The sequence below is a fragment of the Lepus europaeus genome, chromosome 19 (assembly GCF_033115175.1).
Source record: "Lepus europaeus isolate LE1 chromosome 19, mLepTim1.pri, whole genome shotgun sequence".
Lineage (NCBI taxonomy): Eukaryota > Metazoa > Chordata > Mammalia > Lagomorpha > Leporidae > Lepus > Lepus europaeus.
Genome location: NC_084845.1, coordinates 50665589 through 50737677, shown reverse-complemented (window position 1 = coordinate 50737677; position 72089 = coordinate 50665589).

Below are 72089 nucleotides of genomic sequence, written 5' to 3'. Positions count from 1 at the left end.
CATGGCTTAACAGGCTAATCCTCCGCCTTGCGGCGCCGGCACACCAGGTTCTAGTCCCGGTTGGGGCGCCGGACTCTATCCCAGTTGCCCCTCTTCCAGGCCAGCTCTCTGCTATGGCGCGGGAAGGCAGTGGAGGATGGCCCAAGTGCTTGGGCCCTGCACCCGCAAGGGAGACCAGGAGAAGCACCTGGCTCCTGGCTTCGGATCAGCGAGATGCGCCATCCGCAGCGGCCAATGGAGGGTGAACCAACGGCAAAAAGGAAGACCTTCCTCTCTGTCTCTCTCTCTCTCACTATCCACTCTGCCTGTCAGATTTGCTGCCCTTGTTTCCCATTGAAACACTGTCTCTTCTTGGATTTTAAGCCCACAGTGCCTTCAGGTTGGAGGTACAGTTTTCCTGAGCCTCAAGCTTGCTGACAACAGACCTTGGGACTTATTGGCTTCCATGATCATGTGAGCCAATTCCATAGAGTATCTATCTATCTATCTATCTATCTATCTATCTATCTATCTATCTCTATCACCTTTATATATCTGTCTCTCCCTCTGTTGATTATTGATTGTTTCCTCTGGAGAATTTTGAGTATTATACCTAGTATGTTAGCTAGGAATGGGGAATCTCAAAGGACAGGAGATAATCCATTTTCTCATTCATTGCCCTTTGATATTCTCAACCAGGGCCTCTACCCAAGATACAGAAAACTCAAAAGGGACATCTTAAGAAATTTGAAGCCAGTCAAAAGTTTAATTATTATTTTCTCCCCATTCATTCCCAATCAATCAGAAATGTGCTTCTGAAAACTTTTGGCCATTTGCTATTTTTGTATAAATTTAAGGTGTACAGTAGCATGATGTTTTAATTGACATATCCATGGAGAAGTGGTTACTATAGATGAGCCACTTAGAATATCCATTACTTCTATGATTAGTTCCTTTTTTTTTTTTTTGTCTTTACTGATAAGAGCACCTAAAATTCACACTCTTAGCACATTTTCAGTTTGTGAGGATGCTTCAGGCAGTTCACAGAAAATGTAATTACAAGATAAGTTTGTTTTGGTGCTGAAGTGTTTGAACTCCATGCATACTTCTACAATATGGTATTACTAACGATAATCCTCTTGCTGTGAATTAGATCTCCAGACTCATTCTATGTAACTGCAACTTTGTACTTGACCTACATTTGCCTTTTCCTCCCCATCCCCACCACTTAAAAACACGTTGTACTCTCTAGTTCAATGTTTTCAACATGTTTGTTCAGTTTCCATATAGAAATGAAATAATGCAGTATTTTATTTCTGTCTCACTTATTTCACTTAGCATAATGTCTTGTAGGTTCATCCATGTTGCTAATTTTATCCATTTTATTGATCAATTTTATAAATTACAGTTATTTTTTGCCATATTTATGATTTTGTCACAACTGCCATCTGTGCTTTTGACACTCTATTGTATTAACTTCTCATTTTAACTTAAGTATATTGGTATTTCACATGGAAAAATATTACTACTTTTCATAAAGACAAGAAAAAATAAATCTAAGATATTTTTAGAAATGCTATTAACTTCTAATACAAGTATCTTGCCTCCAAGTTTCTGAACCTGAGAGTAGCTTTTTCCTGGTTTCAAATGGAAATTAGCTATTGTTAGACAGTTGTTGAGAGCTAACACTAAATGTAGACTGTGTTTGATATAACCAACATGACTGAATGGTAATTCAAAGAGAGTAAACTTCTTAATAAGTAAATCAATATTAAAAACATATACATAGGGGACCAGCGTCATGGGTAAAACTGGGATGCCAGCATCCCATCTGAATAGCCAATCCACCAGTTTTAGGAGTATGAGGGGTCCAATGGGTTAATAGGCAGCCAGATTGGTCCTAGTGGAAATTTAGGGTACAAAATGCTTTCTTCCTGCAAAGTTATCTTTAGCATGGTCAAAAGCCCCTGCCCCACTCCTTGGGAGCTTCCAGTCTTGTCATGAGAGTAGAAAGGGAGTGGTGACTCCAACTTCCTGAATTCCCAGTTTACTATAAAGCAAATAAGATACTCCACCCTTCTGATGGTGCTTTTGTTTTATCATGAGCAGGCCAGACAGGGTAAAAAGATTACAAATCAGGTCTTTTGATGAGTTTGTCCCTGCCTTGTACTTATTGACAGTTTTTCCCCCAAAATTATGCTTAAAAATCCAACTACCCTTAGCCCCTTTGGGTTTTTCCTCTCTTGGAGCTCTCCACAGGCCACTCTGGCTGAAAGTCTCTGACTTAAACAAATTTTGCTTTTAAATACATCTGGCTTTTCTCTTTGCCTTGTACACTTGGAAATTCTTCTTCCATGTGAGACAAAGAACTGAGGTAGTAATCTTTTCTCCACTGCCGTTTCACTTGTAACAGAAAGAGGAAAGATTTTACTTCAGTAATCTGGCATCTTGGGGAAAGAGAGATTATAACTATAATAATGATATTTCTCTTCTTTTCCTATTTTTTAAAAAAAGATTTATTTACTTAGTTGAAAGAGTTATAGTGAGAGAGAGATGGCTGCAATGGCAAGAGCTTCTTCTGGGTCTCCCACATGGGTGCAGAGGCCTACCCACCTGGGCCATCTTCCACTACTTTCCAAGGCACATTAACAGGGAGCTGGATCAGAAGAGGAGCAGCCAGGAAGAATGGTGGTCCCTTCTTATTTTTATACAACAAAACCCAGCTGATTTTGTGAATTACCTGTGCCTGGTCTGCTGAGTAATAATATTTGCCTATGAAATTCAGGAGCCTCAAGAGGGGAGATGATTTGGATTGGTGGACTTTGAGCTAACGAAAGAGCCTCTACCCAGAGGATGCTGAGTCCCATTGTCAAGGGGACTCCACGTGGAGATGCCTTGGACTCCACAGATGAACCTGATGGACCCTCATTCGAATAAACCCCTCTTGCTGGTTTGTTGGACAGAAACAGCACATTGTGTATCAATAGGTCTTGTTACTGGACAAATAATCAGGCCCTTGCTGGTCACTGCTTGGATAGCCAGTTCACCAGAGACTAGTGTTGGGAAGAGGAAAAACTGTATTTCAACAAGTGGGAACCCTGGGTAAAGAGAGATCTCTTGATCTAAAATGTTCTCTTTTCACCCAACAAGCCAACAAAAGGGGTTTTTAAAGGGACAGGAATAGTTACAGGGGAAGGTTAGAAATAAAACAATGCATTAAGCTTGTGATTCTAAAGTGGACTGAATTTTTTTTTTGTTTGCAAGAATTAAAGGGAAGAAGGGAAGGAAGGAGGGGAATTGTGTAAGGAAAAGGGGAGCAGGAGATGACTCACAGCTAAAACAAATTTATTCAGGAAGAAAAATAAATTCACAGAGGAGGCCAACAGCTGGCATGCATGTGGCAGAGGGCCTTGTCCTCTAGGAGGCTGGGCCTTCTATATCTTAAGGTGGGCTAAGGGTCCAGAGAGGAGGTAGGAGACAGTAGTCCAAGATAGTCTTCATATAGGTTTTTCAGGTGTTTTTGCAGACTTACAAACCTGGAAAATAATGCAGAGGGTGAGGTGGAGCAAAAGTACGGGGTGTGAGGCTGAATGCAGGGGTAAAGGAGTCTATCAGGGAATTTGATTGACTTTCAGTCAAGGAACTGATTGACTGAGGCCTGTGTCTCTGTTCTATGAGATTGAGGAAGGCAAAGGGAGAGAGGGAAGTATGGTAAGAATTATACTTATGAAACACATGAAATCTGTTCTCTTTACATTAATAGATATTTAAAAAATAAATAAGAGAGAGGAAATAATGAGTCTATTCAACTGACAGTTATGCAGATATTCAGGCTTTGTTCTGAGAAGGGCCCAGCAGGCTCATCTGGGGAAGTCCAAGGCTTCAAACAGGTGGAGACCTCCTGACAATGGGGCTCCGCACAGATTGGGTGGGGCCTCCTGTGTTTGAGTCCAAAGTTTGCCAATCCAAATCATCTCTCCTCAGTATGCTCCTGAAAGTCTTAGGAAGATGTTACTATTCACCAGACTAGACACAGCGGAGTTCACAATATCAGTAGCTGGTTTTTGTTGTGTGAAAATAAGAAAAGAGGAAGGAAAGCAAGATGCCTTCATCATGGCTGCAGAATCACCTGAGAAACCTTTAAAACTGTGACTAATTGAACATATCTAATCTGGCCGGCGCCGTGGCTCACTAAGCTAATCCTCCACCTGCGGCGCCAGCACCTGGGTTCTAGTCCCGTTTGGGGCACCAGATTCTGTCCCGGTTGCTCCTCTTCCAGTCCAGTTCTCTGCTGTGGCCTGGGAGTGCAGTGGAGAATGGCCCAAGTGCTTGGGCCCTGCACCCGCATGGGAGACCAGGAGGAAGCACCTGGCTCCTGGCTTTGGATTGGCACAGCGCATCGGCTGTAGTGGCCATTTAAGGGGTGAACCAACGGAAAGAATACCTTTCTCTCTGTCTCTCTCTCTCTCACTGTCTAACTCTGCCTGTCCAAAAAAAAAAAAAAAAAAATCTAATCTTAAATTGGAATCATTATTGTCCACTTGGGGGCGCTGCAGTGTCTCAAGGAAGAGGAGGCAGCGGCAGCAATGTGATAGTCTTTCCACCATACCTGGGCTCCCAACTATTCCAGTCAACCTTCCCCACACTATGTGAATGAGAAAGAACTCACTGTTATCTTGGACTCAGCCAGAGAATAGCTATCACTAAAGTAAATAAATAAATAAATAAACAAACAAACAAACAATTGTGACTAATTGAACTTCTCCCTGATGGAATGGATAATCTATTGAGCTTGAATCTACACACGTATAGTTTTAAAAGAAGCCTGCATTAAGTCATATATTACTTGCAAGTAGGGTGAACAACCTAAGTCCACTAACCTTGGATCTAATGACCCACAGGATCCATCAATGGGCAGGAGGTATTGATCACGTAGGACCAATATTGGTAAGCTCAAAAAGATTTGAAATATTACCATTAGGGAAGCACAAGACGTGTGAGAAGCAGAAGGATAGTCTTGGCAACCACATTTAAGATTTTAAAGAAGAACCAGTCGCCTGCTCTGTGTCTCTAGAGTAAAATATGAATCTGAGTGAAAGATAAGGAAAGCAAAACATAAATATAATAAAAGCAAGACAAAACTTTGGAGTTATTATATTGGCTTGACTATATATATATATATATATATTTATTTATACATATATGTTCACATACCCATATATATATTCAATATATGTATTCATTCCTCCATTTCTCAGGGTATCACTATTTCCCAAGGTAGAGTTTCAGGATTCAGGAATAAATCAGACACAGAGCTTCCCTCAAGGTACATAAATCAAATTGGAATGGCATATTATTGAACACTCATACTAATAAAGCAGTAGACAGATGACCACAAGCTCTGGTGTGGTGGTGTCTGGTGCACATGTGAAAGGTTAGGCCTGTTGGGCTCTTGAGCTTTTATCATCTTTAAATTCCAAGATACTGAGATGCTGCAGAGATATACCCTGAATAAGGGAAGTGTGTGTGTGCAAATGCACATCCTGATGTAAGTTGTATAATGTAGATGGATTTATTATGTGTAACATATGCTTTATATTTGTTTTATATATAATATATGCTTTATATGTGGCATATAACGTTTACACACATGCATATACATATATATGTGTGTGTGCAAGACATGTATGTTTTTTGTATAGCTATCAGCTTTGAACAAGCTGACATCTACTTCTCATTTTATAGAAAAGAATTCATTTGGATTTGGAATAAGCAATGCTTTTCAAAGCAAAATTTGTTTTTGCTCCTATTATAACTCTTGGCTGCTTTATTTCTAGGAAAAGGAAGTCACATAGCTTTGCTTTGGCTCTGGCAATTCTTTCTTATTATTTACAGTGAATAGAGTAATTTCAGTTCGCGTGTTAGGGATCGATTGCAATCTCAGGGCCCTGATCTCTACCATTCACATTTTCTTGGGTTGAGGCTGAGGCAAATTGTGTAGAGGGCAAAAGCAGTTTTGGTGCCCTTCCCCTTTTCTTCCTTCCTCTCTACAGCTTTATTTCCTGAAGGCAGAGACTTCCTCTGTGCTCCTTGGCAGATTTCCAGAGAAATATGGTCTCTATTGTAAAACCCAGAGGGTCCCTTTTTAAATGCGTATTTATTGATTCAATGTGACCAGCTGTGTGTTAAGCAGAGAACACAGAGAAAGGTAACATCTTGCCTTCCAAAAGTTTGTTATTGTACAGTATTGCAATGGGAAAAATACTTGCAAAATGTTGCAATGGGAAGTGCTTTAGGATGTCAAAGAAGGAAAATTACAACAGTCGGGGAAATTTTATTTGATCCTTAAAGAACTGCTTTGCCAAGGCAGTGCTAAGTGGAGAGAACAAATGGAACCAGGACAAGAAGGGAACCACTGTGATGTACACAATGGCTGTGGTTAATGCTTCACATGGCTTGGAATAAAGGATGAGAATAAGGGAATTGTGTACATATTTGGATGGACAAACAGAAATCATTAAATAATTCCAAGATGGCCTTGTCCCCTCACATAAAGCACTTAAAAAACTTTTTGTTAATGAGACAAGCATAACAAGTCTTGGATATAGAAACAGAAGCCATTTAAGGACTGAATATCAATTGTCTGACTATGAAAGCAACATTAAATTGTCAATGTGTTTACTTCATTTTCTGTGTATATGTTTAGAGTTCCTTGACTAGAGGCAGCTTTGCTTTATAGGGGGTTCAATTTGGTATGTTTGAAAGAATAATAAAGATAAACATGGAATGATAATTACAATCAAATATGAAAGGCCTTAAATGCCAAGTGGATATAGTATTTTTTTTTTAGATTTATTTATTTTTTACTTGAGAGTCAGAGTTACATAAAGAGAGGATAGGCACAGAGAGAGAGAAAGAGAGAGAGAGAGAGAGAGGTCTTCCATCTGCTGGTTCACTCCCCAGTTAGCTGCAATGGCCAGACCTGCGCCGATCTGAAGCCAGGAGCCAGGAGCTTCTTCTGGGTCTCCCACGTGGTTGCAGGGGCCCAAGGACTTGGGCCATCCTCTACTGCTATCCCAGGCCATAGCAGAGAGCTGGATCGGAAGTGGAGTAGCCGGGACCAGAACCGGCACCCATATGGGATGCCGGCGCTTCAGGCCAGGGTGTCAACCCGCTGCACCACAGTGCTGGCCCCGATATAGTATTGCTGGAGTTACTGCCTCCTTGTTCTGTTTCTGCATTTCATTCATTTATTTTTAAAAATCATTATATTTTTATTATAATGAAAAATGTGGCACTACAGAAAATTTTAAAATGTGAAAAGATACATGAGAACCTGAAAGTTACCATAGTGTACCATCTAGAGATAGTAATTACATGTTTAACCTAGTGAGCCGGCCCCTCTATAGACATGTTTTTTAACTGTCTTATATCTTACTCTATTAATTAGTCTATAGAAACAAAAATTCCTGAAGTGTTAAATTATAAAATTTATAGCAGTTATCCTTTGCTGAATACTATATCTTCCAAATGTTTTATATTTCTAAAGAGATACAAAAATTTGTTCTATTTTAATTTCATTTTTGACACCTGAATAAAAACAGCACTACTAGGGGCCGGCACCGTGGCTCACTTGGCTAATCCTCTGCCTGTGGCACCGGCATCCCAATGGGTGCCGGGTTCTAGTCCTGATTGCTCCTCTTCCAGTCCAGCTCTCTGCTGTGGCCCAGGAGGACAAAGGAAGATGGCCCAAGTGGTTGGGCCCCTGCACCCATGTGGGAGACCAGGAAGAAGCACCTGGCTCCTGGCTTCAGATCGGCGTAGCTCCGCCTGTAGTAGCCATTTGGGGGGTGAACCAACAGAAGGAAGACCTTTCTCTCTGTCTCTCTCTCTCTCACTTTCTAGCTCTATCTCTTAAAAAACAAGACAAAACAAAACAAAACAAAAAAACCAGCACTACTAGATGGAGTTTGCCATTCATCCCATAATATGGAATTTCCATGCAGTTCATCAGAAGTAAGTTTTTAAATTAAATTAATTAATTTGAAAGGCAGATTGACAGAGAGGGAGAAAAGGAGGGAGAGACAGAGAGAGAAAGACTGAATCACTCCCTTACTGGCCACAATGGCCAGGGGTGCACCAGACAGAAGCTAGAAACCCAGAACTCTGTTCAGGTCTCCATGTATGTGCCAGGTGTCCAAGTACTCGGGCCATCATCCACTGCTTTCTCAGGCACATTATTAGAGAGCTGGATGGGAAACAGAGCAGCTGAGACTTTAGCGGGCACTCTGATATGGGATGCTGGTGTCACAAGAGTCCCTGTAACCAACTGTGACACAGTACAGGAAGTAGGGTTTGCTAATAGCTGGGGGCTATTAGCTTCCAATGCTTCTTTCTGTCTACTGTAGATTTGCTGGATAAGGGAGATAACCTTATCTCAAAGGTAGTTTTTCAGACCAGCAACAGAAAGATATTTAAGAACAGTTTCCTGCACACGTGCCCATAGGGAGCCTTCCTGCCATCTCCTCAACTACCAATTCCTGCTACTTCCTACTCAACTGTTTGCTGAGTGTTCTAGCCTGAGATTAGAAGTGACAATTTAGATTCTAGTTATGGATGAGAAAAGGGAGGATTCTCCACTTTTTTTTTTTTTTTCTGAAAATCATGTTCATTGGTAGAGAGTTGATAAATCTGTCCATTCTGAAACAACATAAGAGATATCAATAAGGAGAATTCCCTAAATATCTAGTAGACTTCTAGGAGTTGTTGCATAATAAGTCAAGGCTGCCAGTTTAGCAGTGTGATTCCTGTTCTTGGAAACTCCTGACATTTTCAGGCAATAAGTAAACCTCATGTTCAATATTTTCTTGCCTTATTTTTCCCCCTCAGTTTTGCCTTGGCTCCTATCATATACATCTATGGTCCTTTTTATCTGAGCCAACATTTGCTTATGAAGGCTTTAGTAATTCTTTCTGGTCCTCACCTTCCCATTTTTCTAGTTATTCCTTCAACTCTGCCTTGAACTGTGTTCCACATTTCACAGCTTGGCTGATGGCCTTTTTCTAGCTCTCCTTCTGGCGTGGGGGCTTTCTGACGCCATCTTCCTCCTTGGATGTGCATGTGTGATTGGAGTTAAACTGCGTATGTATCTGCTCAATTTTCAGAGCTCTCTCATAGCTCTTTGGCTTCCTGGGAGAAGAAGTTGGGGATTTCCTTGTGATCCTAATTATTTCAATGGGAAATTGGGAGAGGCCGAGCCAGCAACTCTGGGTTACTCAGATGCATCTAAAACTGGAAAAATTTCAATTGAAGGCTTCCAAGGAGAGGAGTGAATGATTTGCCCTATACTTAAAGAAAAAAAAAAACAAAACTTGGCTGTAATATCTGAAAAGCTTTGAAAGAGAGCGGAATCTGAGAAAATCAGTTTAAAAAATCACTGTAAAACTTCAAGTCAGCGATAATGAAGGCCTGAAATAGGGTAGTGTTTATGACAACAGAAACAGTGACATTATCTGGGTTTTGACTCAAAGCCAGGCAAAAAAAACCAAGAAATTCTGTTATCTTTTGATGACTTGAAGAATACGGTCGGCAAGTTAGTTGAATGTGCTGAGCTTTCGTTTCCTTCTCATTTTTGTTTTCTGGGGTGAGATGAGGTAAATATTCAAAATAATATTATCCACATAAGGAAAATTGTGATTATTAAAAACAAATAATATGTTTAAAAAACCAGCCATACAATACATATGTATAAATTTTACAGTCTTTCATATCATTTTAGAATTATTTGTATTCAATTGGTTATACATGGCTGTTTTTATGTTTATCTCCCCCACTGAGTTAAAACCAATCTTTCTATTGTCTTAATTTTATTAAGCTGAATAAATAGTGTTACTATCTTGCTTTGTTGCTTTGTCCACGCATCAGAAATAAATGATGAAAATCACTGTCTCTGGGCCCCATGGGTGTTATCTCTGGTTTTCAGAATAGTACGTCGCTCCCATGTATGTTTTCAAGCTGACATGACTCACTGAGATAACTCAATGTGAGCTGCAGAATTTGAATCTTAGTATCACTGAGGCTTCCTATCATTTGCCATGGCTGAAACAACCTGACATGAAATATAACACTATAACATGTCAGGTGGAAAATTTAAACATTGCTTTTTCCCAAGGAAAAATTGGATCTTTATATTTTTAAAACCACACTATTTCTGTGAGGGGGGAGTGGAAGTTATGATACAGTATTGATTCTACTTGGGAGCTGAGTAAGCGAGATCCCTCTCTATTTAAGGATCGTTCATTTCCCTTTTTGACTTAATGCCAAACAAGCTGTTGCATGGCTAACTAGAATTCCTTAAAGCCACTGACAGGCTACCTCAGGAAAGTGTTGCAATAAGTACCCAATTAATAAAACCATTGTTTACAAATGTCTTGTTAGTTTCTGCCTTCACATTTTTCCATGTGAACAGAAAATATTTAAGAGGGTTCAGTCATTTACAATTTAGGAGTTTCAGTCTCTCTTCTTTCTATTTGAACTAGAGAGAGTGATGGCTAGACTACAGAATTAAAAACAAGCAGAAGCTGTACGATTGAGCTGAGTTGTAAAATGGTGTGTCATTTTCACAAAAGTGATCAGTCTTAAGCAATTACTTGATCTACAGAAAAGAGGGAGTTTAGCAGAAACTATCATCATCGTTCTGCACCTTTATTCCTTCCTTCCTGTTATTATTTTTTTTTGCTTTGTAACTCTTTATATTACCTGCTAAACATAATTCTTTTCTCCATTAGCAAACAGATTTTGGTTCCATTTTATAAATGTACACTTGACTTTTCTGAGACTAACTGTTGTCAATCTTTATATATAAACAAGATTCATGGGAAATGGATAGAAAATAATGTGGAGAAAATAATCATCTTGACAAGGATGATTATACCAATAGTTACTATCAGGATTTATTACACACTGAAAACAGTGCCAAATATTTTTAGAGGATACGAAGGAAACATTCTGTGGTGTGTAAATTAAATGTTCCTATTTCCTCATGAAGGAATTAAGGTTCATACAAATCAAGTTGTGCTCCTGAGCTACTGTTTGTTAGAAGGAAAAAGTTGACATTAATACTTCTGAGTTGAAATCCTATGTGCCTACCTCTTACACCATACTGGCTTCAATATATCCTGATGTAATTATGGAGGACTGGAATATCAGCCACATTCCAATAAGTGGGGGCAGAGTCAGCGAACCTCTCAGCAAGGTCGGTGGTTTCCTAGTGGTTCTGCTTGTGTAATGGAAAATAAAATGGAAATCCTGAGTTCATGTCTGTTGTTTGAATTTCAGGCTGTTGTCATTTTTGGAAGCTGGGAATCCACAGATAGAGACTGATGGAATCAAATGCTGTAATTAACAGGCATCATTGGATTGAAGTGAAAACAACATAGAAAGATTGCAATGGCATCGTATCAGAATGGGTAAGGAGTGTTTTTCAGTTGGACATTCAATGACTTTAGGGCACAATTAGCACTATACTCTTTATATGACTTTGGAAAATTTGTCGTGCCTCAGTTTCTTCATCATCCGTGGACATTTGTACTAGTCTTTTAGAGACCTGTGAGAGTTAAATTACATGTTGTGTATGTTAAGTATATGATGCAGTGGTTATAAAAAAACAAGCATTCTACAAATGCCATTCATCTTTTTGTCTTTATCCACACAGCATTGGCCTTTTCATAGTCCTGCTAAGGAAACTAGCACACCCTAGTCCATCAAGGACAAAAAAAACCCCTCACTATCAACACTACTGTCAGTGACATCATTCTAAACTCTTTCTCTGTTATGAACTTAAACATATGGGAGGATTATTCAAGAGGTAAAAAAGATTAAGATTATTCCTGTTATCTCCTAAGACCCTGGAACAAAATTACAGTTGTGGAGACTGCTTTGCTCTTAAGACAGAAAACCTACATATGCATGTGAAGCCTGTTTGAGATTGTTAGATTCTACAGCAGGTTTTATGCATGTGATGCCTGTTTGAGGTTGTTAGATTTACAGCAGGTTTTGCCAGCAGGGAATTTTAGCAGCATATTCTGTATTCTAATTATTCTTTTGATTTTTCCAAATGCACTAAAGCTGAAAAATATAGTCTTGAGTGGTGACCAACTACAGGTTAATCACAGCATTGTATTTAAATACAGCATTATGTGGATACTCTTTCTACTGAGTGGAATACTTTGTCTAGTTGGAACATAACGTCTTTCAAGACTCAGTTCACATGTCACTACTTCTCTAGGGCATACCCAGACTGTTCCATCAGTACAGAAATATATACTACGTTGACCTTGCAATTGGAAGTAGTATCGAATAATGATATTTACTGAGCAGTTTATGATTGTCAGGCACAATGCTACTTCTTTTGTTTTTAAGGATAGATCCGTTTATTTATTTATTTATTTATTTGAAAGGCAGAGTTATGGAGAGAGAGAGAAGGAGAGACAGAGAGATCTTCCCACTGCTGGTTCATTTCCCAAATGGCCACAGCAGCCTGTCTGGACCAGGCCAAAGCCAGGACCAGGCACTCCATCTTGGCTTCCTACATGCATGGCAGGGGACCCATGTACTTGGGCCATCATCGTTTGCTACTTTCCCATTAGCAGGGAGCTGGATCAGAAGTGGAGCAGCTGATAATCAAACTGGAGCCCATATGAGATGCTGGCATCACTGGCAGCAACTTAGGCTGTTGCACCACAGCAGCATCCCCAATGCTACTTCTCAGTATACCTAATTCCAGTAACCTTATGAGAATTTCACGTTAAAGACATTATTACTGTTTCACTTTTACTGATGAGGAAATGGAGACTTAAAGATGTCATACAGTTTTTTCAAGGTTACAAAACTAGAGTTGGATTCTCCTGAGAGAAGATGGATGTGTTTTGCCCCATTCATACACAAACTAGGCTTATTCCAGAATATTAATGAAGTCAATTAATCTTTTTATTATAGCTCCCCAATTCTCTGGAAATGTTTGTCAAATACAGAACATTAATAAATAATTAAAATGCAATATACTGAATAATTAAATCCACAAAAGCCTGATTTATCTTTAATGCTTTTAATGATATTTTTAAAAAGGGAAAGTTTTGATAACATATGTTTGGGGCAGCAAATGAAGAGATGAACAAGCTGTTCCTTCTTATTATTTATTCTTAGAGGCTGCTGGTAGGGAAGCAGAATGCCAAGGACAGTGCTACTGTCATTGTGGCTGCTGCATGTGTTTGATGGTATAATACATTTGTCTTCCTCTGAGCAGTTTTATTTTTGTTCCTTGTTCAAAAGACCTACTCTCAGTAGTGACTCTTTTTTAAAAAACACATTTTAAAATTTTTTGAGAACACGTGTGTGTATGAGTGCATTCATGTGGAGTTCACTAGGGTTCTACTTTCGAAGTTCTTCATCACCAGACTCAAAGGAACTGATGTTATGACACATAGACTGCCTAACATGCATTGTCCCTCAAAATTACCTTAGCAACAAAATAAAACTGATAGTAAGTGAGCTATCAAATCACAAAAAAGTGTATTACTAAAGAAAAGAAGCCAATCTGAAAAGGCTGCATACAGTACACGTTGTTCTAGAAAAGGAAAAGCTGGGAGACCACAGTGGTTTTCGGGGGAAGAGGGATAAATGGTGGAGCATGTGAAATTTCTAAGGCAGTGAAAATATTCTGTTTTCTAGTATACAGGTGGATGCGTATCATTACACCTTTATGAAACTAAAAGAATATCTAACATAAATAATGAACAATGGTTTGATCTGTACTTGACAATAATATGGGCACATATGTGCACATCTGTTGCTAACAAATGCATCGTGCTGCTGAAGAATGTGGTGAGCAGAGGAGGCTGTGTGTGTGTGTGTGTGTGTGTACTGGGGGAATATGTGGAAACTCTGCACTTTCCATTTAACTTTGCTGTGAACATAAAAAATACTCTCAAAATGAAACATCATTAACTTCAAGAAAATGGAGGGAGGGAAGCCGAACATGCAGGTTCCTCTATTTTTCATGTGTGTCCTGTGTCAAAAAGTCCCACTTTCTAAGATCCTGCAGTAAAGTACTTATCCAACGTCCAAGGAAACATTTCTAGAATTAGGAAAACTTGCTAAAAATAGGAACCTAGAAGTGCATAATGCTTTTCCTCCTGCGTCTCTCACTTTCCCAACTTCCCTCTTGTTTGCATTGGTAGCTTTTTCTCGTGCTAACAGAAGTCAGACTCAGCTTCTGTATTATTGACTTGGGCATCTCCTGACCCCACCTATATTAGACATGTCACTGATGATGAGCGTAATTTCATTCTCTCATTCTCTACATAGTACTGTACAGCACCATCTACTGTTTTTCATATTGGTAAATATCTTTCATCTGAGTATCTCCTTTTCTTTAAATATTTATTTATTTATATATTTAAAAGACAGAGTTACAGAGAGTAAGAGATATTTTTCATCTACTGGCTCACTCCCTAAAGGGCCACAATGGCGGGGGCTGGGTCAGGCAGAAATCAGGAGCAAGAAGATTCATCTGACTCTCCCTTGTGGATGGCAGGAACCCAAGTCCTAGTGCTATTATCCCCTGCCCTCTCAGACACATTAGCAGGGAGCAGATCTGAAGTGGAGCAGCTGGGACTCGAATTGGCTCTCATATGAGATGCCAGCCTTGCAGGCAATGGCTTAACCTGTTGTGCCAGAATGCTGGCCCCTGAATATTTCTTACTTTATTCTCTTATCTGCTTAATCTCCTGCCCTTACATTTTTGTTTCTTTTTGGCAAATTAGGCATATATATTTTCTTCATATTTTTTTTCATTTGGGAGTACTACAGTCAGAAGACACAGATTTGTAAACTTGAACATACCACAGAAACTCAGAAGGGAAATGAGGCCATTGGACTCATAAATAAAAAAAGAAAAGAAAAAAAAATCACTCCAACATCCAGATTCTTAGCATCTTCAGTGATCTGTATAGCAGTAATTTATGACTGAGAAACATTTGCCAAGCCAAAATGAGATTTATGGCATTAATAACAAAACATGCATTGTGTACTTATTTTATTTATTTATTTTTTTGACAGGCAAAGTGGACAATGAGAGAGAGAGAGACAGAGAGAAAGGTTTTCCTTTTGCTGTTGGCTCACCCTCCAATGGCTGCCGCAGCCGGCACGCTGCGGCCAGCACACCGTGCTGATCCGATGGCAGGAGCCAGGTGCTTCTCCTGGTCTCCCATGGGGTGCAGGGCCCAAGCACTTGGGCCATCCTCCACTGCACTCCCAGGCCATAGCAGAGAGCTGGCCTGGAAGAGGGGTAACCGGGATAGAATCCGGCGCCCTGACCGGGACTAGAACCCGGTGTGCCGGCGCCACAAGGCGGAGGATTAGCCTAGTGAGCCATGGCGCTGGTCGCATTGTGTACTTATTATATGACAGATCATGTATTGGGCACTGGACATGCAAAGGTCAGCTAGGCAGGACTAGTGAATCCTCTAGGTTCATAAGGAGGATTGGAGAAGGGTGTGTGACTAAACTGTTACAGTGCTACACACTGTCAATAACACAAAAGTGCTTTTCAAAATTACAGAAGGGGTGAGGTTTTAGCTTAGTGTGTAAGAGGCAGGTGAGATGCCAGCCTCCTGTATCACAGGGATGGGTTTGAGCCCTGGCCCCACGTCCTGAATGCAGCTTCTTGCTAATGTGGAACCTTAGAAGCAGCTGGTGATGGGTCAAGTGATTTTGTCCCTGCCACCCGTGTGGGAGACCTGTACTGCATTCTTAGCTCCCAGTCCAGCCCTAATCATTGCAAGCACCCAAGGAATGAATCAGGGTATGGGAAATCACTCTCCGTCACTCAAATAAATAAAAAAAAAAAGTTTAAAGTTTGTGAAACATGGAATTAAAAGATGTTTACTTTGGTGTACAAATTATTTTCAAATCCATGGATAGTATATTTCATAATATACAATTTCTATGAACCTTTTAAAGACTCCAAGTACATATAATTTCAAACAGTTTCTCCCCAAATAAACATTTTTAATTCAATTTTCTGTAAACGTTTTGAACATAATTTAGACTCCTGCCAAGGCTGCAAGAGGAACAATAATTCTGCCATACTTATAATGGTCAAGGAAAACTTTACCAAAAAGATAAATTAGCTATAACTGTTGAAGATTCTGTAGGAGTTAGGAAGACAAAGAAATAAGGTGGGGTTCATGAGCAGGTGTGACATGAGCAAAGACTGAGGGGTGCAGCAACACATGGCCTTGTGGGAACAGTAAGTTGCTTATGGCACCCAAAGGTAGGAATGATGAGGAAGAAGAACACGCATATCTCTGACCAGGGAAGGCCCAGTTCATGCCTGTTGTCCTGGATAAAGGACGTTGAGGATTTCCAGTGATTAAATTAGCAAGCTATAAAAATGTTCTGAGAAGCAATACAACAGGAACTAACTAAATCAGAGTCCCTGAAGAAGACAGGGAAGAGAAGAAGTGCATTTAGATATTTCTGTGAAAGAACCAACTAGATGTGAGCAGAGAGCAGTGGCTCCCTGTCTGTATTGTGACTTAAAGTTCAAGAATTCAGAAAAAAGTGAGGTGGCTGGAGGTGGGAGATGGGGAGAGGACGTTACTCAGCTGAGCACACAGACGTGAAGGAAATAATTAATGCTCCGAGATTTTCAGCCAAGTGAGTTCCAGGAAAAGCAGTCTTCCAGGATTTCCCCTGGCATTCACAGTCATAATGACCAGGTGGGATAGGCGTGATTTGAGATCAGAATTTGGAGGTTTAGTGAGATAATACTTTTTGAAGCCGGTGCTATGTTATTATTTGCATCCATGTGAAAGCACGTAGATTTCACAGCAGTCAGAGATGGGTTGCTGTTCCTTCCCCCCATTCACCAAATGTATCTCATGTGACAGTGATTGCAGTCATCATTGTGTAATTATCTTTTACTTTCAAAAATGAAGATGTGTGCTGAGAGGAGAGAGGTTTATCAGAAGCACAACGTAGATTCTGGTGAAAGTGGGATAAATCTGGCTGAAATAATTCCCTCATCCAAGCACCTTTTCACAGAATACCATTTGCTCTTAAGGTATTATACTTGGGGACAAATCTGGTTTTGAAATGCTTAATTGTGCATGGGTGGAGGCAGGTTGGACTTGATGGGGATTGCCATCCAACTAGAATGGTCTATATAGAGAAAAACAGCTATGCCAGGAGTTTGAAGTATGTCTATCCACCCTCCCCTCAAGAACAGAAAAAGCTGCACAAGCTACCAAACAGTATGATGACAGATACAAGGAAGGACTTATCCATTGAAATCTGTTGTCATTTGAGGCTTAACAGATTGTAAAGTTAGTTCTTGGTGGGCAGATAAAAGAATCTGAAAGGATCAGTGCAGACACACCAGAAATGCAGGCTGGTTCTTGACATCAGTGATATTTTCAGCAGGGAGAAGCTTGAGCCTATGTCTGTCATGGTGCCAGGAAGTTCTCATTTGCACAGGGCTGATGTGTGTTGGTAGTTGGTGGTGGAGGTTTTTGGAAGTGGTTCAAGGTTCTTTTATTCCTCACCCCCTCTACTCCATCCGACCTTGCTACCTTTCTTCCTTTCTTCTTCTCCTCTCCAAAACCACTAAATATATCATTTACTACATATGTGTACACTTGGAATAGAATAAAGAACAAGTGGTCATTATCACCAAGGATCTTATGCTTTGATATGCAATGTAAAAAATGAAAATTAGTGGTAAATGATTTGAAGATCAGAACACAGGACTGAGCTTTACCTAGGGAGTTCAAAACAAGGTTTTTTGAGGGTCAACATTTAAACCAAATCTTTAAGGAAGAGTGTAACTCCAAACATTGAAATATTCATTTACTTATTATGTGAGACAGAAGGAGAGAAAGAGGGAGAGAGAGAGATCTTCTATTGACACATTCACTCCCCAAATGCCCACAAAAGCCAGGGCTGGACCAGACTGAAGCCAGGAGCTTAAACTCAATCCAGGTCTCCCATGTAAGTGAAAGGGACCCATGTATTTAGCTATTACCTGCTGCCCCCTAGGTACACCTTAGCAGGCAACTAGAACTGAAAGTGATGACAGGACTCAAACCCAGGCACTCCAACATGGGTTGTGGGCATCCCAGGCAGAGTCTCAACCACTGCACTAAACACCTGCACCTGTGCTTCTCAATTTTAGTAAGGGCAACCTCTGTGTTGCTCAAACATGTGTTTCCTCCATTCTTTACCGCCTCCATGATCACCAAATCAGTGTCAGTCCAGGATCCAACCAGGGAAGGAAAAAAAAAAAAAAACTATCTTGAGTGCTTCAAACAAAGGAGATTTACCTAGGAACTCTTTATACTGGTGACTGATAAAATGAAAACTACACCCCAAGCACCCTACACGCTCTAAACATCACCATCCACACACAAAGACTGTGTAGAAGTCGGGGAACATAGGAAGTTGCTGCCACACTTAGGCTGGTGGAACAAGGGTAGAAGCATCAGATTTATTGCAATTCCAGCAGAAACTGAAGCCATGAGATACACAGCAGCTGCATCTGAGGATGAAGTGGGAAGCTGAGAAAAATACTGTGAAACACCCATTTGCTCCCTGTTCCTTTTCATTTTCTCTTAGCACAGCTTCCCATTGTTTATCTGAATGACAAAGGAGACTTTAAAAGTAACATTAGCCACATCTCTGTCCCCTCAACAAAAAGAATAGTGGGTGATAATGTGTCAAAGTCCTTAAGCTACTGCTTGGCAGGTGTGCGGAGAATACTAAAGTTCCTGGTTGGACTTCTGCCCCTGCTTCCCACCCAACTTCCTGCTAATGCATTTGGGAGGCAACGCATGATGGTCTAAGTGTTTGCATCCTTGCCACCTAGGTGGGAGACATGGATGGAATTTCCAGATCCTGCTTCAACCTCTTCCAGCCCAGGCAGTGTTGTTGGAATTTGGGGAATAAGCCAGAGGATGGAGGATCTCTTTGTCCCTTTATCTCTTTTCTCCCTCTTTCCCCTATATCCCTCCCCCGACACTCTTCAAATAAATGAATAACTATGTCTTTAAAAACATAGCATAGCAAGGAAGAATGAGGAATGAATCTGAGGACAATGAACTTTCTCTTTCTAGATCCCAGAATGAATCATTGCTGCCTACAACAACCTCACTGCTTCTCTTGGTTTAGTCTGATGCCCTGACTGTGCAATCCACAGATCACCTACAGGAAATGAATGAGTGAATGGCATCAATTGAAATGTGAAAAGATGTGACACGAAGGAAGGAGGTAAAGCTCCTCCTAATCAATACTCAAGAATATATTCCTGACTTGCTGATTTTCCTGTGGCGAAACCACAATTTTTTCTGAACCTGTATTCCTTATTGATAAAATACACAGAACCACTGTCTCACTGGAATGATGAAAGATAATCCAGTCTGATAAAGGTGAATGTGCTTAAACAGAAAGCACACTGTGATACTGTGGAAAAGTCAAAACTATTTGTCTCATGGCTATCTATGTTGGGATGGTCTGCTGTTTACTATTCATAGTATTGCTAAACCTTTCTGAGTCTCAGCTTTCTTGGGTTTACCACCTATATTTCCCTATTTTTTCAATGTGGGCTGATCTTTTTCTTTTGGATCAATGGAAAGTGATTGCAGAGAAATTGACTGGTTCTGAGGTAGAACCTTCAAAGATTTTGCAATTTCTGTTTTCTTCCTCTTAGAACGCTTCCTTGAGGACTCTATGAGAGGACGTTGACCTTGTTTATCTGGGATGAAAGGTCACATGGAGGAGAATGGGTCTTAGCAGAGTCAGGACCAACTACAAGATACGCAAATAACTACATTTGGTAGCTGCCAGCATGGCCAATTCTTCTGATGAATGCAGTGCAGGAGTGAATCCAGGTAGAACCAGAGGAGCATATGCCAACTGTCCCACACATTCGTGTCAAGTAACAGATTGCTGTTTGTTGTAACTAAGTTTTGGGGTGGTTTGTTATACAATATTTAACTCAGATGGTCTCCAAATTTTTTTGAATGATATCACTTATTATTGAGAAAGCACTAATGGTAGTTTTGTTATTAATTTAATAAATATTAATGTTATTATCTACATTGCAATAGGATTACCATATTATGAACTCTTTAAGATAATTAAAAGTGTCATTATTTGTTAAAAGCTATTTCAAATGCCTAGGCATTGAATTAGGACTTCAAAATTATATTGAGTTCAGATTCCAATTCCAATTCATATTTCTTAGTCTCTCTGCCCTTCTACTACTTAGTGTGTTATTTCTTTCAATAATCAGCAGTCATATATATTATTTAATTTAAGGCAATATTAAAAATGGGCAAATCTCAGAAATTAAAATCTATTTCCTGACCAACATTGGGAAACAGTTCAGGTTTTTTTTTATTGACTTAAAGCCTACTAGGAAGACTTTAATTGGCATAAACCACTTTGCTAGGTGTTTGCAACAAAGACCAGGACAGGCACATTGATGTAATTTTCAGGGCAAACTTTGGTCTTCTTGCTCTGAGACCATCTCTTATTTTTCTGTGGGAGATAGCTCCTGAAAGGCATCTGCAGAGCCAAACTTAGAGAGCTCTTATTTAAAAGGAACTGCTTGTCTCCATCTATGACTCAGATTATTTCTTTGCATATTAAATTACTAGAGACAGTTCCAGCTGGATCCATCAGTGTATTTATAACTCAGCCACACAATTTTCCTCCAGGCAGAAAACTTGGCAAACAGGCTTGTAGCCTGGATGCAACTTTCAAAGATGAGAACAGGGAAATAACCATGGCAGTTTTCATATCAAACTTCTTGTTTAAATTCTGAATGTAATAGAAGCATTTCATTCTCTCAGCATATGACAAGTCACTATTCCCACCAAAAGAGCGAGTGAGGAGGGCAGTGAAGGAATTCAAGAGTCATACTATAATTTCTTCCACCTCCCTTACATGTTCTCAATGGATGATCTTTGGTGACAACTGAGAGGATGTCCCTTGAATTCTTTGAAATTAAGGTGCCCTGCCATTCATTAATGTCGTTGATGTGGACTACAAGCAGATTAATTTCCAATCCAGATTCTTGTCTCACACAGAGATAAAAAATTCTAAGTGGAGATTAGTAGCGTGTGCAAATAGGAGCAGCATTTTTTTAACAGTGAGGGAATAAACACCACCATATCAGCGTGGCCTAGTGTCTGCCACAAAGTGTGGGCCATTGTGCTGGATGCTCTGGGCACACTATCTCAATCGACAACATGGATTCCATTTTCCTCATATGAGAAAAGTTAAGCTTTGACAAGCTACTTAGCACACTTTGGGCACAGATTCATCTGAAACTTATTTGTAGCTTTGCTTGCAAGGGAAATTATATAGGAACTTACATGTATACCTATGACTTAAAGTGACCTTATCTGAAATTAGCTGCTTGTGTGCACATATCAGTATTAACTATCGTTATTATATTTAACATGTGACAGAAAACTAATCTCAAATGTTCTAAATAAAGCTGTGGTTTGTTTAATCACATAATTACACATTCATGAGTAGATCTTTAACTTCAGGTGTAGTTTTAACCTGGTAATTGAATTATGAATTTCTCTATATTTCTGTGGAAAGCTTAGACATTGAAATTGCTGGGTCTTAGTCCACCCGTACAAGGATGGACTGGGTCCGAGGAAAGGCAACTGCGCCGCTCGCCCGTTCCCCAGCCTCCCGGTCCCAGAGACAATCAGACGCAGCGGGGAGCCAAGTCTAGCAAGGACTCATTTACCTTTTGCATAATAGTACCTTTTATAACACAAAACTGCAGAGTCATTGGGGCAGGGCTAAGGGCCAACCAATCACTTAAAAAATCACCTTATGGGGGGATTTCTATAGGACTAGCCCTATGTCTATACGCTTGTTACTAGTTTTGTTACCTCCCCTGATGTTGCACAGCCAATTAGTTTTAGTGGTAAACAACTTTGGATTCCGCCCATCTTACTTCCTCTGGGCGCCATCTTACTTGGCTCCACGCGGCTTCGTTCCGCGCAGCTCGGGCGGGGGCACCCGGGCCTGGCCTGGCCTGGCCTGGCCAGGCTCATGCCCCACAGATTCCCCCTTTTTGTTTTAGCACGCGATCCCTGTCTTAGGTTGCCCCCAGCCGTCCTTGCCCTTACCCGTCATTGGTAACCCAGGCAGCTTGGCCATGAGCCCTGTCTTAGGTTGGTGCAGGACGCTGGGTGCTTTACCCGTCTTGGGGTGTCGCGTGACTTGTAATTATGGGAGTGGGGTGAGCTTTCTCCACTGCCTGTCTTAGGTTGTTCCGGTCCATCCGGAATCTTACCCGTCATTGGCAATGTGGAGAGCACCGGGGGCGCTTTCCCAGTTCAGGGGATCGTAGCCCTCTGTGGCTAGCAGCCTCTGGTAATGAACCTCAACCTGTCTTACCCTTGTTGCCTAAGCCTATTCATTATGCATGGGCCAATAGCAAGGATTAAAAGCAGGGCAAGAAGCAGTCCAAGAAGAGAGAAGAGGTAGGGGAAGAGTCCATTAAGGCTCGTCCAAAAGAGGCTTTTTTGTAGTTCTCTTCATCTTTTTCAGGTCCTCCTGAAGTGTTTTGATGATCTCGTTTGGGTCATCGAATCCCCCGTCACTGGGCCGGGCACTTCAGGATCACAGCGAAGAGTAGTGTCCACATCATCGCCTGCCTTTCGATTTCGATCTCCATCCATTTCTGGAAGAGGAAAGACAAGGGGATCTCCCTCAGGGGCAAACCGCTCCCTGGGTGGGTTGTTACTTGCATCGGGCATAGGCCTGATATTTCTGGCCGGTATTTAAATTGGAGTCAACTCCCCTATGGGGAACACACAGCCAAATCCTCTTCCCAACTGAATTAGCGGATCAGGCCCTCTCCAGAGTCTGGTGAGAGGGTCTCTCCATCTAACGAGCATCTGAGGTTTAGGGGTTAAATGTCCCCAATGTTTTTGGAACCTTGACTCTCTTGACCCTTTTGAAAAATTTAAAATATTGATAGTAAACAAGACCTCATGTAACTGTAGATGGGGGTAGCCACTCCCCCTTTTTGTTTTAATAACTGTTTTTAGAGGCATAGCCTGTTTCTGTGGGTTGTGAGGGATTTTAGTAGAGTGTTGAATCATTTTACATCTTGGCAGCACTTTTAAACATCCCAATTGGTATCTCCAGGGGCCCTTTTGGAGATACCAAAAGTTTAGAGAATTTAGAACTTTGATTTTTAGAAAGTTTGTTAAAGGTGCCAAGAGAACTTAGAGTATCTAGTTAGAATAGAATTTTTTAACATCCTGAAATGATAGCCCTTCATTAGACAGGGTGATCTTTATAATGATATTTAACAATGCTTTTTATTAATTTGAACTTAACAGAGACAGTAGAGTATACACTAGATTACCTTGACAGAACATGAATTTTATGTTTTTTGTTATTGAATAAACCAGAAATAAAAACTTTGAACATAAGCACACAAAATCCTCACATAACTTAAAACTACGTAACAGAGCTAAAAAGAGCTTACATGACCTAACTTTAGAAATGGCAGAGTAACCCATTAAGCAGACACTGTTAAAAAGAGATGTTACAGTTTTTGCAAAAACAGATTAAGATTTACGATTGAGTCCATTTTTAGATATTTGCCAACATTAGTACACATTTTTTACTTCAACTTTAGGTCAATGTAATTTTGGCATTAGCACTCAAAGAAAACTCTGTAAACAATTTTAAGGTTGTAAACCTTTTAAAACCTTCCATGACTTGTTCACACCTTCTGAAACTTTATACCTGTAGTTACTTTTACATAGTCTTGAATTGTCATGTAAGACACTGAGTTATTAATGAATACCACACCATTAACTCCTCCTGGACAGCAAACATGGACACTAGTACATGTTTACAACTTTGAAAAGATCTTCATCGTTAAGAGAAACAAGTTTAAAGCATAAAACCGAGCAAGTGAGCTACCAAGCAAACCGAAGGGCTTTGGCATTAACTTAATTTTCTGAACCAATCTGTATTGGCTTACTTTAGTTAACAATATAAGGGCTTGTACACACAGAATTTACTCTCATTTTTTAAAACCACTCTAGCTGGAAAGCAAAAACATGAATACAGCACAGGTCTGACATTATTTACAACATTTTAATATACTTTGCATAATTTGAATTGACTTAAACAGTTGTTACTTTAACAAATTTAGAGTCCCATTCTTTGAGAGTTCCAGGGATCCTACTGGAAGTCCCAAAGTTGTTAGACTCCATTTGAGAATTTAAACTGTTAGAGAGTCAAACCACTCATCCAAAAACCAGTACGTATAACCCGAGTATTTTAACCAAGGCTGTGGGGTAGATCTGATCAGAGTTAGGTAATCACTCAAACATTAAAGACAGACAAATCCAATAAAACATGAAACCTTTAAGACACGTGCAAACTCTCAGATAAGTTAACTACAGCAGCACAGAAAAGAGCTGGTCATCAGCATAGGAGCCCGTTGCTTGGGACAGGGAAACACATCTGAAACAAAGCGGCAGGGAATGAGAGACTTCCGTAGTGCTGGAGAAAAAGTTTTATTAACTGTAAGGAAAGACTCATTAGGTTGGAAAGGGTTAATGGATGAAGGTTTTTGTTCCTTTAGATAAGGCCAGTGGTAGCCAAAGGCATTTTTTCTTCCCCCTCCTAGTGAGGACAGCATTGAATTGTAAATGGAGAGGAAAAAAGCAGCCCTTGGGACTAGTCTCCCTAGAATACCTGGCCAAGGCCTGCACGGGTGCAACAGGCTACACTGACTGGAAGAGAGTGCAGAGAAAGGCCATGGTCCCCCATTTATAGGGAAGACTGTGCACGCCGGGGCCTAGCAGGACTGGCTGTGGGCTTGAGTAGGCACGCTGTTTACAAGATGGCGGCGGGCGATTCAAGGGAGGGGAATAACCATAAAGGGGTGGCCACATGGGCGGAATTGGAGGCGCAGTGCGTTGAGGCAGTGTTGGGCTTTTAGGGGTTGCCGCCACACCTGAAGGCTCCACCTTAGTTTTAACTGCCTCTGGGGATTTATGAGCCTCCCTCAGGCCAGTGCAGGCCTTCCGATGATCAGCATTCATTCCTTCCCAAACAAGCATTTTAACAAACTGATCCCAAAGGTCCCCAGCCAGCAACTTACGATGGAGACTGTGTTCGACCCTAACTACAAAATCTGGCAATGACTCTCCTGGCTTTTGTCGCACCCCCGCGATGGGAGATTTGGTGGGCCCCTCATCCAGCTTGTACCAAGCATTAAGTCCTGCCTGCCTCACTTGTTCACGGTATGGAGCAGGCAGCGCAGCTTGCTGGATCCCCTTAGAGAACCCTTCCCCCGTCCCAGTCCCAGCCAGCATAGCATATGTAATAGGGATAGCTGGCTGGGCTACTCGGTTAGTTTCGGCCCTCACCCGGCACTCCTCCTTAAAGAAGGTGCACCACTTTATGAACTGGAAACTCACGAGGACTGCCTTGGCCACATCCAACCAGCCCTCGGGGACACATGGTTGATAAGCTATGTGTTGTAGCAGAGTTTGGGCCCAGGGGGAATTTGGCCCGTCTTCTGCCACTGCCTTGCGAAGCTCCTTTAAGTCCTTCAAGTCCTTCGCTTCCCAGGGATACCACTCCAGAGCTCTGTTGCTGCCTGGAGTTAATTAACAGGGTAGGCCTGAGGCAGCAGGTTCCCTGGCCCAGAGTTCACTTCCCTATGCTGCTTTATGTCCACCGGATAAGCTTCCGCAAAGGTCGCCTCATTTCTCCTCTCCCCTCCTGGGCAATCATAAGTGCCCCGATCACAAAGCTCCCTCCATGGCTCTACATAGGGGGAGGCCGCCTCTGCCCCGGGGAGGTATGGGGGTGGTCCTGGCCCTTCTAGGGTGGATGGGCTAGGCGGGACGATTTTTACTTTTGTTTTTACCTCAACAGTTCGTGCCTCCACAGGCTCTCTGCATTCCTGATCAAACTTAGCCCATTTTCTCTCCCCGCCATCTTCCTCTGAGGCTTTAGGCTCTCCCAAGTCCTGCACTTCCTCTTTCTCCCTCTCGCCCTCCGAAGCTAGGGTTATAGCGTCTGGGTGGAAGGATGCTTTTAGGGCGGTATCAAAGTGTCTCTCCCTCTTAAGGATGAGTTTTTCCACCCATGACCAAGTGTTCCAAGAAAAGAGATTGGCCATCTGAATCCAAAGGGCCAAGGTTATGACAGCTACCCAGACACTTTTTAACATATAGCGTAAGGCCTTTAAGGCCAGGTCCTTTTGGGACGAAACTGCATAAACCATACTAAGGTTTTCACTTACCCTGAGAGACCGCTTAGCCTCGGCCGAAAAGTAACTGTTCATGCCCCACGTTGGGCGCCAGATGCTGGGTCTTAGTCCACCCGTACAAGGATGGACTGGGTCCGAGGAAAGGCAACTGCGCCGCTCGCCCGTTCCCCAGCCTCCCGGTCCCAGAGACAATCAGACGCAGCGGGGAGCCAAGTCTAGCAAGGACTCATTTACCTTTTGCATAATAGTACCTTTTATAACACAAAACTGCAGAGTCATTGGGGCAGGGCTAAGGGCCAACCAATCACTTAAAAAATCACCTTATGGGGGGATTTCTATAGGACTAGCCCTATGTCTATACGCTTGTTACTAGTTTTGTTACCTCCCCTGATGTTGCACAGCCAATTAGTTTTAGTGGTAAACAACTTTGGATTCCGCCCATCTTACTTCCTCTGGGCGCCATCTTACTTGGCTCCACGCGGCTTCGTTCTGCGCAGCTCGGGCGGGGGCACCCGGGCCTGGCCTGGCCAGGCTCATGCCCCACAGAAATATCTCTCCAATAGTAGCTCCAAAGTTAAGTCCTCTGATACATGGAATTCTGGCATGAAAAATTCTTCTGATTTTCCAATAAATTCAAAGGAAATCTTTGGTTTGATCCCTCTTGGCCTATCATAAGGCATTCAGCCGTAACTAACCTATTTGCTATAGCCAATAGGGGACTCTTCACCAAGAGGTTTAACTCGAATCTCATGTCTTATGGAAAAATTCTAATAAGAGCTATTTGTTAGTTTGTATAGTTACACCAAAAATAATCTTCTGCTTTTGATAATTGTCCCAAGACCAGGTAAGATATTTATGTTAGGGGAATCTGACTGAAGGTAATGCAGAAGTACAAGTACATTTAAAAAAACCTTCTGTAAGTCTAACTCACTTCAAACAAAGTTTTAGAAAATTAAACATTGACTGCAGATACTTATGTGAAATTAATGCTAAGTGTACATGTGTCTGAAATTTTAAATATGTGAAAGGTGCTTAGCAGTTTTCTTCTGCTGTTTGAATAACAACCTTTGGCATCCACAGATGACCATCGGTTTTCTGTTGCTTTTTTCTTTGGGTTCACAGATCATTTCTTTTCAGTACAAATATTATTGATTGTAAAACATGTATTATGATTTATATTATTGTATTTTTATTGGCCAACCTGACCGTGGATATGCTCAGGGCCAGGTCTGTATTTTGTTCATCGTTAAAATCTCAGAGCCAGCACAAGGCCCAGCACAAAGTGGGAGCTCACCAATTGTTAGAGGAATAAATAAGCAGGATCATGCTAATTTGTTAATTCACATCAGCAGCTGGGATCAAACTATTACTTTTTTTTAAGATTTTATTTATTTATTTGACAGGAAGAATTACAGACAGTGAGAGGAGAGAGAGACAGAGAGAAAGGTCTTCCTTCCGTTGGTTCACTCCCCAAATGGCTGCCACGGCCGGTGCTGCACCGATCCAAAACCAGGAGCCAGGTGCTTCCACCTGGTCTCTCATGTGGGTGCAGAGCTCAAGCACTTGGGCCATCCTCCACTGCTTTCCTGGGCCACAGCAGAGAGCTGGACTGGAAGAGGAGCAACCGGAACTAGAACCCAGTGCCCATATGGGATTCCGGAGCTGCAGGCGGAGGATTAGCCAAGTGAGCCACGGCGCCAGCCTCAGACTATTATTTTAACTAGCTAATCATTTGACTTTTAAATAAATATTTGAATAGAGTTTTAGTTTATATTGTGCACTTGATTCTTTCTTTTCATAGACACCAGTGTGCAATACCATGTTATGGCTGGGAAAAACATCATGAATCCCTTTCTCTGGAAAAAAAAAATGCTAATGGAATTTCTGTCCTGTGTGTGTGTGTGTGTGTGTATCCAGGAGGAAACACTTTACAGTTCATTTATGCATCTACTCTGCTGATAGGTATTAAGCACCTTAATACTATTCCAGGATACAGTCTATACTACCCCATCATGAGATTAGTGAATGCATTTGAAGAACTAGGCATTCAGTGAGGGAGAAAATTACCTTAAAGTGTATCATATTGAAAGTGAACTCAGAATTCCTCCACCCTACCCCCTGCCACTGTACCCCTGCTGTCTTTCGAATGAGCCCGTTTTCAATCAGCTCTGGTGTTGTCTTCCTATGACATACACCCTTAGTAAACATGCACTGTGTTCCTGCTGAGGACAAGAGTCTTGGTATAAAAAAAAAAGATCTTAGAAAAGTCTTCCCTATCTGAATATTTCTTACTGCCATAAATTTGTCTTCCATAAATTTGCTATTTTTTACTAATTAAACTTGGTTAGTTGGTTGCAATGTAAGTATGTATTAGGCAATGCAAATGTAACTTTTAGCAACTAATAGATACTCAATTCTATTTTAGGGACATGTGTTCATATTTTCTGTAGTGGTAAATATATACATAAAAACAACCCAGATTTCCTATAGCTGTTGAAATTCAGGAAGAAGAAATTGGGTATCCATTTTTTGGGGGCTGTTCAAATATTTCAGGTTGAAGTTTCAAGTCCTTTATGTGTCAACATAAAGGAAGTCAAAGGGAAATTCTGAATACAAGTGAAAATACAATTGAGATAAATTTCCAAGAAGTTTCTAAAAATAAAATAACTCTTCAATGATTATTATTCCACCCACTGAAAATGAGAATTGACCCACTTTCTGCTTGCTATATACTTAAATGTGGGCCCCCTACCAAATTAGTGTGATGAAGCTCCAGTATCCATTTTGATGGTCAAGATAGGAGTTTGGGGAAATCATTAGGTTTCAATGAGGCACCCTCAGGATGCCATTATAACTAAAGATACCAGAAAGCCTGCTCACTCATTTGTGTGCCCCCATCTCTCTCTCTCTCTCACTCTCTCTCTCTCTCTCTCTCTCTTTCTGTCTCTCTGCTATGTGTGCACACAGAAAGAAGGAAACCATCTACAAGATGGGAAGAAAGACACCCCTCCACCAAGCTCTCATATCATCTTTAGCTAGGATTTTAGATTCTGGAAATGTGAGGCAATTAATTTCTGTTGTGTAAAACACCCAGCCAAAAGTATCTGGTTATGGCATCCTGAGCTAATGGCTTGACTAAGACACTATCTTTTGCTCTTCCCAGGTTTGATGATAGAGCTGTGAACACATATATGCAAGTCCACTAACAAAGTATTTTTCTACTGGGTGCTGCTTAACTGTGAAATGCTGGAGATAAAACTTGAAAGAACCTTCAATGAGATGTTGAAGAACCTGGGAAGTAATCAGGGTAACTTCAGGGAAAACTTTTGCCAATACTAGCAACATTCAAGGTTTCAAAACACTCATCATCTGAAGATATTGTCAGCTGTGGGAAATTTCTTACTTTATGACACAATGAAAGAAATGGGATGCTTCACCTGATTTTAAGGTTTGCTCACTATAGTCCAATTATGCATTATTTCTACTTGAAGTTTTGGGTGTCAACTACCCATAATTCACATGGTCCATGTGGCTGCTTTCAGTTAATTGGAATGAGAATTTCCAACTCACTCCAATCATCTAAATGCTATGTTGAATATACTATTAGATGCCCCAAGAAGCACTGAGTCCTGACCAAACCCAAGACCCACATCTATGACCATTGTGAAAACCCATAATCCTCAGACTCTGGGTTTAATGTAGTTGCTTTAGTTACTGGATTGTTATTGAATTACTCAAACACATTTTCTAGAGAGTATTAAGTGTCTTATTCACCTTGTTCATATAATTTCTTACTTAAATGGTGGATAACTTCTCAATTTTCCTGTTTTCTTAAATCAGGTACCTCTTCAGTTCCCTCACCTTTAACTATCTTACAGAAAAAATAAATTATCTAACAGAGAAATAAATAGAAAAGTGATAACAAATAATATGACTGATGTAAGATGGCCTTTGTATTTGAATAGCATGCATTTAATAGGGTCAAAATGATGTCAACATAAGAATTAAATGTTTAAGGGGAAGATATCAAGGCACGGTGGGTTAAACTGCCACATGGGACACCTGCATCTAATACTGTAGTGCCTGATTCAAGACACAACTACAGTGTACTTTCAATCCAACTTTCTCCCAATGAACTTGGAAGGTGGTATACAATAGCCCAAGTAACTGTGTTCCTGACACCCATGTGAGTGGCTTGATGGAGTCCCTAGCTATTGACTTTGGCCTGGCCCATCCTTGGCTGTTGTGAACCTTTGGGGAGTGAAGCAGCTGTCACTCTGCCTTTATAAATAAATTAATATTTTATTTAAAAAAGAATGAAATGTTTAAGCAATTCAGTGGACTGGCCAATGACTTTGTTAATATTCTTGGAGAGTTGAAGGTTAAGCTGGACCAAGATAAAATGGGACTGAAATGAAAATGAAGATTATAGTAGGGGGTTGTGATCCAAGATCCATAGACCAGCAGTGAAGGAAATATTTCTGGAAGAGTAGAGAACTATTTCAAGCAATGATGTGGGTCAGACTGGAAAAAGTTGTACATAACTGTAGTAATATCAATGGCATCTATTAATTTAAGGAGTAGCCAAAAAATGATTCAGGGAAAATGAACCAAAAGCAATTTATCTTAGGGTAGCTGTAGTGGTAGTGAGAGTTGGAGGAACATTTACAATCAATGCTGAGATATTTGGGTTAAGAACTTAAGAAGTTAAGAGCTTAAGAACTACCCTGCTTGGGGCCTGCGCTGTGGCTCGGTGGGTTAACGCCCTGGCCTGAAGCACCCTGGCCTGAAGCACTGGTATCCCATATGGGCACCAGTTCTAGTCCTGGCTACTCCACTTCCAATCTAGCTCTCTGCTATGGCCGGGGAAAGAAGTGAAAAATGGCCCAAGTCCTTGGGCCCCTGCATCCACGTGGGAGACCTGGAGGAAGCTCCTGGCTCCTGGCTTTGGATCGGCACAGCTCTGACTGTTGCGGCCATCTGGGGAGTGAACAATCGGATGGAAGAACCTCTCTTTCTCTGCCTCTCCTCTTTCTGTGTAACTCTGACTTTCAAATAAATAAATAAATCTTTAAAAAATATATAGAACTATTCTGCCCTACCACAGTTCTCACAGAATGCACAGTAGGAGCTGGGATTCTAACAGGAATTAGAGTCATTTTTAATTAATTCCAATTTGAGATGGCAGTGCAGGCTCCTTCCTTAGATGTTGAACTGCTTCATGTTCAAAGTGATTGTTATGTTTTCTTTCCACGTTGTTGACCACTCAGATCATGAGACAGGCCAGACTCTGCCCAGTAACTCTTGGATGTTCACTCATCTGTCTCTGCTACCTGGAGTACTTTCTCTCCCTTTTTAAAAATTCATACTCAGCCTTCAGATTTCTACTCAAACACTTCTTTAGGATGTCTTTCTTCCATTCTCATATGTGGGCATGCTTATTGTTTGCTTGATATCCTATATTCTTTTTGTTGATTATTTTACTCTAATTTATAATTATGCATTGCTTGTATGCCTATTGATTAGTGTCTATATGTTTCCACTGAAATATCGATTCTTTGAGAGTATAGAGACTATTTTTAAGTAGTGTGGATGCAATTATGCATAAATATTCATAATTTATATTGAATATAAATGTTTTAAGGATTTATTTTATTTATTTGACACAGTTACAGAGAGGGGTAGAGACAGAGGGTGAGAGAGGTCTTTCATTCATTGGTTCACTCCCCAGATAGCCTTAATAGTCAGAGCTGAGCCAATCTGAAGCTAGGAGCCATGAACTTCTTCCAGGACTCCCACGTGAGTGCAGGGGCCCAAGGACTTCAACTATCCTCTGCTGCTTTCCCAGGTGTATTAACAGGGAGCTGGACTGGAAGTGGAGCAGCTGGGATAAGAACTGGCACCCCTGAGGGATGCTGGCACTGCAGGCCAGGGTTTTAACCCACTATGCCACAGCAGTGGCCTCTACTTGTTGAATTTATAAATCAGTTAGCTCTCAAAAGTCTATATTGCTATAACTATATAGCCAGAGCTAAAAGTAGGAGTTTATGAAGAGATGGAAAATCCTAAAACATGACTCCACAGAGTGACATGACTGAGAAATCCTGCCGAAGTAAAACATGGGATTAAGCCTAGTTAAGCATCACCAAAACAAAACACCCTGCTTTAAGATTTGAAATACTCTACCCTGAAAGAAATATGGCACAACAAAAATGACATTTTACTACAAATTCTGACAATGTCAACTTTCCGACATCAGAATTTGGAATAGAGATGTACAAAGACACCAGGGAAATGCTTGGGCTCTCTAAGTGCTGAGAATTCTTTGCACAGACTCCTCTCTGCACAGATGAACACTATGAGCATGCTGGAATGGGTTCAAAGAACAGTCCACAGCAGCTTTCACGTTTGCTACAGTGACTGACTGATGTTGGCTTCAGCCTGGAATCCAAAGACGACAGCTGACAAGGGAGGGCGGAAGGGAAGGGAAAGGCGAAATTTCAACAGTTGCAAAAGCCCAAGGCAGCAGAAGGCAAGCATCTTCCGGGGTTATCAAAAGCTCATAGCAAGTGGCACCAGAGATCTTTCTAACAGAGTAACAGCTGGTGATTGACACAGTCAGCCCTAAAGAAATGCCCCCTCCCCTGCCTTGTAGAGTATGAAACAATAGGCACAAGAAGAATGGATTGTAGGCATTTTGATATCTCATTTATTCATCTCTTAAGGGAGGTTTGATTGTGATAAAATAGCAGGTATTAAGTAGTGCTTACTATACATCAGACATTGTTCTAAGTGCTTCACTTACTTTGCTGATAAGTCTGACATCCTGTCATATAGGTACCATTAAGGAAGAACAAAACATTAAAATTATTTCCTCAAAGTCACACAGCTGGTGTTTGGATGCCGAGCTCCAAAGAGTGATCCTTAACGATGATATGACTTTGCTTCTGTACAGTCATTATGTTCATGCATCCCAAAATGGGGCTTCTTTCAGCAAAGAGCCATATGTAAGATGATGGTCTTAAGAGATCACAATGAAGATGAAAGTTACTTTCTTTTTTTTAAAGAATAGTTTTATTCATTCAAAATGAAGAGAGAGAGAGAGAAAGAGAGAGAGAGAGAGAGAGAGAGAGAGAGAGAGAGAGAGAGAAATCTTCCATTTGCTAGCTCACTTCCCAAATGGCCACAATGGCTGGTTGTGGCTGGGCCACACTGAAGCCCAGAGCCAGGAACTCCATCAGGAACTTCTATATGGGTGCAGGGGCCCGAGTACTTTGACCATCTAGTGCTGCCTTCCCAGGAGCATTAGCAGAAGCTGGATCAGAAGTGCAGTAGCTGGGACTCAATCTAGTGCTACAGTATGTGACTCTGGCATCTCAGGTGGCAGCCCAACCTGCTTACCATAATGCAGTTCCTTAAAGAATTTTTATTGCCTAATGATGTAGCAGTTTTAAAGTAGCGGTGCAATGTGTTGCAAGTTTGTAGTTTAAACAAACATATGTGCTGCCAGTCATGTAAATAAGTATAGCATATAACAGTTGTGTGCAGTTTATAATACTTGGTAATAATAAATTACTGTTACTAATCTGTGTATTTATGATTAGTATACTTTCATTTTTATTTTAAATATATTCATTCTACTTATTAAAAATAAGCTTTTTTGTAGAACAACATGCAATGTTACACTAGCAGCAGCAGCAGCCTCATATATCCTGTGTTTATTCTTTCTTCATTGTATGATACTGTATACATACCTTACAGCCATCTCCCTCTCTGTGTGTATGTATACATTCATATAAAAGCATACATATATATGTATTCACTCATGTACCACATTACTATATGAACATACTTAAAAAAGTTCATGAAATATAGAATGAGAAGATAAGCCTATTTTTGTGCAAAAATGTTTGAAAACCATGTATTTTTTTATAGCACATATTTTCCATGAATTTTTAAAAGACTCTTGGTATACATGAACTTCAAATTATTTTTGATCCAAGATAATCTTTTAATTGAATTTTAATAAACTTTATTATTTTGAGTGGAAGAGAGAGAGAGATCTTGTATCCTCTGGTTCATATCACAAACACTTACAGTAACTGGAGCTGGGCCACACCAAAGCCAGAACTGGGAACTCATCAAATTTTCTCATATGAGTGGTAGACACAACCACTTGAACTGTAACTTCCTGCCTTCCAGGGACTGTATTAGCAGGAAGCTGGAATGAGGCATCAGAACCAGGACAAGAACTCAGGCACTCTGATACGGGTCATAAGTGTATTATTGAGCCTACTGATGGCTAAACCAAATACTCTCCTCATCTGTGAACTTTTTGAAACACTGTGTGTATGCCATGCATATACAGCATAGCCCAGTTGTGTAGTAAGCTGCAGCATCTTGGTGTGTGTAAGTACACTCTTACAATATTTATTCAACAACAAAATTGCCTTACACCACGCTTCTCAGAATGTATCCCCATCACTACACAATGCAAAACTGTATTATAATATAAAGATTGACATTTATTCACTGTGTGCCGTGAGTGTTTCACATGTCTAAGAGACAGATATGACATGATGCTCCTAGTTCAAGGTTTCAAAAAATATTTTCCATTTTGACTTTAGGGATGAAATAATTGATGCTAGGAAGTCTGCTACACTGACAGGTAGTGATTGAGCAACTCCATTGCACAGGATAAAATGTAGGTGATGAGTGAGTGTAAAAGGTGAATGCTTTGCCCACAAGTAGTTCCTGGGCAGGAGGACTCGAGCTAGGAGATGAGAATAAACATTTACTAACTTCCTACTCTACTCTAGATGTGGGGCAAGTGATTTTTGCATATATTTTGCCAAGTAATGGTTATATCCTCCTGATGAGAATGACCCAATTCTAATCCAGCCTTGTATAACTATAGAGTTTATTTTACATATGTCTAAATGCCTGTAAAAATCTGGAGTGTCAGCCTTAGCAGTGATATTTGTTTAAGAAATCTGATCACCTATCATAACCTATCTTCTCAGTCAATTAGTGACAAAGATTAAAATAAAACTCAGTGTTAACGAGGTCAAGTCCATGCCACGTGGTTACTGTTTTCCTAGATTCAGGCTCTAGCAGGATTCTTATCTTTAATCTTTGTCTTTTCATAACAAGCATGTGTAAGGGACACATATTAATAAATAATATAGAGGGAGGGGTGCATATTGTGGTGTAGTGTGTAAAACTGCCACTTGGGACTCTTACATCCCATATTGGAGTGTCTGGCTTGCATCCTGGCTCCTCCATTCTTCCTCAAGCTCCCTGATGATACTCATCCTTGGAAGAAGCAGATAATGACTCATTTATTTGTGTTCCTGACACTCACATGAGAGACCTGTTGAAGCTCCTGGCTCTTAGCTTTGTCATGGCTAAGCCCAAGCTTTTGTTGGTAGATGTAGAGTGAACCAATGATTAGATGATATTCTCTCCCCCCACTCCTGTCTCTCAATTGCTTGTACAATTAAAAGAGTAAACGTTAAAAAACAAACAACCAGGGCCGGTGCTGTGGTGCAATGGGTTAGTGCCCTGACCTAAAGGGCCAGCACCCCATATGGGTGCCGGTTTGAGACCCAGCTGCTCCGCTTCCAATCCAGCTCTCTGCTATGGCCAGGGAAGGCAGTTAAAGATAGTCCAAGTCCTTGGGCCCCTGTACCCGTGTGGGAGACCTGGAGGAAGCTCCTGGCTTTGGATTGGCGTAGTTCTGGCCGTTGTGGCCAATTGGGGAGTGAAAAATTGGATGGAAGACTTCTCTCTCTCTCTCCGCCTCTCCTCAACTCTGACTTTCAAATAAATAAAGAAATCTTTTAAAAAAATAAACAACAAAACTGCAAAACTTTTAGAGAATGCTCAATTCATCCTGTTGTTCACAGAAAACATCCAATGTACTCAATAACTGATACAAGTAACCAAGTGCTTGTTCCAAACTTTTCTTTTCATATTCTTGCAGTGCATTCTTAAAAAGGACAGATGGGAACAGATTTCACAAAAGAAAGAAAATGTATTTTCATAAAATACAAAAAAAGTCATGCAGACTTTTGCAGGGTTTCAGATGTCTTCGCAGGCAGAAATAGTTCTTTTAAAGCATGATTATGCATGTGATAGAAATGTGTGGTATAGATTTTCTCATAGAAATAACATCAGTAACTTACCGTATGGCCCTGAGTCCATCCTGTCACCTCTCTTGACCAGTGTCCTCAATTTCCAGTCCTGGGAAGAATCAACTAAAATGTCTCTCCCCAGAGCACCACAAAATAGCACTCAGAGCTCCAGTAGCTTCTTATGGCCCAAAAGAATCAGATTCTGCAGATTGAATTCTGAGACTTGGAATTGGCCTCTACTCTCTAATCATCTCTCCACTCTAATTTCTTACCACCTTCCACCACACATCTCTGACTAGTGGTTTTGTTGATATTATTATCTGTGTTTGTTTTGGAGAATGTCATTTTTACCCAAGATTCAATTCCTTTTTGCATACTTTTTTCTGACTACTTGATATGTGCCTTTATTTCTGAACAGTGCCTAATCATCCTTAGAGTCTCAAAACCCCAACCTCTTGGAAAGCCCAGGCTTCAAGAAGGTGCAATTGAAAGACTATTTTTTAAATATATATATATATATATATATATATGTGTGTGTGTGTGTGTGTGTGTGTATTTGTGAGATGGATTAAAAATTATTCTGCTATTCCCTAATTTCCAATGAAGCTGAAGCTTTTGATTACTTGGAAAATATTGCTTACAAGCTAGATCTTGAATGTTAGATCTCTTTTCATTTAAGTGGAATGTGTGTGTGTGCGTGTGTTTAACTAGCACAGTTGTTTGTTCCCTCTTTGAGGTAAGGGTGTTTTCTTCCTTCTGTGTCCCTCCTTGTAAACATCTGTGACTTCAGAAAGTCGTTCTCAGATGCTCAGCTATCAGGTATCTTGTGGAGATTCCCCAGGGAAATTTGGAGAGTCTCTGTTGGACTTGAGCAAAAAGTGATTTTAATTCATGATACATGAATGACCATAGCTGTGTGTCTATTGATGTTTCCTTTTTTAAAAAAAGATTTATTTTATTTACTTGAAAGGCAGAAGTTACACAGAGAGAGGGAGAGACACACATACACAGAGTGAGATCTTCCATCCACTGGTTCACTTCATAAATGGCCACAATGCTAGGGCTGGACCAACCTGAAGCTGGGAGCCAGGAACTTCTTCCAGGTCTCCCACATGGGTACAGTGGCCCAAGCACTTGGGCCATCCTCCACTGATTTCCCAGGCACATTAGCAGGGAGCTAGGTAGAAAGTGGAGCAGCCAAGACTCCAACCAGCACCCATATGGTGTGTGTGCCCCACAGGAGGCAACTTAACTTGCTACACAGCAATGTTGGTCCCATCTATTGATATTCCTGCCTGGTAGAATTCACAAATGAATGGACGAGTTCTTCCTCTCTATAATTTGAAATTTTTCATAGCTCTCTACTTTCAAGAATACCTGAGAAAATGCAAGGCACACAATGTCCTACATCTTTTCCATGACCTATTTCTCCCCTTCTATCAGTGCTCTTATCTGACTTCATAGATTATGCCAGAAGGCAGCACACACCTCCATTCCCCGTAAGGTTATTGCCTTTTCTAATAAAACAATAGTGGGATAGACTATGTGTGCTAGTGGCCTTTCTGAAAGAGATAGTTCTTTGATTGATGATGTTGTTGGTGGACCATGGATCTGTGCAAGAATCAACCTCTGGTTTCTTCTCAATTAAGTCTCTCCACATTGTAACTCATAGTAATTTCCTCAGAGGTATTGGAACAATTTGCATATCTATCAGCATTTTAAATTTGAAATAGTCACTCTTCTTTTCATGAAACTGTTTGGAAAGCTTTTAGGGGATGGCACTGAATCAGCTTTAGCTAACTAGTCGGTGAGTCATGTGCATCATATGCTTGCACTTCATTCCTTAATTTATTGACACTGCCCTGTGGGCCCTCAAGCCTAGCATTCTTCCTGACATGTAATAGGTGCTCAATAAAATGCTGATTGATGAATTGTTTATTCCAATACATACTTGGGTAATATGGTATATGCTAAATTAAATGCTCACTTACTTAACTCAGCTCCAAGTTTGAATGTAATTCTGTCCCCATAGCAATTTCTCAAAAGAGAAAGGTCATTAACTCTGCTGACATGTGTAATCTCCAACTTGACTTAGTGCCCCAACCCAGCATTTCTCAAATGGGTTGAGCTGATTAAATGAAACTATGTGGGATTATTTGTCTCTCTGTCTGGTAGAATTCAAGACTGAATGGCTCCTCATATTTCAATGTTCAGGCTCCAGTGGGTTTCTAAGAAAAAATTGCCTCCTTTTTTTTGGAAGAAAGACACTTAAATATTTTATTTCAAGAAAGTATGTGATTAAATGTACAACTTAATTGGAATAGCTTGTGCTCATGGAATATTTGAATTTATCATTTCAAATTATCAAGTATGCTACAGCTTTTTATTTATGCTCTCGTACTTACCCAACCCTTGCAGAAAGCATCTGCCCCAAAATGGTCTCCAAAATTGTGTCAGCACAGAATTAAAGCTGTGACCTTTTCATTTTTCTTATTAATGTTCAACTTCTTTTATTTTTCTCATCAATATTTGGAAAGTGTATAGGAAATTCCCCTGGTCCAAGTCTCAAGATAAGAGCACAAATGAAGTTTTGAAATTAACTGAACACCATTGTTATCATCCTCCCTATTTCAGGAGATGAAGTGAAGCAAGAGAATTCCTATCATTCAGTTGTTTAGGTTTTCCCCCAGAAGAGCACAAATTAATTTTCAGGTTTCATACATGGTGTCTCTGATTATATTGTGCATGTGGTCGTTATTTTTAAGGTGGAAATGGTATGTGCCATCAGTTTGCATTTCAAGAAAAGGAAAGCTGCAGCGAAGACAGTGGCTGACGATCCCCACTCCGCAGAATTTTCAGGGTCTGTTTTCTAGGAGCTTGCCAGGCTGGTTCACTGTGTCTTGCAGACTCCCATCCTACTACGGGCAAAGGTACTGGCACAAAAATCTGACTGCATTAACTCGATAGTGATTCCTCTGATTCTGATGTTCTATGGAGTAGCCAGAGATTTCACTGGGTGATTAGAAGCTTTCCCCCGTCCACTCTTTCTTCCATGTCCCTTCACAGAGTTACTCACCCATAAGCCTTTTTCTCCCCTGGCTCTATCTCACGTCTGCTTCCTAGAGAATTTAACATTGGGACAATAGGTTAGGAGGATCAATAGGAATGTAAAATAATTCGATGACTTGTCAAGGAGAGTTGTTCTCTGTGGTTTCAAGCTGCAATTGATTAGTGTGATATGGACATTAAAAAAAATAGCTCCTTTCCATTTAGGGTTATAATTTAGGCCAATGTCTGACTTTCAGGTAGCGTTGTGCAAGAATTGAGAGAACAAACCTATCTAATGACATGAAAATAGTGCCATGTTTACTCTGAGGCTCTGTCCATTGTGTTTACATTGGCCTTTCTATAACAAGATGTTGATAAGCCATAACAGAAAGAGTTTCTTGTCCCCTGGGCGCATTGGTTTTCCTCATCAAAGAGAAAGTCTTTATAACACCTGAGTGCAGCACCTCAAGAACTTCTTCATCCCGTGTGTGCATATTGTGCCTTAAATGAAGCCATCACCATTTCAGATCCTCTCTCCAGTCTTCTGAATTATACAAGACGTGCTCACCTAAGCACATTGTGTCTTACGGAGGTGAGATGGTTTGATAGGTGTCATTAGGGATATTGTCATCATCATCTCTATTGAGTAGGTGGCAGGTACTGAGCTGTGTGTTTCATCTAATTTACAACTTAAAGCAACTTTATCACATTGAAATTATGATATCCGATTTTCAGATGTGAAAACTAAGCTTACAGTTTTAAGTAACATATTCAAGATCACATTGCTAATAATGACACTTGTGCTACACTGATCAGATCTGACAAATGAATTCGTTTTGCCCAGATCCAAAACCACTGTTCTTTTCCTTTCATGAAGAAATTCTATTAATAGGAGTAAAAGTGAGACTTTCTAACACTTTAGATGAATTATGGCTATTTTTCCCTGCCATGTCTTCTGGTATGTACACTAAACACAGATTTCATTGGATGGAATCTATTTTCACTTATCTGATTAATTAGCAATGCCTACTTCTATTCCTTATTTTGCTTTTTTTCCATAGTAGTTAGTCATCATAGCTATCTGCCAGATCCACATGACTCTCTGGTGTCACTATTCGTCCCAAGTGATAACCAGCTTCCTCTTTGAGAGGTTGTATTTTAATTAAACTTTTGCCATGCTGCTGTGTGAAGAGCATGGATTATAAGCATGATAGATGCAGCTTTGAATCCTGGAGCTGAAGCTGTTATTCTGGTAATATAACTATTTATCATCTGTAAGATTCCAAAGATAACACCTATCTTATGGGTTTTCTATAAAAAATAATATGAGAACATCTAGTCCACCATTCTTTAATTTTTCAAGTATCATTCATTTGTAAATGGACAGACAGAAACAAACAAGTAGATGACAACAAACATGTAGGTTATTATAGCAAAAGAAAGATGAGATATTAAGATATTTGACATGCAGAGTATTTGATAGTCAAGATTTTCTAGAATACTTGACTGGTGAGCTCAGGTTTTAGATATGAAGATATGTAGATGGAAGAATTATAAAGAACATGAGGTTAGAAAATGTAAATCAAAGCAGAGATAATTGTGAAAACAAATATAAAGAAAGAGCAGTTGTAGAAAAAAAAGCACCGTGGTTGTATTGAGGAATAATTCAGGAATAGTTACCTCTTGTGAGCCATAAATTTTGATGCAGTGAGTACATAGAGTGATTCTATTTTGATGTCTATTTACTTAGTTAATTAATATATTTAACCCATTTAAAAGACAGATGCAGCAAGAGAGACAGAGAGCAAGCTCTAATTTGATTCACTCTCCAAATGCCCATAAAAGCCAAGGTTAGGTCAGGCTAGGAGCCTGGAACTCAACCTGAGTGACAGAGACCCAAGTACTTGAGGCCTCACCTGCTACCTCCTAGGATGTGCTTAAGCAGGAAGCTGGATTTTAAGCAGATCTAGCACTTAAACCCAAGCACTGTGTTATGAGATATGGAGATGCCAAACAGAATCTTAACCATCAGGCCAAATAACTCTGTGCTGATTTTTGAGTGCTAAATATTCAAACAGTAAACTGATGCCTTCCTTATATGTAGTAAACGATTAAATAATGATACATCTACTCCACTTTTCCTGTGACTTTTATTTTTACAGGTTTGCACCTTCCTTTACTTTTTTTTTTATTTGACAGATAGAGTTAGACAGTGAGAGAGAGAAAGAGAGACAGAGAGAAAGGTGTTCCTTCCATTGGTTCACCCCCAAATGGCTGCCAAGGCTGGCATGCTGCACTGATCCAAAGCCAGGACCCAGGTGCTTCCTCCTGGTCTTCCACACGGGCACCGAAGCACTTGGACCATCCTCCATTGCCCTCCCGGGCCACAGCAGAGAGCTGGACTGGGAGAGGAGCAGCCAGGAATAGAACTGGTGCCCATTTGGGATGCTAGCGTCACAGGTGGAAGATTAGCCAAATGAGCCATGGCACCGGCACCAACCTTCCTTTACTTTCTCAGTAATTCTCTATGGCTTACCGAATTCATTACGAATTATTAGAGTTGATTTACTTCAACTATCATCTGTTGCTTAAAGCAATACACAAATTATGTTTTAAAGATTTATTTATTTATTTGAAAGGCAAAGCAATAGAGAAAGAGGGAGAGTGGGTGAAAGAGAGAGAGATCTTCTAATGACTGCTTGACTCCCTAAATGGTTGTGACAATAAAGCTGGACCAAGCCAAGCTAGGATGAAGCCAGGGCCCAAGAACACTATCCTTATCTCCCACCTGGTGGCAGAGGCTCACATAGTTAGTCCATCTTCCACTGCCTTCTGAAGTGTATTAGGAGGATGCTGGATCTAAAGCACAACAGCCAGGACTCAAAAGGGCCCACCAATATGGGGTGCTGTGACTTAAACTATTGCACCACCATGTGGCTACTATCATATATTACTTTATAGTCAAATCCACGAAGCAAAGTTTCTAAACAGAATTCCTGTGTCTTCTAAGTCATGTTGGTTGCCTGCTTATTTTTTATCTGTCAGTTGTGTACATCAGGTCTTAAGAAATTTATATTATAGGGGCCAACGCTGTGGCGCAGTGGGTTAACGTCCTGGCCTGAAGCGCCGGCATCCCATAAGGGCGCTGGTTCAAGTCCCAGCTGCTCCACTTCCGATCCAGCTCTCTGCTATGGCCTGGGAAAGCATTGGATGATGGCCCAAGTCCTTGGTTCCCTGCACCCACGTGGGAGACCAGGAAGAAACTCCTGGCTCCTGGCTTTGGTTTGGCGCAGTTCCGGCCATTGCGGGCAATTGGCGAGTGAATCATCAGATGGAAGACTTCTCTCTCTCTCTCTGCCTCTCCTCTCTCTGTGTAACTCTTTCAAATAAATAAATAAATAAATATTTTAAAAAATTGATATTATAAATACATTAAAAAGATTATCTGTTAGAAAGTTCTAGAGAGATTCAAAACAGAGTAGTAATCTTGTATATAGCTGACTCTCTGCATCCACTAATTCTGCACCCATGGATTCAACCAAATATGAGTCACAAGTATTCAAAAAAATAATTGAATATGTACTGACTGTTTACAGAAAATTTTCCTAGTAACTGTTCCCTAAACAAGATAATGTGACAATTTTTTCCATACCATCTATGCTTATGAGGTTATATAAGTAGTCTAGAGTTGACTTAAAGTATTCACTAAGGTGTGAATAGGAGAAATGTAAATGCTACATCATTAATATAAGGGACTTGTTTTTGATATCCTTGGGGTTCCGGAGAATCTCTTGTGGATACAGAGGGAGGATTGTATTTTTAAATATTAAAAAGCACTGAACAAAAGTTAGATTCTTGAAAATAAAGCAACTGAATATATACGTAAGTAAACCATAACAATAGCTTAAGAATCAATTTGTTTCTTTTATCAGCTTAGGTATTATTGAAGTTATTTGGCATGAATCAAAACAGAGTTGTGCAAAGCATTTTTTAGGACTAATTGGGGAAAAAAGTTTATCTATCAAAGAGGTGCTCTAAAAGAGAGATCTGAGGGTGAAAACCTTATTGTTACAACTATCACTCAAGGAAGTTTTTAGATTTCAATAGGAGCTACGTTCTCAGTCACCAGAAATGTTTGCATAGCTAAAATAGATTTACAAAATCATGTCAGGGAACATTAATTTTAGTTCATTCATTGATTAATTCACTAATTTCACAATAAATACTAATTAAACAACTAGTAACAGTCATGCTAGCTGTTCAGCATGTGAGGAAGGAAGATCATCATCTTTACTCAATATTAGCATGACAAGACAGATTCTCAATAAATATGTACAGTCCACTGTAGTCTGCAGAACTAAAATAAAGACTGTAGTAGGTCATTTTGTGACTGAGATATATAAGCCACGACTTGCACAGAGAATATTGGTATTGAAGGATGAATGCAAATTCTTTGCATGGACTACAGAGAAGGAGCTTACATAATGGTGCAGAGCCTCAAAAGTGCATCACAGGATAGTCAGACAGCTAAGATTTTGGATTAAGAAATCAGAGGAATAATTTCCAACTCTTGCTTTTTCCCTGTTTATTCCTTTTTAATATCTCCCCAGTCTTCCCAGTAAAAATATATACTGGACATTGGCTAAGAAGTTTATTGGCTGGGGGCTGGTGCTTCAACACAGTGGCTGAAACCACAGCCTTCAGTGCCAACATCACATTTGGGCACCAGTTCAAGTCCTGGTTGCTCCACTTCTGGATCCAGCTCCCTGCCAATGTGCCTGGGGAGGCAGAAGATGTCCCAAGTGCGTTGGCCCTTGCATCTCTGTGGGAAACCTGCAAGAAGCTCCTGGCTCCTGGCTTCTGCCTGACCCAGCCAAGCTGTTGCAGCCATTTGGGGAGTGAATCAGCAAATGGAAGATTTTCTCTGTCTCCTCCTCTGCCTTTCAAATAAATGAATAAAGTAAATCCTTAAAAATTAAATAAAGAAGTCTATTGGATCAGGTACTCTGATCCTCATGGTGGTTCTAAAGTTATTTCACAGATGACACCCTGAGTATCTAGTTTGTGGTAGCCTCCATGTTACAAGGCTAACCCACAGGGATTTTGAACCATGTAGATTACCTCCCGAGAATGGCTTCCAGGAAAGCTAACCTTGTCCAAGTTATCTTCATCTGAGCTTTGAACATTAACCTCTTTGCCTAAACTGGCCTTATTTTATACCTAAACCACATATCAGGCTCTGTGTTGGTTGCTTTAATAACATCATTAAATCAACAACAACAATAATAAAAAATTGATACATCTAATGGATCCTGGTTTGTGTAAGGCAATTCTTTTTTTTTAAGATTTATTTATTTATTTGAAAGTCAGAGAGAAAGTTACACCAAAAGGAAAGGCAGAGAGAGGAGAGGTCTTCCATCCACTGGTTCACTCCCCAGTTGGCCACAATGGCCGGAGCTGCGACGATCTGAAGCCGGGAGCCAGGAGCTTCTCCCGGCTCCCGGGTCTCCCACATGGGTACAGGGGCCCAAGTGCTTGGGCCATCCTCCCCTGCTTTCCCAGGCCATAGTAGAGAGCCTGGATTGGAAGTGGAGCAGCTGGGACTTGAACCAGCGCCCATATAGGATGCCAGCACTACAGGCAGTGGCTTTACCCATTGCACCACAGCACTGGCCCCGTGTAAGGCAATTCTTTAAATCAATATTAAAGCACAGAAATGGCTAACTTTATTTGACAAATGGAAAAGCCAAGTTTAAGCTTAACCACTTGATTGCTCAAGGAGACAATATCACAGTGGTAGGAAAAACAGAAGATTCAGGTCTGTCTGCCACTAGAGTCAGTACATGCTCAACCTCATCCCAGGGCTTCCTCCTGCCTAGAAATGGGCTAAATCTACCGCCTCACAGGCCTGCAGGCTGTGCTTACACTGCTACATAAGGATCAGAATATATCCATACTGTCAGCAGAAAAAAACTCCTGCAGTCATTCAGAGACAAGAAATAACACAAGACTGAAATGGAAGATCGGAAGTGCTTACATAGACCCTCAGGGGGAGGCACCCATCAGGCAGCTGCATCAAACAGCACTATCAACTCCCATTGATTTGATTGTCACCATTTTTCAGGTGAAAAACTGCTCTACTGAAGCCCTAAGATGCACTGGGACTGTGGACATCCTCAGAAAACTCCCACACATCTCCTTAGCAGCGCACCTGTCACTTCCTTGCAGGAGTGAGGATGCTATTTTTTCCCTGAAAATGTATTTTGAAACACTGGCATCAGGTGTGTTTGGTCTCTGTTCTTCAGCTGCAGAATCTAATAATGATGATTAGGTTTTCTTTTTCAGTCTCAATTACTTTATTAGAGGTACAATAAATACATCTTAGGAAGAATTAAGTAATGATAATTGACATCATGATAAATGAGGTAAATGATTGTAACTGTAGCTAATATTTGTTAAGTATTCACTATATGCTGGCACTGTGCTCGCTCAACTCCTATGACAGAACTAAGGGTAAGAATACTATTTCACTTTACAAATTGAGAAGCTAGTGTGATAGACATGCTCCAAGGTGACTTTCAATGAGGCACACTGTGTGTCATGCTCTCCCCTTGAGTACAGGCAGCACTTGTGGCTCATGCAAAGTGAAGGGACTTTTCAGACGTAATTCTAATTCCAAAGCGTTTGAGTCTGAGTTAACCGAAGAGAATTCATCTTGGGTGACCCAGATGGAACCAACTCAGTTCTACAAGAGTGTCAACTACTCTTCATATGAGGAAGATACATGATCTTCTTGATCAAAAGTTAGAATTTTGAATGGGAAGGCAGATTCTAAGCAAATGATATAATTCAATGTCACATATAGAACTTGAGCAGAGGAAGTGATAGGTCCTCTTGACAGAACCATCATGAGACTCAGCACACATGGACAATGTCAGTATTGGAGGATGAATACAGAATTTCTAGGTAAACTATAGAAGGATTTAGGTGATGACACAGAGCTTCAGAAACATTGTCATGCAGTCAACTGGGTGAGATTTGGCAAGAAAATTCACGTGTTTTCTTACTTACCTTGAAGAAAAAATAAATCAGGAGTTTTACAGTGGCAAGGAAATTAATTCAGCAAATAATTTAAGGGAGTTTGGCAAAGGATTCTTCCCCAGGCAAGCCTCTGATGAGGGTGCAGCCTGACCAACACCCTGATCGCAGTCAAGATCGTGAACTCTTGAGGGAAGGACTCAGCTAAAGTATTCCAAGTTCCAGACATATGGAAAGTCAGAAAATGTATGTTTTAAAAATCATTTTTAAAATACGCTGTATTTATATAATGTAATGTTAAGCTTTTTAAAGCATGTAATTCAGTTATTTTTAGAACATTCAACCAGGTTGTAAAACCCTAGCTACCATCCATTGCCAAAACAAATACATCCCCCAAAAGAAAACTTGGTAACCATTAATCCACCATTCTGCAGCTCCATTCCCCCAGCCCTTAGCAGTGACTAATTTGCTTCCATCTCTGTAAATTTACATATTCTAGAGTTGGTCATATGAATTGAATCATGCAAGAAGTAACCTTTCTGTCAGATTATCATGACCTAACTTAATGTTCTTGTGGTTTATCAATACTATAGCACTCAATAGGATTTCATTCTTCCTGTGGATAATTATATTCTATGGTATGAATACATAGCATTTATCGGTCCATTCATCTGTCAATGACCATTTGGCTCGTTTCCACTTGTTGGCTACTGTGAATAGTTTTGCTGTGGGTGTATTCACACATATTGGTTTGAATGTCTGCTTTCAGTTGTTTTGAGTATTTAACAGCAGTGGAACTTGTGGGTTATATGGAAATTCTGCTTGCCTTTTTGAGGAACTCCCAAACTGTAGTAAATGTGTTTTTAGCCATTCAATTTGTGGCAATTTGCTACACAATGATTGATGATAAATGTCCTTAGGAACAAAGCATTCAACATCGTACACAACAAACAAAACAAAACAAGAAACCAGTATGGAATTAGAAATAGGAAGATCAATTATTTGCTCTCAGATCTGTGTCAGGTATATTAGGTATAAGCACTTCCATATCAATTCATGTTTTCTACAAAACTTTGGTGAATTGCCCATATGTCAGTGGTTCTCAAAGTGTCTACAGCAAGAGTATCCACATCACCTGAGAGCTGATCAGAAATGTCAATGATCAGGTCGTACTCCAGACCTACTGTGATCCAGCAACCTTTGTTTTAACAGACCATTGGGAGTTTCTGAGGAATACCGAAGTCTGGAATCCAATGCTATGGTCAAATAATAACGTAGGCATTGATGCAAAGGCAGCTATGGAAATGATTTTTCCCCCAGTGAGTTCAGAGTTTATTAAGGAAAACTGATAGATGAGCAGACAGTTCCAACACAGTGTAATTAGCAGCAAAAGAGAGGGTATAAATTATGTTCTATTAGATGCAATGGAAAGCTAAATCCTCCTAGAAAACATAGGCTTCTTTTCAGGGAAAGTGACTTTCAAGAAAGGCCTTGAAGAAATAGGACGTCTGCAGTCGATGGAAAAGAAGGACATCTGGAGAATGCAAATTTCCTATGTAAAATGATGCATCACAAGTGGATGTGTTGGAGAGTGTAGGAGGCAAATCAGAGAATGTAGCAAAGGATCACGAAGGATGAGAATGAACAGCTGTCTTAGTTCCTTTGAGCTGCTATAGGAAAATATCATAGACTGTGTAGCTTCTAAACAACAGAAATTTATTTCTGGCAGTTCTGGAGGTTGGGAAGTTCAAGATCAAGGTGTCACTGTATGTGATTACTAATGAGTGCCAGTTTCTCGTAGATGGACGGTTTTTGATGAAACCTCACATAGCAGATGAGGCACGAGTTCATTCTGCCCTCATAGATGGTTTAATCATCTCCCAAAGGCCACACTTTCTAGTACCATCACTTAGAAAGTTAGAATATCATTGTATGAATTTTGGGCAGACACAAACATTGCAACCATAGCATCCAGTGGACTCCAAAAATTTTGGACTTTATCTGTTACACTTAGTGAATCAATAAAGAATAATTAGGAGAAATAGCATATACTTGGAATTCAACTTAAAAAGGTATGAAGGCTAGATCTGATGGAAAAAATATGTAGTACATGAATAGGAAGACTGTTACATAATTTTTTACTTTCTTAAAACAAAACATCAACAGACCTCACTGTCCTCTAAAATGTTCATACACATTAATCCTTTCAACTCTACTCAGTCTTCATTTAAATATTAGTTATTGATGACTATTATGAAATTTTTGTTGTTTTTCAGACACCTATAATTTTAAGGCTGTAAGATACTGCTCTCATCATCCAATTTATGCAAGTCCCCCTCTTTTGATTTGCTTTAATTATGGCCAGTTAATATTTACTGGGTTAATATGGATGATACTGAGTGCTTATATTAGTTAGGAATCATTTTACATTCTTATGATATTAGATACAGTTATGCACACTAGTCTAACTTGAATACACATATGAATCATTTGTGTTTTTGTTAAATTGCAGATTCTGATTCAGAAGTCCCAGGTTGAATCTCAGCTTCTGTATTTCTAACAAGTTCTTCTGTGATGTTGATGCTTCTGGACAAAAAAATGTACTTGAGTTGCAAGTAGATGCACAACCTTGTTTTGTAAATAAGAAAACATAATTAAGATGGCAAAGGATTTACCAGTATGAAAGAACTAGGAAGTGGTTGAGTTAGGATTTCAACTCTGGATTTGGAGATGCCAGAGAATGCAGAGATCAGAGTCACCAAAGGGAATTTTGGAGATCAAGCTGGTCTTTCTTTCTTTTTTTTTCTTTTCTTTCTTTCTTTCTTTTTTCTTTTCTTTTTTTTTTTTTTTTGACAGGCAGAGTGGACAGTGAGAGAGAGGGACAGAGAGAAAGGTCTTCCTTTGCCGTTGGTTCACCCTCCAATGGCTGCCGCGGCCGATGTGCTGCGGCCGGCGCACCACGCTGATCCGAAGGCAGGAGCCAGGTGCTTCTCCTGGTCTCCCATGTGGGTGCAGGCATTCAAGCACTTGGGCCATCCTCCACTGCCTTCCCAGGCCACAGCAGAGAGCTGGACTGGGAGAGGAGCAACTGGGACTAGAACCTGGAGCCCATATGGGATGCCGGCGCCGCAGGCAGGGGATTAGCCAAGTGAGCCACGGCACCAGCCAAGATTGGAACTCTTTTATAAAGGCTTTCATCTTGTTCACGGAGTTGGATCTTTTGTGATCTAATCACATCCTAAAGGCCCTATTACAATTGTATTGGGGATCAAGTTCAACATGAATTTTTTTAGTGCATACATGCAGTTCATAGCAATACACTACCTTAGAAATACCTCAGTCTTACCTTCCATTTTACTGATAGGAAACTGTGACCTTCAGAGGAGCTCCAAGGCAAAAGTTTATATCTAGGATCAAGCTTAGGTGCAATAAGACACACCTGGTTCTTGGCTCAGTTTTGGGACTCTGTAAGAGACTAAATGTGTATACTTAAGATTGTTAGTACAATGTATGGATTAGTCCTTTCTTTAAAAACCAGATACAAATGATTGTCTATTTCCATATGTCCTAGAGGACTGTGCCTTTCTATGTATTTGTATTTGGGTTTTCTGACCCTATGTCTTATTCTTGCTTCTTTTTTTTAAAAATTTATTCATGTATTTGAAAGGCAGAGTTACAGAGAGGTAGAGGGAGAGAGAGAGAGAGAGAGAAAGAGGAAGGGAGAGAGAGAGAGAGAGAGAGAGAGAGAGAGAGAGAGAGAGAGAGATAATCGATCATCCACTCTCTAGTTCATCTTCCAAATGGCCTCAATGACTGGAGTGGGCCAATGTGAACCCAAGAGCCAGGAGTTTCTTCTGGGTCTCCCAAGAAGTTGTAGTAACCCAAGCATTTGGGCTATCCTCTGCTGCTTCCCCAGGTGCATTAACAGGGAGCTGGATTGGAAGTGGTGCAGCCTGGGAATCCATCTGGTACCAATATTGGATACCAACACTGCAAGTGGCAGCATTATGCACTATGCTACAATGCCATGCACCCTGCATCTTATTCTTAAAAGTTACCAAAACTTCTTTGATAAAACAGGAGCATCTGTTAGTCAGTTTTCTAGGTTAATCTTGTTGTATGCAAAAGGAAGAAATCTATTGACATGAGTATATGTTAGGGATTGGGGAATAGTATTTATAGTCACCCTTTTGTGACTATAAATTTTCAGAAGCACATGAGAATGGCTGATGTAGGTGGTGCAGACATTGGCAGATTTTGCCACTGAGCCATTATTTCAAAGGTAAGCGTTCTCTGTCATGATTTTCTTGTTTGTTAATACACTCAAAGGGGAAATCAGCAAACTCACTAAGCATCTGAGGTTGTTGAGTGTTAAGTCTTCACATTGCTTTTGAGTCAAATAATTCTGGGTTATTATCTGAAATCTCAACGCCAAACTGAAATGGAGATTATCCTACATACTCTGCATAATTCAAGGCAGCCAAGCCGAAAGTGGTTTGGAACTTTTTCTTATTTATAGGATTTGCTCCTTACTAAACCTGCAGTCATGTGAGATCACTTGCAGTCCATAACCGAGCCCTGGAACACTACAAGGAGCAGAGTGTTGCTTCCTGCTTTTCATTTTCAGAAGCACAGTCAGAGCTAATCTTTAAATGGAAAACAAAAGAAAACTAAACAAAACACGATTTCAATTAGTTTCTAGGCAATAGCAGCCTCAAAACTCATTTACTTGATTCTGTCAGTTCTCAATGTTCTTAGTCACCACATTTCTGGAAACTGAAGAAGCCAGCAACATTGTCACAATCCTTTGTGTATCTGCTGATCTATACTTAGAACTTTGTCATGATATATACATATTGCACACACATACACAATTTGATGAAGTGACAAGTTCTAGAGTATCTTTCTAAAATGTATTTATTTATTTATTTGAAAGGTTAGAGAGAGAGCGACAGAAAGAGATCTATCTGCTGGCTTACTCCCCAAATGGCCAGAACAACCGGATTTGGACAAGGCTGAAGCCAAGAGCTAGGAAATCCATCCTGGTCTCTCATGAGGGTTCAATATTCTGCTGCTTTCCTAAGTATATTAACAAGAACTTAGAATCAGCACAACCAAAGTTTGAATCAGCAATCTGATGTGGGATGTCTGGATCACAAACAGGGGCTTAATCCACTAGGCCACAACACTGGCCTCTATAGGGCATTTTAATAACTGAAAATTTGCATCCAATGTTTTTGAGATACCTTTCCTTGGAGAATTACTTCTGATGTGGATAACTGATTGGAGAACACAGGAACTCAATAACACTATTGTTGCGGGAAGTGGGCAAAGACCAAGGGGAAAAGATGTCATTGCGCATAGCTGAGTCACAGGGGGTTCCCCATAACCTATCGTCTTTTATAGAAGAAAGGAATATTTAGAGGCTCAATTCTCAGTCAACTAGTAATCATCAGCAACATTTTTGGTTTTTAAGATTTATTTATTTATTTGAAAGTCAGAGTTACACAGAGAGAAGGAGAGGCAGAAAGAGAGAGAGGTCCTCCATCCTCTGGTTCACTCCCCAACTGGCTGCAACAGCAGGAGCTGTGCTGATCAGAAGCCAGGAGCCAGGAGCATCTTCCAGGTTTCCCACACGAGTCCAGGGGTGCAAAAACTTGGGCCATCTTCCACTGCTTTCCCAGGCTATAGCAGAGAGCTGGATCGGCAGTGGAGCAGCTGGGACTCGAACTGACTCTCATATGGGATGCAAGCACTGCAGACGGTGGCTTTACCTGCTATGCCATGGCGTCGGCCCCATCAGCAACCATTTAGATGGCAGTTGGGTCTCACCTGCCTGGCTGCCATTGTGAGACCGCAAGATTTAGAACCTCAGTGTCCTGGTGGAATCATTCTGGAATTCCAACAGCCTAGCATTTTTTTCTGAAGTACATTCTCATGGATTCTCTTTTGTCCATATCACGTTCTTAGGTCTGCTCACACAAAGTGAACTGGTCACCTGGAGTTAACTTACCGGCTTTGTATCATTGCCCTACTTTGCTCCCTAATAGGGAAATTTATTTTAATAATGATTCCTTGATGGCTCTTAATACCTGTTTTCTCTGAACTTTCCCAAAGGATACTTTCTATGTGACAAAAGCTTCATGTCGCAGATTCAAAAACCTCCCCAATCCAGTAGTGCTACACCCAGATCATTGAAGGCAAATCCGCTCTTCAACTCATTATTATTCCTCACAGATCTTAGAAGGCAAATTCCTAGTTCATACCCTTATTTATACAATTATACTTTTTACTTATTTGACATTCTCCTTTTTGTGACTTTGGGAAGATCATTTTATGTTTTTGAATCTTGTTCTCTAATACCTATAAAATGAAAAGTTTGAATTTGTTGGCTGTCACAAGGCTACATCACTACAAAATTATGCTAAGAAAGTGAGGATGAAATGAGATGTGCATACCTTGACAGGGGACTTTTATTTTTACCCATTAAGAGAGTGCATGGTTTGTTTGTTTGTTTGTTTGTTTGTTTTTTGACAGGCAGAGTTAGACAGTGAGAGAGACAGATAGAAAGGTCTTCCTTCCGTTGGTTCACCCCGCAAATGGCCACCATGGCTGGCGCGCAGCACTGATCCAAAGCCAGGAACCAGGTGCTTCCTCCTGGCCTATGCGGGTGTAGGGCCCAAGCACCTGGGCCATCCTCCACTGCCTTCCCGGGCCACAGCAGAGAGCTGGACTGGAAGAGGAGCACCCAGGACAGAACCGACACCCCAACTGGGACTAGAACCCGGTGTGCTGGTGCCACAGGCACTCGAGGATTAGCCTAGTGAGCTGCGGCGCCGTTCAGCAGGGGACTTTTAAACCAAGAAACACAAGTACCCTCAAGGAGTCAGTTTAAAGCTGATAAAATTAGACATTTTCAAATGTCTGCAACCAATAATCAAAAAATCATCAATCGAAATATAAAATGGCTAAGCCCACTTCCTTCCCTACCTGTTGCATTTTCTCAGTATCAAACCTGAGTGGGCCCAGGTTGTCTATTTAGCATTTGATGTGTATTTCTACAGAAGATGTCTCTTCAGCAGGTTCACAGGTACAGCAGCAAAATAGAATTTTTTTTGGATCATTGAAATGCCACAGATAATTAATTCAAAAAGAGCTCTTGAGAAACCTGTGAATGAGGCAGAAGATGTGCTTCACAGAACTTCATTGTCAAAAGTGAAAGGCAGTGGCACCACAGGAATTCTTCCAAATTGTAATTTGATGAAGGAAGCCCAGTCTGCAGGATGTTCTCTAGCCTGAGAGTCTGCACCATTAATAATTCTCGAATGTTTCCAACATGAGCAGCCCATCAAAATTAAAAGACTGAATATGGCTTGTTGGTTTGCTTTCTCTCATTTCACCTATGTTTAGGCTGGAGGGCTGCCCTTATCTTCTCTCCTGTCCTCGTCACTTCCTATCAACTGCAAAGCCGCACACGTTTGATTTCACAGACTCTCACCCCAATGCCAATACTGTTTTCCTGTCTCAACAAATATTGTTTGAATTGTAGAAATTATTCTCTCCTTCCTTGTCTTGCCTCTTCAGAACCTGTAATGTGGTGCTGAAATTATGTGTTTAAGTTTTTATATCTTATTGCATCATCTTCCAAAAAATTTCAAATGGAAATGTACAGTCCATATGGGTATCCATTAAAATTCCTAACTCTTTCTTCTTCCATTTAACCATCACATCACTAACCTTCATCTTATCAAATATTTGAGAAATACACTGTTCACTATAAATATAATGGATTTCCATATCTCTTTTCTCAAGACACACCATATCATAAGTCTGTAAGATCCTTTACTTTTATGTTTAATAAACTCTTACAGCAAGATTTAAATCCTTATCCTCTCTGTGAAGCAATTATTAGGCCACCATGAACCATCGGTTGTCCTTTCTGTAACAATATAGTAAACTGTTGATACATCTGTGACTGCTCATAATATCAGTTTTTACCATGGACCATGAGGGAGAACTCAGTCTAGTTCAACTCCTGGGCCTATACTGCGCCAAAAATATTTCAAGTACTAGATAAGTGGTATATGGGAAAAAAGTAGTAAAGGAAGAACTAGGAAAGGACATTTGGGAGAACAAGAAGAATCTGTAGGGGGAACTTAATGTAATGGAAGAGTAGTACCTTGAATTAGTTCTGTGTTGCCTTGTTTGGAGAATGGCCAAGCATATTGCCAGGAGTTACCTGTGTTTTATATTTAGGATCACTAGACAATTGGATTTTTAGGATTTCCTCTAAGCAGCTGATGGCATTTTTTGTACAAAACCATTTTAAGCTCCTCTTTCTTTTCAGCCATATACAAATGTAATTACTCACCAAAGCACAGAACATGTAGCAGGCAGTGGTCATCACATCAGCAGATACTGGTTGTTGTTTGAGCAAGCACAAAGGAAGATGTCCATAACTTGGATTAGGGAAGGAGAGCAGAGTACCATGATTAACCACAGATAGCGTTAGCAGAGTGTGTTGGAATGAAAAAAAAAAAATTGTACAAGCTAGTTACTTACAACTCAATAATCAAAGCATATTGTTCTAACACAGGCAGAGACAAAATAACTTAGAAATAATCCTTCTTTGACAAATAATGGACCTCCTTGCACAAAGTAGACACTGTGCATTATGAAACAAAGTCAAAAATAAACACAGGGACTGGTGCTGTGGGACAGAGGGTAAAGCCGCTGCCTGCAGGGCTGATATCCCATATGGATGGTGGTTCGAGTCCTGCTGCTCCACTTCTGAACCAGCTCTCTGCTATGGCCTGGGAAAGCAGTGGAAGATGGTCCAAGTCCTTGGGCCCTTGTACCCACATAGAAGAACCAGAAGAATCTCCTGACTACTGGCTTTGGATCATCACAACTCCGGCAGTTGCGGCTGCCTGGGGAGTGAACCAGTAGATGGAAGACCTCTCTCTCTCTCTCTCTCTCTCTCTCTCTCTCTCTCTCTCTCTCTCCCTCTCTCTCCTTTCCCCCTCTGCTTCTCTGTAACTCTGCCTTTCAAATCAAATAAATAAATCTTTAAAGAAATGAACACAACTATTTCCTTAACTCCATTAGCTAATAGTAATCTCCAGGTCTTTGTACTGATAACAAGAGGAATAAGCTCACATTCACATTTTGCCCAGTTCAGATCACTGCATATTCCCTGTGGATTGAGATGCGTTTGCTCTTGGCACATATTAGCAGTGACCCCAGGCAATGTTTAGTAATATATGAAGCCATTTTGGGTCATCACAGCTTGGAGTAGGGTCAAATTCTCATCCTACTCGCAGTGAGTGAGTAGAAGCTAAGGCTACTGGTAAATATACTACAGTGCACAGGTCTACCCCACAACAAAGGCTCATCTGGTCCAAAATGTCATTAGTGCCATGTTTGAGAAACCTGCTTATTGATCATTCATTTGGATATTCTCACCAATTCCATTATTTATTTTGATGAAAATTGGCTAAGAAAAGCAAGTGAAAATAAAAAATCTAAAGGTTGATGCTCAGACCTGATGAGTTTTGCTTAGTGGTAATTTCCTAATCATCGTATTCAAAGACACAGAAATCAAGAAAGTCCTCACTTCTTCCTTTCCAGTCTATCATCAGATGCATATTTCCAGTCACATTTGGATTGGGGGCATTTTATATAGATAAGAGAGTAGAACAAAAGTTCCAAAGATGTGCTGATTCATGACTATGGGGCCAAATTCCCTAGCAGGGCTGGAGTATCTACCTGAGACAGAATAACTCTCCAAGGTGGGGTTCCGTTCCATGTACTTGTCAGTCTTCTCGAACACAAAGTTGAAGGAGCACTAAACTGAGTACCAGAGAATTTGTATTCATATCTTGGTTTTGGACTTGCCTTTGTGTGCTGTCTACATGTTCAACATGGATGACCAAAAATATTAAGGAATTTCCTACTCTCTCTAGAATCGTAGTAATTTCTGAAAATATCAGTGTGGAAACTCTCAATGTAAATCAGGGAAAGAGTTGGCCTAGGAGTTAAGTCACCAGCTGGAATATCCACCATCTCATGTAAGAGTACCTGTATCAGCTACACTCTCAATACCATGTTCTTGTTAAGGCACACCCTGGGAGGTAGTGATGAGGGTTCAAGTAATTGGACTTCTACTACCAGGGTATACTTACATGGTAACCTGCCCTGACCCTCCACACAACCCCTAGAGACTTGGAACACACAAACATCACAGGGAGATTTGTTGGTTTTTGTGCAAGCATTGGGAATGTATTTCTCACACTTCTGGAGGCTGGAAGTCTGAGATCAGGGTACCAGTAAGGTGGGGTTCTGGTGAGGACTCTCTTCTGACTTGCAGACTGCTGATTTCTGATTTTGGTTGAAATAACAAGAGGTTCTATGGAGATCTTTTAATAAGGACACTAATCCCACCAGTAGAGCTTTACTCTTTATGACCTAATTATCTTCCAAAGGCCCACATTCTGATGCCTTTTCTTTGGTGGTTAGCATTTCAACACGGGAAATAAGGGAAGATACTGTTACAGAACCTTGAATGTACTAAATGTTCTAAAGCTGAGTAATTCCTTTAAAGCTATTCCACAGATAGATTTTTAATTTTTTTTGCTTTTTTATTGTTTGTATAAAGGGAACAAATTTCATGTACCTTATAATACAGTTTTAAGAACATATGATACTTCCTACCCTACACTTTCTCCCTCCCTTGCTCCTATCTTACCTTCTTCCTTTCCTGTTTTTAATTTTTTCAGTGACATACTTTCACTTTATAATCACAAGCTTAATCCTCTACCACATATTCAACAAATAGTTTGTAGAAAAAAAACATGGTGTACAGTAACCAAATCTCAAAGTGTCAGTTTCACACATATATATTACATTTTTTCTTATTATATATATTAGTTACCACAAATCAGAGAAAACACGCAATATTTGTCTTTTTGGAACTGTCTTATTTCATTAAGTATAATGGTCTCCAATTACATCATTTTTTTATGGCTGAGTAATATTCTATCATGTATTCCAATAATTTCTTTATCCAGTTATTATTTGATGGACATCTGGGTAGATTCTGTATCTTTGCTACTGTGAATTGTGCTGCTATAAATATAGGGGTACAGATAGCTCTTTAATATGCTGATTTCATATTCTTTGGATAAATTCCCAGGAGTGGAGTTGTTGGGTCATATGGTAGATCTATTTTCAGATTTGTGAGGAATCTCTATACTGTCTTCCACAATGACTGTATTAGTTTACATTCCCATTAACAGTGTATTAGGGTACTTTTTCTCCACATCCTCACCAGTGTTTGTTATTTTTTTTTTATTTTTGGATGGTAGCCATTCTAACTGGCGTGAGAGGAAACATCATTGTAGCTTTTATTTGCATTTTTCTGATAGAAGGTGATCCTGAGCATCTTTTCATGTGTCTGTTGTCCACTTGTATTTCATCATTTAAGAAATGCCTGTTCATATCCTTTGCCCATTTCTTAACTGGACTATTGGTTTTGCTGTTGATGAGTTCCTTGAGCTTCATATATATTCTGTATATTAATCTTATATCAAATATATGGTTTACTAATATTTTCTCCCATTTTATTAGTTGTTTCTTCACTTTTGATGTGCAGAAGCTTCTTAGTTTGATGTAATCCCATTTGTCTATTTTCATTTTTATCACCCATGCTTCTGGAGACTTATTCAAGAGTTCTTTGCCTACGCCAGTGCCTTGAGTGTTTTCCCTATGTTTTCCATTAGTAATTTGATAATTTCAGGTCTTCATCTTAGGTTCTTGATTCAGTGTTGGTTGATATTTATATATGGTATAAGGTAGAGTTCTTGTTTTATACTTCTGCATACAGAGATCCAATTTTTCCAGTACCATTTACTTAAGAGACTGTCCTTTATTCAGGAAGTCATTTTAGTTCATTTGTCAAAGATTAGTTGATAATGGATGTGTGGATTAATTTCTTGGGTATCTCATCTCTTCCATTGGTTCCTGTGTCTATTGTTGTGCCAATACCAGGTTGTTTTGATTATACCTGCCCAGTAATATGTCCTGAAATCTGGTATTGTCATGCCTCCACCTTTGTTATTATTTAAGATTACTTTAGCTATCTGTGGTCTCTTGTGTTTCTCTATGAATTTTATGATATTTTTTTGTAGATCTGAGAATGTACTTGTTATTTTGATTTGGATCACATTTCCTCTGTAAATTGCTTTGGTTAATGTGGACATTTGATGATATTAATTCTTGTAATCCACAAACATGGAAGATTTTGCATCTTTTGTCTTCTCTTTCTTTCTTTAACATTTTATAATTTTCATTGTAGAGATGTTTCATATCCTAGGTTAAATTTATCCAAAGGCATTACATTTATTTAGTAACTATTGTGATTAGAACTGACCTTGCAAGTATTTTCTCAGCCATGGCATTATTTGTGTATACAAATGTTTCTGATTTTTGTGTGTTGATTTTACATGCTGCAACTTTGCCAAACTTTAATGAGTTCCAATAATATCTTAGTGTAGTCTTTTGTTCCCCTATGCATAAGACCATGTCATCATTCGGCAGGCACCGCAGCTCACTAGGCTAATCCTTCACCTGCAGCGCCAGTACCCTGGGTTCTAGTCCCAGTCGGGGTGCCAGATTCTATCCCAGTTGCCCCTCTTCCAGGCCAGCTCTCTGCTATGGCCCGGGAAGGCAGTGGAGGATGGCCCAGGTCCTTGGGCCCTGCATTCGCATGGGAGACCAGGAGGAGCACCTGGCTCCTGGCTTTGGATGGGCACAGTGCGCAGGCCACAACACACAGGCCGTAGCGGCCACTTGTGGGGTGAACCAATGGAAAAAGGAAGACCTTTCTCTCTTTCTCTCTCTCTCTCACTGTCTAACTCTGCCTGTCCAAAAAAAAAAATCATGTCATCTGCAAACAGAAATAATCTAAATTCCTCTTTTCCCCTTTATATCTTTTTGATTTATTTTTCTTGTCTTATGGCTCTGGCTAAAACTTCCCGAACTACTGAACAGTAATAGTGAGAGTAAACATCCTTGTCTGGTTCTGGATCCTAGTGGAAATGAATTCAACTTTTCCCCATTTAATATGTGTGTGTATGTGTGTGTGTGTGTGTGTGATATTGCCTTGATTGTGTTGAGATATGTTCCTTTTTTTAATCATGAAAGAATTTCATCAAATGCTTTCTCTGCAGCTATTGAGATGATCATATGGTTTTTATTCTTCAATTTGTTAATATGATGTATTATGTCTGTTGATTTACATATGCTGAACCATGCTTGCATCTCAAATATGAATCCAAACGTGGTCCTAGTGAATGATCTTTCTGATGTATTGCTGGATTTAATTAGCTAGTATTTTGTTAAGGATATTGGCAACTATGTTCATCAGGGATATTGGTCTACAGTTCTCTTTCCTTTTGTATCATTTCCTGGTTTTGGAATTATATTGATATTGGCCTCATAGAAGAGTTTGAGAGGATTCCCCCTTCTCCCCCTCCACAATTGTTTTGAATAGTTTAAGAAGAATGGGACTAATTCTTTCTTTTATTTTTTTTTTATTTATTTGACAGGTAGAGTTATAGACAGTGAGAGAGAATCAGAGAAAGGTCTTCCTTTCGTTGGTTCACTCCCCAAATGGCCACCATGCCTGGTGCTGTGCCAATCCAAAGCAAGGAGCCAGGTGCTTCTTCCTGGTCTCCCACATGGGTGTAAGTGCCCAAGCACTTGGGCCGTCCTCCACTGCCCTCCTGGGCCACAGCAGAGAGCTGGACTGGAAGAGAAGCAACTGGGACTAGAACCCGGCGCCCATATGGGATGCCAGCATCACAGGCAGAGGATTAACCAATTGAGCCACAGCGCTGGCCCTGGGGATTAGTTCTTTAAATGTTTGGTAGAATTCAGCAGTGGAGCCACCTGATCCTAGACTTTTCTTTGTTGGATTCAATCTCCGTTAGTTTTTGGTCAATTTAGATTTTCTATGTTTTCATGACTCAAGGAGCTTTTATGAATACAGCCCTGTACCTACTCTCATTTCTTTCCATTAATCTGTTAGAATATTAATCAGTTCTTAAGGCCATCAAATTTTGGTTATTTTCCCTACCCTTCCAGGCAATATGGAAGTTGCTTCTAGAGGAGAAGATGCTGTACACAGAGGGTGATTATTGAACTCTACTGCTGGTAAGAATCGTTTGGGAGATTTGTTAAAAATACACATACCCTAGCTAGACCTCTAGAGATTCAGCTATTCCAGCAATAGTTGGTAAATATTGACTGCTTTGGCATCCTGTAGTTATTGGTTTATTTTTTCACTGATATCATCTACATTTTATTTCAAGGGACCAATCATATTCTCAGCTTGTCTGAGGTTGACCTCATACTTACTTCTTTACCAGTTCATGGATAGAGACTTCCATAGTTTGAACAGTGCTGTCTTTTGTTACTGCAACATTTTTTTTACTATTTTACTGAAAACCCTTTTTCCTGAATGAAATGTGGTTACTTCTATTAGATCTGTAACTTTTGAATCCTTTATTCCCACATGTGATGAGTTGACTGAAGATGAAATCATGCATGTGAGCTTCTCATATGCATAGGAAATATAAGATGATATCTAAGATGTGCTCATATTCAACATTTAAAAATACATAAATTTTTCAATGAGAAATATACCCGCATTCCTATAATTTATTCTGAAGTGCATTTTATACTGTTAGTGTTTGATATTGGAGTTGAAAGGGAGAAAAGTACATATGTGCTGTGACTAAGACCCTTAAAATAATTTATATTATGTTGGTTCTTGACACTATGCTTTTGCTTCTGTTGAAAAATATCTTTGTGCCTATCAAATGTGTTTTATTTTTAACACATTTTCATATATGTCAAAGTAGGGTTTTAAACTAAAGTTCATTACTGAGATTGCATCCTTGAGTTCACTTCCACTTTATGTCTCATTCTGAAGAGTGTTTAAGCTCAAATAAGACTCTGGATTTAGAGGTCAGACATTATAGCAAAACACAGAAGTGTCAAATGATTTTTTGCACATGATCAAGTAATATTATACTGATATTAGTGAAATTGACAGTTTGGTACAATTTTGAAAGATCTGTTGTTACTAATAAAAATATTACAACAAACTAAGAGGGTCTTCTTTAAACATCAAAATTGTGAAGTTTTTTTCACATCAGTGCAAATAAAAATAAATCAAATTTTTTTTTTTTTTTTTTTTTTTGGACAGGCAGAGTGGATAGTGAGAGAGAAAGACAGAGAGGAAGGTCTTCCTTTTTGCCATTGGTTCACCCTCCAATGGCTGCTGTGGCCAGCGCATCTTGCTGATCCGAAGCCAGGAGCTGATCCTGGTCTCCCATGTGGGTGCAGGGCCCAAGGACTTGGGCCATCCTCCACTGCCTTCCTGGGCCATAGCAGAGAGCTGGCCTGGAAGAGAGGCAACCGGGACAGAATCCGGTGCCCCAACTGGGACTAGAACCCAGTGTACCAGCGCTGCAAGGCAGAGGATTAGCCTGTTAAGCCACGGCACTGGCCTTCAGATGTTTTTGACATTTAATAACCTTATGAAGTCTGAGAATGGTTAATATTCCTTATGAATTTATTTGAAAATATGTTCAATTAATATTTTTCTATTCTGCATTAAGGATTTTGAAGGTATATTTACCACTAGCATATAATAAAGGCCAGATTCCTACTGTATCATGCAGGATGTGCTAGCTTTGGAGAAAAAATATTAAACTATATTTGTGTATGTATGAAATGAGCATTATAATTGAAAAGAGTCATTATTTTTGGCTGCTTTGTCTATGAAATCCCTACTAGGATATATACACAACCATTATTTATCATCTCTTTGAATTATGTTTACAAGGAACAATTGAGTTCAGGTTTTAGCATAACAAATTGTAAGCAAACTTTTCTCACATGATATGTAATTCAACCACAGCTTTATGGGAAAGATTTGACACACAGAGATCTTAAGGAAGGTTGAAAATCTCTCTCCTGATTTTTTGGCTTCTTTGTGAAGTGCCACAAAATCATGGCAAGAGGTCTTATACCTTACCCACCTCCACCAAGATTTTCCAGAGATGTTCCTTAATATTCATTTCACCAATGACTCCAGATTTCTGTTATCCATGCAAGTCCAGCAATGTAGTAAAAAGCTATTCTTCACTATCACACATGTCACATAGATGAGACTCTGCTGGCAGTACAAGATAAGTAATATCTTCTAGAGGAGAGTCAAAGATGTAAATCCTTTCCATGCCTTTTGTGCTGCAGGCTTGTTTAGCAAAAACTGTCTGGGTGCTGGAGAAGTTGATCTCCTCCAAATGACTTACAAACTTCCAAACCTCCAGGATTGTGAGGAAGTGGGGAGGGGAGGGCAGAGGCAGGAGCAGGATGGATTAGACAGCAGAGTAGTGGGGAGAAGGTGCCTATTTCCCTTGTATGAACAGTGTGAAGTATTGGGTCTGGCAGGAAACTTAGAGAATCTATCAGTTCTTTTTGATGTTTCCTTCTATCTTGCAATGGAACCTTGGATAAATCACAGAATTCTCTAGTCCTCAGTGCCCTCATTTGTAAGGTGGGAATCATTACCTATGATACTTACTTCAGAAGAGTGAGCATTCTGAGGGTACAATGATTTATAGGTAATAGAGTTTATGCTACTGCAGCTCTGTGTTTGGCCACAATTCCAATCCAAATGGTCCATTTCTTATTTTGCATAAGGATATACATAGGAGCCAACTCCCAGAGAACTTCTTTTAACAGTATAAAATGACAAAACATAATAAAATATTATGATTGGCATTGTGAAACAAATTTTGCTATCTTTAACTAGGTAAAATAACCAGAGTTTGTAATCAGGTAGACCTTGGTTTGACATGAAACAAGCTTATTAAACCTCCTTGAAAATTGTCTGCAGAGTGAAAATAATGATAGCATCTTTCTCTGGGGATCGTTCTAAGTGTTAACAAAGATCGGGCTAATGTGTCTTTGTCTAGAATAGAAATGCTTTCATATGTTTGTTGTTGTTGTTGATTTTCTGTTGCTTTGTTGTTATCTTTTTCTGTAATTGCTGTGAGTATCATAAGATTTTACTGAATAAGTACATCTGTGCAGCATTAAGCCGAAAGAGATCAACAGAGCTGTCCGCATGAGGAGCAGACCAACCGCACTGTAGCATCTACAACTTGGACCCCTAGCTTATTAACTTTCAATTTCAGGCTCATATTTAAAAGCTGTTGTTTGTCTCTTTGTTTTCTGTTCATAGTGTTCTGGGTACTTCTAGGCCATCTGTCCCAAAAGGGAGTCACATGAGTATCTCATATTTCACTTTCAAATAATCTGGAGGATAATTACATGTTACTTTGAGGCATATTTTTCACCCTGACCTTATAAATTGAAATTATGTGTGCTGCCTAGGCTATATATTTTTTCTATATAAGCCATTTATTTGAAATGCCAGCCATATGTAGGATAAAGTCATTGTTATGTGCTTATCAGTAATAGTAGAGAAATAGAACTGGTGAAAGCTTATGTAAAACTATAATGGTACAGAGAAAAATGTATCATTTTACAATGCTTCACATAGATGAATGCAAGTTCGGAGATTTATAAATTAAAACACTGTATATATATATATTTTTTAAAAAAACCCTATGTACATTTGAAGTATAATAAAAAAGTACTTCTTCTGCATATTGCAAAAGACACTTCAATGGTACAGGAAATCAGTAAAGAAAAATGTCTGAGCCTTGTGGATTGAAGGCACATGACTTCATACCAGTATCATTGCCATAACCACAAGAGATGCACTATTGTGGAAGTTTCTGCTACTCTGATATATGGCTATGGTACATATACAGCAAGTGGAGTTCAGAATCCTTTATCCTTCAGCGATCCCCTGGAACAGTAGGATCTGTATGGCTTGTCCAGTAACTCAGACACAAGGACACACAAAGAGTTATTTTCTTTAAGATCTGTTTATTTGAAAGAATTACAGAGAGAGGGAGAAACACACACACACACACAGAGAGAGAGAGAGAGAGAGAGAGAGAGAGAAAGAGAGACAGACAGACAGACATGTCCCATCTGCTGGTTCACTCTCCAGGTAGCTCCAAAGACTAGGGCTGGAACTGTCCAAAGCCAAGAGCCAGAAGTTTCTTCCAGGTCTCCCACATGAGTGGCAAGGACCTAAGCACTTGAACCATTTTTCACTGCTTTTCCCAGGGCATTAACAGGGAGCTGAATAGGGAAGTGGTGTTGCACGTCAGGAACCAGTGCCCATGAGGAATGCTGGCATTGCCAGTAGTTTCTTTATCCACTAAACCATAATAGCTACCCCACAAATGGTTATTTTCAAGAGACATACAATCATACACTTAAAATCATCTTTCTATAGAAACAGCAACTGTATTATACTGTTTAAATTATGGAAGACTGATATGTAGTCTAAAAGTTTTTTAGAGAAGCTTCGTGTCATGGCACAGCAGCTTAAACCACTGCCTGTGACTCCAACATCTCATAAGGGCACAGGTTAGAGTTGCAGCTGCTCCACTTTCAATACAGCTGCCTACTAATGTGTCTGGGAATGTAGTAGAAGGCAACATAAATACTCATGCCCCAGGCACCCACCTGGGAAACCTGGTTGGATTTCTAGGTTCCTGGTTTTGGCCTGATCCAGGCATGGCCATTGTAGCCATTTGTGGGTGAACCAGCTGATAGATCGATCTCTACGTCTGTTTCCCTCTCTGTCTGTCTATCTCTATCTCTCTCTTTCTCTCTCTGTAACTCAGCATTTTAAATAAATAAATCTTTAAAAAGTTTTCTAGAGAAAAAAATCAAGACAATAACTATATCATAGCCATTGCAACTTTTGGGACAAGAATACATCATTTTATAAAGCATTGTTCATCCAACAGGCATACTGCATAACAGTAAACCACTGTGGAATGGTGTGAATGGTAACTCCTTTAGTAATATGATCTCTAATGAGGTTTGAAAGTGAATCACTTTGAAGACAAAGTAAACAATTGTGGGCCTGGAAACAGCACCCAGTGCCACAGCATTAATGGGAACAACAGGAAGCAGAAAAGTCAAGTGAACAAGGAGCACAAAGTCAACGGAGCACTTCTCTTTGGACCCTGTTCTAGGGTATAAACAGGAACGCATTATTGCTGTAAAAAAGTGCCTTGCAATTATTTAATGGAACATATTTTTCCCTAAAAGGCAAATTCATTAAGAAAACCATATTTTGCCGAGTTGTTACTGAGAGATGTTTGCCCTTTGACTCCAGCATGATGCCTGGAGTTTGGCTCTGGGCTCCACGGCAGCTTCTGGGTTTCCCTTTACACTGTGCTACATCATCTTAATGCAAATGTATGAGTCTTGTGCCCATTGCTAGAACTGGAACAACAAGCCAGAAGAAAACCCCCAAAAAGATGGCAGGTGTCATGGAAACAGAGCTTTGGATGAAATAAAAACAAGAAATATGAAAAGTTTCACAGAATTTTCTATCAAAACACTTAGCAGGTATCTTAAACTCTAGTTAACTCTAGTTAAATGCCCCCCGCAAAACATTAATTTGTAGCATAAGGCTTATATCACATATTTTGAGAAAGCTGATTCCCTTAATATTGAAACTCAGAAGCAGTTAGACTTGCCTATCAAGGATCAAGAAGTAGTGTTAAACTGAAAACTTCGGAGCTGGCATTGTGGTACAATGGATTAAACAACAGTTTTAAATACTCTTTTCCCATATCAGAGCACTGGTTCAAGCCTTGATTGGTCTACTTGCAAGCCAGCCCCCTACTAATGTTCCTGCAAAAGCCATGGAAGATGGCTCAAGTATTTGGGTCCCTGGCACTCACATGAGAGACCCAGATGGAATTCTGAGCTCCTGGCTTAGGCCTAGCCATTGCAGCCGTTTGGGGGTGAACCATGGATGGAATCTCTCTCTCTCTCTCTCTCTCTCTCTGTCACTCTGCCCTTCGAATTACTAAAATTTTTAAAATCTTTAAAAAGTGTTCTGCAAATTACCATATATGAGAGTCTGAGCCTGTAGAAATTTCTCAGAGTGCAAAAGATCACAGACTTAGCTCTATGTTATCAGGACTAAGAAAATCCCTAGGAGTTATACAGCAAAAGCACCTAGTCTAGGGGCCATCAAAGAAGGAGGTACCTTTCTCTGAAGGGAGGAGAGGACTTCCGCTTTGACTATGACCCTATCGGAATAAGATCGAAGTCGGCGAACCATAAAGGCTTCCATAGCCTCGGCAACTCATGACTAGAGCCTAGGGAGATTACTGACGCCATAAACAAGAGTGTCAAATTGTTAAATCAACAAGAGGAGTCACTGTGTACTTACGTCCCATGTGGGATCTATCCTTAATGTGTTGTCTAATGTGAAGTGATGCTATAACTAGTACTAAAACAGTATTTTTACACTTTGTGTTTCTGTGTGGGTGCAAACTGATGAAATCTTCACTTAGTATATACAGAATCAATCTTCTGTATATAAAGATAATTGAAAATGAAAAAAAAAAAAAAACCTTGGTGTTAAATTGGAAATTGCATAGAAAATTAATCATTTTTTAAAAAAATATCATGTAGGATCTCTGTCCTTAATGTGCTGTACATTGTGATTTAATGCTATAACTAGTACTCCAACAGTATTTTTCACTTGGTGTTGCTATGTGAGGGCAAACGTTGAAATCTTTACTTAATATATACTAAACCAATCTTCTGTATATAAAGAGAATTGAAAATGAATCTTGATGTGAATGGAAGGGGAGAGGGAGCAGGAAAGAGGAGGGTTGCGGGTGGGAGGTAAGTTACGGGGTGGGGGGGAAGCCGTTGCAATCCATAAGCTGTACTTTGGAAATTTATATTCATTAAATAAATGTTAAAAAACAAACAAACAAACAAAAAAAGCACCTAGGCTATGTATGCCCCATTTCTCCACCTGAAACTATCAATCAGACTAAGTAGCTCCTCCACTCCTGGGAAGCATTGAATGAGGAGTATAAAAGGTCACAAACATGAAATTACTAGAGCTAACTCCACATGGAAGTCAACATCTGGACAGTGACCATTTCTACCACCAGCCTGACAGTGATCACGGAGGTAGAGCTCATTAGCATTCTCAAAATAGATCTAAAATGAATGAGCTCACACACTGAAGTACAAGGAGGAATTAGTCCTTTTGCTGTTTTTTTTCTTTTTGGCTCTAATAGGTAGCCAAGTAAAGGACTAGGTCATGAGCTCCTAGTCAGCTAAATTAAAACCAAATATGAGTGAGTTATTAGGAATAACTGAGAGGTATTACTCATATGCTGTAAGCCATATGCTAGTCTCCCTAGTATGCATTTATGTGCATTCTCTATTGCAATGCACTGTGACAGATACTATTACTATTTATATTTTTTGACATGACAGAAAACTGAGATTCAAAGAGATTAATTAATGTCCCATGTTCATTCAAATAGTATGTAAAGAATCCTGAATAAATAAAATGAGAAGTAGAGAAAAAAAGAGGTACATTCGGTCTCCCATATTTCTGAGTGACTGGATGGCTCTACTCTTCTGGATGGCTATCTCCAGTGTCCGTGGCTGGGATATAACAGTTCTCACCAAAGCAAACCAGGATGCCAGGAGTCAGGAGGCATGAGTAAAACTATAATAATAATAAAATGGGAAAACATACAAAATGGCTAAATTGAAAGGCTTCTAGGTTTGTCTCCATAGAGACAAAGATCTTGATGCTGAATGATGAGACAATTCATCATTTGAACAAGGCAGTAGCAGCTTATCAATGGTGACTGCACCTTATTTCATTGACTTTCAAGAGTGGAAGGTCAGTGGCTAGATAGAAAAGGGAGGACCTGGGGGCAAGTGTTTGGCCTAGTGGTTAAGATACCTGTTTAGGTACTTGCATCCCACATCAAAATGCCTCTGGTTTGATACTCAACTCAGGCTCCTAACTCCAGCTTCCTGCTAATGCAGACTCTTGAGAAAGCAAGCCATGACTCAGGTAGTTGGAGGCTTGCCATCCAGGTGGGAGACTCAGATGAAGTTCTTGGTTCCTGGTGTCAACCTGGTACAGTCCTGACTCTTGTGGGCCTTTCGGGAGTGATCCAGCAGATGAGAGCTTTCAGCCTTTTTCTCTCTTCCTCTTGAATAAAAGCCAAGAAAAATGTTCCAAAAAAAGATTTAATAGCACTGAAAATGCCAAATAGTATAGTGGCATTCTACCAGTAACCCTGGTACTGCTCCACATAGGATAAACCTCTGAATAGAGTAACCACAGTGGCTGCAGAGCAAACACCTGCCAAGCTGACCTGCAAGGATGAAAATACCAAATCTTACAGCAATTTATGTTTGCAGCTCACTGTTTCCATCAGCTTCCTGACCATCCTGTGAATTATAAAGAGCAATTATTGTCTAATGTTCCAAGAGGGGACTCTCAGAAGAGACTCAGCTGAGGCTATAAAGCAAGTGAGTGAAGCCTCTTTTCTGATATGAGAAATTAAAGAAGGGTGGACATTTGGTGCTGTGGGTAAGTTAACACTTAGAATACCTGAATCCTATATCAGAGTGCCTGAGTTTGAGGCGTGGTTTCACTCTCACGTCCAGCTTCTGGGAGGCATCAGGTGATAGCTTAAGTAGTTGGCTTCCAAGTGTACCCATGGGAGACCCATAATGAGTTCAAAGCTCCTGATTTTGTCCCTGCTTTTGCAGGCATTGAACAGTGAATCAACAGTTGGGAGACTGCTTATTCCTGTCTCTCTATTTTTCTTCTTTCTCTTTGCCTTTCAAATAAATACATTTCCAAAATTGAAAAAAAAAAGCATTGGAGATGTAAGTTGAAGGAGAATGAGGTAGTAGACTTAGATTTTTGCTTCCTGGAAGAGAAACATCATGTGGAAGAATGAACAATAGTAAGAAAACCTAGGTCAAGGAATTGAAACAGAGTTGAGCTATTTGGAAATGAGAATCTCAACAAATACAATTATTCCAGTAGCCACAGTATTTCACATAAGTGTGTATCATATTCTATGACTTAAGACTTCATTCTATCAGGAGATATAGAAGGAGTGGACAAATCACATGATCCTTGAGCAGCTCATGACATAGAGATGTGTGGGCCATGCTGCAGACAGGCAGCATCATAACCAGACATTTGAAGAACATCATTGGCAGCATCTTTAAAGGGCTTATACAGAAGTTCAGGGCCAGAACATTCTTGACTTTGATGATCCCATTTTCTTTTGTAGGAAGGAAGGAAGAATGCCACACATACCAGGGGAAACTATTGCATTGTAAATGTATTACTTTTGAACCTTGAATGTTAAACTTCCAGTAATGCCCTCAATTGTCTCTTTGTAATGGGTCCTTAAGGTTCAGAGTTGCATAGGGACCAGGTACAAAAGGGCAGACCATTCTACTTCTTAGAAAAGTGTGTCCATAGCATTAAACTTTTCAGCTTCTTCCTACCATCTACATAATAGGATGAAAAGAACAGGAGAGGTGGTAGGAGATGCATGGGAGAAAGAAAAAGAGGGAGGCTGGCACTGCGGCTCAATAGGCTAATCCTCCGCCTGCAGCACCAGCACCTTGGGTTCTCGTCCCGTGGGGCACCGGATTCTGTCCCGGTTGCTCCTCTTCCAGGCCAGCTCTCTGCTGTGGCCCGGGAGTGCAGTGGAGGATGGCCCAAGTGCTTGGGCCCTGCACCCACATGGGAGACCAGGAGAAGCGCCTGGCTCCTGACTTTGGATAGGCGCCGTGTGCCGGCCGCAGTGGCCATTGCGGGGTGAACCACCAGAAAAAGGAAGACCTTTCTCTCTGTCTCTCTCTCTCTCACTGTCCACTCTGCCTGTCAAAAAAATTAAATAAAAAATAATAAAAACAAAAAAAAAAGAAAAAGAGGAATGGAGAGAGCGAGATAGAACAATATAGAAAATATGCTAGATTATTAACAAATCATTAAGGTTCATAGGCTGATATGAACATATTCCATAATTGTTACTGGATAAATCACCCGGATTTTTGTACTTCTCCCCTTCACAAGAGATTTAACTTATTCTTGCAGCTACTTTGTTGACACATCTTTCCTGTCCCAGTTTTGTTCTGCTACTTGCCTTCCATTTGTGGTACTACTGTTCTCTTTCATCATTTTAGAAAGTTCACAGATGTTTCCTACAAATAAGAATACATGCAAATGTTTTCTACATGCAATGATCACTGGTTGAATCCAGCTCCTCTCTTCCTTCAGAATAAGTTTGATATTTCCAAGGCCCAACTGAATTAATTTTGGAGTATTAAAATATTATTTGTCAAAAGGAATTGAGATTCCTTCCCCACAGGTCTCCTCTGAGAAGTAGACCATCTATATTTTTACTTTTCTTTCCTTCATTCTATGTGTTGAACTCTTTACTTAGTGTAAGGTTAGCCTTACAAGTTTAAAGTAAACTGAAAATAGATCTTTGTAAAAATTAGTAGCAGGAATAGGAGAGGGAGGACAAATAAGGTTGGAGCATGAGTGGGAGGGAGGGTAGAGAGGGAAGTATCATTATCTTCTTGAATCTGTAAATATGAAATACATGAAATTTGTATACCTTAAATAAAAAAAATTCTTAGATTTTTCCCAAAATTTGATTTTTTCAAACAATTTGAGGAGGGAGCAGATTTGTATTCAATGCACTTCTGTAGTCATTCTGTTTTTCCAAGTGTATGAGTTAACTTAGTGTGGGATTTTTCCCCTCCCTCTTCAGTTAAATTTCCTGTAGATGTAATAACCTTTTCTCTCCTTACTGCCCCACCAATCCATACCAAACACTCTCTGCACAGAGCTGTTCATTTTCAATGTCCCTCTGAAAGTTTAAATGTCGCATTTGCATTTCACTCCATGTTCAAAAATACAAGGAACTGGAAATGAAGCAAAACCATAGGAGAGGGCTTTGCAGTGAATGGAAAATAGTAATAGATCTAGTGTTCTGACCCCAATTATGGGTGTTCAACCTCGTAAGCCCCTTCTCATTCATCCTGCACAGGAGGCAGTGTTGACACAGCCCCTGCACCAGACACCAAACTCATCTCCCTTTTCCCATCAGGGAGTCTGTGGGCCGCATGACTGCAGTGTTAGAAACATTTGCTTTCAGTCTATCTTTGTATTCCCTGAGAGGAGGCCTTGTAGAATAACAAATCCTAAATCTTACTGTGACTACATTAGACTTTAAAACCGGAAGAATAATGAAGACTTTGGTGTGTTTTAGTCCTCTGAGAATCATTTCTACCAGTTTCCAAAAGCAGATACATTGGTCATGAATAGTGTAGCATTTTTTCTTCCTTCTCATGGAATTAGCAAGATTATTAGTCATTGAAAATTACAGCAAGAATTAAGAATAACACAGTTTGCTGTCTTTGGAGCTAGACACATGTGAGTTCAAATACCAGATCCACCACTTAGGTTTGGGGTCAGTTTCTCTGAGCCTCAGTTCTTT